The sequence below is a fragment of the Elgaria multicarinata genome, chromosome 12 (genome assembly GCF_023053635.1).
Source record: "Elgaria multicarinata webbii isolate HBS135686 ecotype San Diego chromosome 12, rElgMul1.1.pri, whole genome shotgun sequence".
Classification (NCBI taxonomy): Eukaryota; Metazoa; Chordata; class Lepidosauria; order Squamata; family Anguidae; genus Elgaria; species Elgaria multicarinata.
Genome location: NC_086182.1, coordinates 19,115,836 through 19,185,747, shown reverse-complemented (window position 1 = coordinate 19,185,747; position 69,912 = coordinate 19,115,836). Strand labels below are relative to the sequence as shown.

Sequence of the window (69,912 nt, the reverse complement as noted above, 5' to 3'; positions counted from 1 at the left end):
GTGCCGTGGACTGCAAGAAGATCAAACCAGTCCATACTCCAGGAAATAAAGCCAGATTGCTCACTTGAGGGAATGGTCTTAAAGGCAAAACTGAAGTACTTCGGCCACATAATGAGGATACCCTGGAGAAAAGGCTGATGCTAGGGAAAGTGGAAGGCAAAAGGAAGAGGGGCCGACCAAGGGCAAGATGGACGGATGATATTCTGGAGGGGACAGACTTGACCTTGGGGGAGCTAGAGGTGGCGACAGCCGACAGAAAGCTCTGGCGTGGGCTGGTCCATGAAGTCACGAAGAGTTGGAAACGACTGAACGAATAAACAACAAAAATTATGCAATAATAATAATAATAATAATAATAATAATAATGATATATTAAAATTTATTTCTTATCCGCCTCTCCGTTTGGATCAAGGTGGGGATCAACAATAAGTATAAAATACATAAAACTGAATTAAAAATATAGTATACATTATTAAAACATCCTAAAAACATCCTAAAATTCCACTGGATAGGCCTGCCAGAATAGATCAGTCTTCATAGCTTTCTTAAATGCTAAAAGACTGTTAAGTTGACAAGTCTCCTCTGGCAGGCCATTCCACAGTCTGGGAGCAGCAGAAGAGAAGGTCCTTTGGGTAATACTTGTCAGCCTAATTTTGGCAGACTGAAGTAGATTCTTCCCAGAGGACCTGAGTGTGCGGGGCAGGTTGTACAGGAGAAGGCGATCCTGCAGGTTGCCTGGACCCAAACCATGTAGGGCTTTAAAGGTGATAACCAACACTTTATCCTTTGCCCAGTAGGAATTACTTGTAACACATCCTATGAGTCTGATGTTGCACGTAGTGCTAGAGATGGAGTGTTGAACTTCAGGCCAGGTGGCCACATCTGGGGTCCCAATCCGGCCCTCCCCAGATGACCCTTTCCCCGACTATTTGTTAGTTTCCCAGCTTTTGCACATCCCCGTCCCCCATTCAAAAATGTTGAAATAAATCTCCTAATGCATTTACTTCCTTACTGGCAGTAAGAGCTTTAAGTTAAAATATGGGGGTTGGCCCCACGCCTTTCAGCTTGGCTCCACCCATCATCGGAATGTGGCCCCCGGGAACTTCTCTGGAATTGAAATTGGCCCTCGGGGTGAAAGGTACAACACCCCTGTACATGATAGAACAGCCCGAGCTACAACCAGAAGGCAAAGAGCTTGCAGTAAAGGTGCCATTTCTATCCCACTTGATTCCTCTTTATCCATTGGATCTGGTAACCAAATGCCCGCTCTTGAGAATATCAGTAGATTTTGTACTTTCTTTTAAGTAGGAGTTTTGGTATTGTCCTTATTATTTAAGCTACTGATACACTGCTTGATATCATAAGATGGTTTATATAAGAATTTCAATCCAAAAGCCGAACAAGGTAAAATAATAAATACATTAAACATTAGGCACAGCTGCTGCTCAGCTAGAAGCTCCAGTACTTTCTGAGCGGCGGTCTGATGACCTTGCATGATTTATGCTCTGTCTTGTGTGAGGCACATCCTGCATCTATTAACCAAGGCTGTGGCAGACCTGGCTGTGACTCTTACACATCTGTATGCTACTTCTGTCTTAGGGCAGTGTTACCTTTACATGAAGACCATTGAACGTTCCGCTTTCCCCAACCGGCTGTGGGAACGGGTAAGCTCTCCTTCCAAACTTGCTAGGGCTACGAGTGTGTGTGTGTGTGTGTGTTTGTGATCTGTTCATGTTTAACTTGATATTTGGAGCTGCTTTCTCCTGCGCAAGATGATTGTGGAGGCAATCAGACTTTTTAGGAGTGGATCTGTTTCTTGACTACGTTCTCTGCCTTTGCTTATCTAGCAGCACACTGTCTGAACTAGGTTGCACAGTTTGGCCTCCGTTCTAAGAGAGGAAAAGAGGTTGTGGCGGATGGCTCAATAGGGAAAAGAAGGTCAACTTGGTAGTTAAAACGCAAGTGTCGTTTTAGGATTGATGGGAAAAGATGTTCTATCATAACAGCATAACATAAAAATGCTGTTGCTGAGTGGCAGAACGGATGCTCTTCATGCAAACTGTCCCAAGTTTAATAACTGGCATCTCCAGCCATGGCTTGAAAAAACCCTTCTGAAATCTTGGGGAGCTGCTGAACTATAGGGACAAATAATAAGACCAGGTAAAAGGCAGATTCCTCTGTTCTTAAGAAAGGGATTGAAAATAAAACTGAAAGTCAATAAAGCCTTTATAACAGGAGCAGGCAACCGTTGTCCTCCAGATGTTTTGCACTACAACTCTCATCAGCCCCGGCCAGCATGGCTGGCAGTGGGGGATTATGGGAGTTATAGTTCAAAACATCCTCCTACTTTATAGAAATCAGTGGTGCGGCTGCAATAGGAATACTATCTGTAGTTCTGGTTGCTTGTCTCAAAACGGGAATTGTAAACCCCCCCCCCTCCCGGCCGCCCAAACTGCACGCTGAGCTACGCATTGCTTTGATGCAGGGTGGATAAAAATCAATGATTTTCTAAAAAAATAAATTAAAAAAATCGGGTTTTTTTAAATTTAAATTGGATTTTTTTAATAAAATGCTTTTTGAGGAAAAATCTATCTAAAGATAGTTTTCTGTTTAAGATACATTACAGACCAAAGGTTATTCATCATGAAATAAGGATTAGTTTTTAATTATGTAGCATGAAGCTGTTTAATTTTTTTGGTAAATGAATTCCATTAATCCATTCACAATGTCATGCTCTTCCAGAGATTTCTGTAAGATTATTTTTCTCCTTCTAATAAAGTAGAGCAGAAAAGTTGTCCAAATATGAATGATTAACCTATTAAACTGGAGACAGTTCACCTTGCAATAATTTCATAATTATCTATCTAATGATGTGTTTCTAATAGTATTACCAAATCACTATTTTTTTTGAGATAACTGTAAAACTAATCTGAAAAGTTGCTATTCTAAAAATGAAACCTTCATCTGGTTGTAAATATTAAGATTATACCAGCAAGAACGAGTCTTTGGTAACTCTGAGTTGGGTAAAACACAGCGAGGGAGAGTGCACTTTTTTTGGGGGGGGGAGTCACATGATTAAATCGAGTCTGAGTGGTGATTTAAATTGTGATTTAAATCAAATCCACCCTGCTTTGACGTCCCTTCTCCGAGCCGCTGCAGACGTCTCGCCTTCCCGTTTCTGGCAGGTCCGGCTGAGCAAGAACTACGAGAAAGCGCTGGAGGAGATTGACGAGAACCTGATCTACTGGCCCCGCTTCATCCGGCACAAGTGCAAGCAGCGCTTCACCAAGATCACCCAGTACCTGATCCGGATCCGCAAGCTGACGCTCAAGAGGCAGTAAGTCGCGGCGCTCCTTTGGTTGGCCTTTCCTGGAGGTCTTTTGGTTTGGTCTCCCTGCAGACTTGCGCCAACGCAGCCCGAGTCGTGCAGGTGCTCCTCGTGACAGTCCCCACAAGCGCACCTTGAAGCGCACCCTGTCCAAACATGCAGGCAGCTGTGTTGATCCAAACCAGGTCTTGCCATTTTAATCTCCATCAGAAGCAGGTGGTGGTTTTTCCTTGGAAAACCTTAATGGGTTTAAATTCCCATTCAAGGCCAGGCCACCCCACCCCAAAAACACTTTGCATGGCAACAACAGGGAACGATGTATTGTTGTTTGGAAAATTTCAGCTGAGCTCAAGAGGGAACAGGGAGTTCTGGTTGGGGTGTGGCAGATGACACCCGTGCCCTTGCTCATCAAACCGTGCCAATTCTGTGTCCCTATGAGCTGTGGCTCCATGACACTGCTAAGCCCAACTGGGGTTCTTTCAGTCTGATGTTAAATGCTGCATAGTCCCTGAGTTAGCTCCGGTGCTGCCACAGCTGTCTCAGGGTGGAAAGAACGCTCACTCTAACTTTGTTTCTAGTGGCTGGGTGACTCCTGGCTTGCAACGCCACTCCGCTAACCGCTTCTTCCCCTTCGTAGGAGGAAACTTGTCCCGTTGAACCAAAAGGTCGAAAGGCGTGAGAAGAGGCGAGAGGTAACGTACCTGCCTGGAGCAATGGCTCTTCAACCCAACAGTTTGTCTCGCACCCGGGACCCAATATTAGCACATGGCTACCTTTGGTAGTGGCTCAGCAGGACTTGTTGGCGATGCTTCCCTGGGCTTCCCCTTCACCATTTTCCCTCCCAGCACGATGATCAATATCTAGCAGCTCAGTCTGTGCATCAACGTTTTTATTTCCCATAACGTCCCAGAGTGATGACAGGTCAGGGGCATTGTGGGAAATAAAAATGGCAGCTCCAAGATCCAGTTGTCCTGACATTTGCATCCCGCCCTATATCACAAGGATGATGATGATGATGATAATCATCAGATTCTCAGTCCTCCCTTTGAGCTTGCATCTGCCCCAGATGTGTTTTACTGAGCACGGCAGCCATGATCGCTCATCTATCAGGCCAAAGCCCCTGGCAAGTCGCTACCTTCTGACGAGGATGGGAGGAATTGACCCTTTCCCAGGGGCATCCTCTTCCCAGCTCTGAATTAACTCCCTTTTTCTGTTTGCTTCCGCCAGGAAAAAGCTCTGATTGCAGCTCAGCTGGACAACGCAATTGAAAAAGAATTGTTGGAGAGACTCAAGCAGGAAACGGTATGGCCTCCTAAATAGTTCATGGTGTTCACCCAGAGGTAGAGTTCCCTTGCGGTTTCCAGTAAAGCAGTGCATGAAAGGAAATGGCGCTTAAATAGCTGCCTGTTTTTATTGCCTTACCGCTCATGACGACTACCTTACCTGTGGCTAAGTTACAGCTGCTGTGGAAAGGGGGCAAATTCCATGTTGGACAGGATGGTCCGAGGTTCCGGACAGATATAAAGAAATACTTCTTCACAAATCACATATTTAAACCATGGAATTCACGACCGCAGGATGTAGTGAGGTCTACTGATGTGGATGGGTTTAAAAGGGGATTGGGCAAATTCATGGAGGATGTGGCTATCAGTCCTGTTGGCTTTCTGTTGCCTGCTGTTTTAGAGAAAATTAGTTGCTGGAGAACCTGAGTGGGAGGTTGCTGTTGAGCTCATGGCCTACTTGTGGGCTTCTATAGGCAACTGATTGGCCACTGTGTGAGCAGAAAGTTGGACTACAGCATAGGTGGTCTTATGTTCTCTGGCACCCAGGCTAAGAAACTGTGTTGGTAGAAACCCATACCAACCTGCCCGGGCACTGAGATCATCCTAGGGCATGCTCCTGGTGGTTCCACATTAGACCCATCCTCCGATTGGAGTCTACCAGGGGTAGAGCCTTCAGTGTGGTGGCCCCCCTCCTATGGAATTCCCTGCCTCTGGAGGTCAGGCAGGCGCCAACTTCGTATTCCTTTTGGCGCCTCCTGAAAACGTCATTATTCCAGAAAGCCTTTCTTTAATGACCAGCCACGGTTCAATGTACATTTTGCTTCTTTTAAAATCTATTTTAAAGTGTTTTATTCGGTTTTTATTTTATTTTATCTTGTACACCGCTCCGAAATTTTCAATGGGGAGCGGTATATATGAATATTGTAAATAAATAAATAAGGAGGGGAGAGGGGGCATCAGAAAAATTGCCAATTCCAGACGGCCTTTTGGAATATATATTCCTGGAAATCACTGGCTTTGCAGAATTTGTTTTTGTGTTTTGGGATCATCCAGTCATGTTCTGCTTCTTCTTGGCGTGTCCTCTTTTTAGTACGGCGACATATATAACTTCCCCATCCACGCCTTCGACAAAGCTCTAGAACAGCAGGACGCCGAGAGCGAGAGCGATTCGGATACAGAGAAGAAGGAAGAAGAGGAGGAGGATGAAGTAATGCTTTTGAAACTCTCTTGCTGATGTTGCTCTCCAGACGGAGAGTGTCATTGTCAAGTCCCTGACAATATTTACTATTAACATTTAACACTGTCTTACCTGTTAAAGTGAGTTTTTGCATATCAACAAGGAGAAAATTGTGTTTGCAAAAGTTGCAAGGTATTTCTGCTGAATATGTCATGCATTCTTGTCTAGTACATTCTTGTCTAATACATACCGTATTTCTTCGATGGTAAGACATCATTGATTGTAAGACACACCTTAATTTCAGTACCACCAACAGGAAAAAAAGACACACCCGCGATTCTAAGACGCACCCCATTTTTAGAGATGTTTATATGGGAGAAAAAGTGTGCCTTAGAATCGAAGAAATAGGGTACCTCTGTTGGGAATTCCTTCTCCCTTCCCTAAGATCTCCTCCTGCAGAAATACATTATGGGCTCTTAGTATTAATCGTCCACATTGTGAGTTAAAAGTTCATGTGATTAGGAGACTAGTCCAAAGAAGTCACATCTGCAGATGGGACATTACCAGCATAAACCATATCTCATTGGTTTCCTCCAACCTTCAGATATAGACTGGTTGGGTTGAAGGAAACCAGTTTCTCACCTGACTGTATTCTGGAGGACACATAATTTGTGCATGTACTGCTTCCAGAAACTGGGTTTCTCAAAATGTCAGATTTTGTTGATCAGGGACTGGGAATTGACCAGTCATTTCCCCTTCATTTTCTGAGTTTTTGCTATGCTCTCCCTGCAGGATTTGAACAAGAGGGAATTTGTGGAGGTAGATGAGAGCGACCTCAGTGATTTCGAGGTAAGCACAGCCTGCTGAAGAGGCTCTTATGTCCTTATAGCTTACTGTTGAATCTCTTTCAGCCTGAGGGAAGGAATACATTTCGGAGAAGCTCCGAGCAGCTGCATTCCAGTGGTGATGGGGGTGAAGTCAAAGGGGGTTGCCCCCCCCCCCAAATACCAGCCTATTTTAGCTTAAAGCTCTTACTGCCAGTAGCAGCCTGAGGAGAGGCCTTTCAATCTGATAATGAAGAAAATCTGCACGAAAGACAGAAAACCAGCAAATAATTGGTGGTCGGGTATTTGAAGATGATGTTGGCTGTAACTTTGTAGACGTACAGAGTAGCAGCTGAAGCCAAAACATGTATAGGGAAGGGGGTTTAGACCAGCCTTCCCCAAGCCTGGCACCCCCCAGATGTGTTGGACTTCAAATCCCAGCATCCATTAGCCAGCTTGACTAGGGGATGCTGAGAGCTGTAGTCCAACATATCTGGAGGATGCCAGTTTGAAGAAGGCTGCTTTAGAGTGTCTCAGGGCACTCAGCAGTTCCCAACCTTTTTAGACCCGTAGGCACATTTTGGAACTTGAGAAACTGCTGTGGGCACCACCACAAAATGGCTCCCATGGAGGATGTGGCTAGTTACATTATGCCTGCCGTGGGGGGCTGGCTAGTCATAGGTGAGCTAAAGAGATGGTGGTAGGGAGAGAAATCGTGGGGCTAGAAAGAGAGGAAAGAAATCTACTTAACATTTCCCAAGGTTTTGGTTTAAACATTTTTAAGGAGTCAAAGAACGGAGAGCTTCATGGTTGACTTTGGAGGTTCCCCCTGGGCTTTCCTGTACCCAAGGTCCCGTACAGGACTGCACAAAAGCAGAGGCATAGTTGGGTTTCACCTTGTTCCTTTCTCCTTCCAGGATATGGATAAACTGGCGTCGAGCAGCGGGGAAGAGGAAGAAGAGGCTACATCCAGCGAGGAGGAGGAGCGAGAACGACAGCCCAGGTCTAAGGGCAAAGCTCCCCTGAAGGGCCCAGCAAGGAGGAAACGAGCTTACGTTGAAATAGAATACGAACAGGAAACGGAGCCCCTGTCTAAAGCGAAAGCGACGTGACTCTTCCCGTGTTCGAGAACGCTGTCCTGAACAAGCTGGGTGGTGGCGTGGGATGGGGGCGCCAGCGGCTTTGGGCAAAGGCTGCCTTCACAAGGCCCAAGACTGAAGACCGCAGTAGGAAACATCCAGCTGATTGAAAGCCTCAACCGCGACTAAGGAATGACTGAGTCTTCCAATAAGCCCTACATTTATCATTTTTAGGAGTATATTTTTTTAATACTGACAACTACGAAAAAATATATTTAAAAAAATTCTGTCTTTCTGGGCTAGGGAGCCAAGAGGGTGGGTATTTTTCAATATTGGTACATGTCGATTAATCCCGTGAGCTGCTTTGAGGCTTTGGGTGGGTGGGGGCTATAAAAACGGCATATAAATAAGTACACCAGAACAAACTTGAAGTTAACCATCTGTAATTTTTTTTGGCCTCTTTTCCTCCAGTAATAAATAAAACTTTTGCTATAGCAGGGCAGGAATGCCGGTGGAGTTGGGATAGGATTCTTAAAAGCTGGAGAATTGCTCCTTCCAACCTTTGAATAGTCTTATCTTTATTAAATTTCTTTCTTGAGCTCCGGGGGAGATAAACTTTTTGTAGGCTCCTCTTGCACTTTCTGCAGGTATTCCTTGAGGTGCTCATCTTGACAGCTGCGGAGGACTCCTTGCAGTAGGACCTGTGGTGAGGCAGGGAAATCAAATATGGTCCTCCTATTAGAAATGGGCATCAATTGCCTCCTATTCTGCTCTACATCCGTAGGGCATACCGTAAGAAACTACTGTATATGGAGTCAGTCAGTATTGTCTACTTTACACAGGTTGGCATGGCTAGTAGTCACTGGCAGTCCTACCTGGAAGTGCCAGGGATTGAACCTGACACCTTCTGCATGCTTAGTACTGCGCCAAATGCCATTAAATGTCCCTGCATGTTGGGGTCCAGATTGGCTCCCCCCGTCCTTTTTGCGTCGGTGGCTACACTTGACATTTTGAGCGTTGCGGAGCGGCTTGCTCATTCATAAAATGGCCGTCAACGTGGGCATGGCTGGTCACCAAAACACCTCATTCCCCACCTTAAGTAGAAGGCGGAAGTGGGGGCTGAGCCCCAAAACACACTATGATGCTCAAGAGCAGCACTTTGCTTTGCAACATGGCAACCTTACAATGATTTTTTTTAAAAAAAGGATCTTATGAAATAAACATTGCAAGTGTCAGGCACCAAGAGGTGTCTATGGGCTCACTGGTGCCCACAGGCACCATATTGGAGACTCCGGGTCCAGAAGGATTATTCTCATGAGTTGCTTTACAGCCCCACATAGGAGAAACTGCACTAAATGAACATGTGTGTAGACTTCCCTGTATGTGATTGTGTGTGTAGGTTTCATACAATGCATGTTGATTAGCTGTCATTAGAACACAGGAAGAGCCACGCTGGATCAGACCAAAGGTCCATCTAGTCCAGCACTCTGTCCCCACAGTGTCAATCTGTGTTGCCTGCCTGACAGACGTTAAGACAAACAATGCCCTCAGAGGATTCAGCAGTCTGCTCTCTTGTGAAGAATGAGGCTGCTTGCTTTTGCCTGCAGCACAGGCACACTTCACCTTGGGACTGCAGGGCTCGAAACCTCACGCTTGCTCACCTTCACCTGTCCGTGGGAGGAGTGGTCCAGCAACAGAAGGCACTCGGTGGCTCTCTGGAGCAATGCGTTTTTCACTGGTTCAGGGGTTGAGCTGCTGTCTGTAACCACGTCCCACATCATTCGCAGCAAAGCCTTGAGGAGTACAGTGAGACGGCAGGTCATTCTACAGCACGGAGACGGAAAACGGATGTCAGTCTGATTGGGAAGTTATAACAAATAGGCAGCCAAGTTGCGGGCTGAAAAGTGGCGGCTCCCGACAAGAGCCAAGCTGCCGCATTCTGCACTCGCTCCAGCTTCCGGAGCAGCCTCAAGGGCAGCCCCACAGAGGGTGCATTGCAGTCATCCAGTCTTGAGGTTGCTAATGCTTTGGGCTTATAAGGGTACCTGGGCCAGGCGTGCTGTATCGTGCGCTTCAGCGTTTCTAATGTTGCCAGTCGAGCAGCTTCCTCGGGTCCATCGGAGACCTCCAGGTATCCCACAATCACTTGCTGCAGCCTCTTCAGGTGACGGGCTACCTGGATGCCGAGCCTTTCAAAAGACAAATTGGTTGAGGGTTAAAACCTTTGCACAAAGAGTGGGCGATCTGCTTGCAAAGTGCAGGAGGTGGATGGGAGCAGCATGTCTCACCTCTCCACAAAGGCAGGCAGGCTCCTGGCGTACACCCTCCGTAAGGACAGCCGGTGTTCCGTTTCCATGTGCGTCAGGACCAGCCGGAGCACCTCGTCGGAGGGCGCCGCAAGCCGCTGTGGGGCTCTCTCCAGGATTGGCAGCAAGTCCAGCAAACACGGCAACACAACCTGTTTTGAGCAATGAGATTATTTATTTATTGCATTTGTATCCCGCCTTTTCTCTCCAAAGAACCCAAGGCGGTGTACATAATCCTCCTCCTCTGCTCCATTTTATCCTCACAACAACAACCCTGTGAGGTAGGTTGGGCTGAGAGTCTGTGACTGGCCCAAAGTCACTCAGTGGGTTTCCATGGCCGAGTGGGGACTAGAACCCAGATCTCCTGACTTCCAGTCCAACGCTTTAGCCACTACACCACACTGGCTCTCGACAATGAGGTGAATCTATGGTCAGATTGTTGGACTTAAGACTTACGTTCAGTTCTCCACTCTGTTGTGAAGCTCACTGGGGAATCCGTGGCCCTCCAGATGACATGAACTACAACTCCCATCACCCCTGTCCATGTTTATTATTTTTTGTGTAGCATTTATATACTGCTGAATTTAACAGAATCCCTCAGCAGTTCAACATTAAATACAATACCTGCATGAGCTGAGCCTCCTTGCTGTAAAGATGGTGGGAGAGCGCATGATACACAACCTGAGCCCTGTTGAAGTGGCAGAGGTCAGCTGCCGGCTGCAACAAGAGGAAATTATGTTAGCTTGGCTTGCTTGGCTGTGGATGCATTCGCTTGCATTGTGCAAAAAGGGATCTCCCCAAAGATACAACATTCATCTATGCTGTAGTGCAGAACACTGAACACTGACAAAGAGCTTTGATGGGTCCTTGACAGGCCAGGATCTAGCATAATGACAACATTCAGAGGCAGTGTAATTTTGATGACCAGATGCTTGGAATAGGCAACTTGATTAGATCCTTCATGCTCTGCTTGGCACTGTCTCAGATCTCTATAGGAAACATGCATGCAAGTATGTGTAAGGGATTGGATCCAGCTTCAGTCATAGTCAAGAGTAGACCCAATGATTTCAATAGGTCTACTCTACTAGGCATGACGAAATCTGGCTCCAACCCAATAAATACGAATCTACATCTCCTTGGGCATGCTCAAATTTTCATTGCATTCATTTCACCCCTTAAAACGTCAACAGTGTAAGGAAAATTCATGCGATTGAATTGCTACGTCGCAAATGATTTACGAGACCTCCAGCAAAAAATGATCTCTGCTTGCATATAATCGTGCAATTCTACGGATGTTTACCCTGAGCTATGTTAATAACAATCTGATAACTGCCAATTCTCATGACCATCAGCCCCATGAAAACCACGGGGGTGGGTGGTAATCAGCCCATGCTGATGTTTTCTGCTGTGGCTGCCACACACTGAAATACCACTGAGAATAAGTCCTCGCTCTGAAGTCAAATGAGGTCATGAAGCCGTATTCCCAAAGCCAATCTTCAATTTTCTGCTAGAGATAAGAACTCATAAGTCATGATCCCTGAAACAGACACTTGTGGTGGAGCAGGATCAGAACCAGTTCCAGGATTTTGAGGGCCATTGGAACAGTCACCCTCCATGGGGCCCGTCTCTCAGAGAATCTACTTTTTCATTGCCATTGCCACTTGCTAACTTGAGAGAGAGTGAGCGCCAGTGAGCAAGTAGGCATCTACTGCTTCTTCCTTTCACCACCACTGTGGTCTGGGCCAGAGCGAGAAGCAGGCGAACGAGCGTGTTGCAATGGTGAAGAGGAGAAGCAAGTCCAGGTGGCTGTGAGTGGACCCCTGCTGGGGAACGGGGCCTTGGCAGGGGTCCAATCATGCCTACCCTTGATGCCAGCATGGGAGAAGCATGGCATTTGCACTGCCTTTTTCTTACCACATTGCGAATGATATGGTGTAGGCACTGCACTCCCAGGATTTTATTTTCTACTCGGTAGTCATCTGACAGCAGCAATGAAGGTGGCAAGACTTTCTCCAAGTGCTGGCTGAGCCAGGGCCTCGTGACCTGCAGGAGCATCGAGGAGAACACGTGCTTTGTCGCTGGGTTGCGCTGCCATGTTTCTCTGAAGCGGAAGGAAGAGAATAATTACATCCCTCAGGGCGTGTGGCCTGATCTTGGATTGACATATAGCCAGAGAGGAAAAACTAACTGTGTAGGGAGCTGCCTTATACTAGCCCAGATGTTTGGTTTCCCTAGCTCACCCTTCCAGATGTTTTGGACTAGAACTCCTAGCATTCCTGACCATGGGCCAGGCTGGCTGTGGCCGGTGAACTGGAAGTCCGAACTATCTTTTGGCCACAAGGCTGACGAAAAGCCTTTATTCAGAGGCCCATGAATATAATCTCCATTAGAGACTGGCACTTTGGTGCCCATTGCTGGGCTTTCACTCACTTGGTTAACTCTGGTTTCAGGCATTGCATCACTGCGGCAAACCAGCCGTCTTCGCCTTCACGGGCACCTCTGAGGAACTCAGGTACCGACCGGCAATCGGAGGCTCGAAGCAGACCATCCAGCAGCTCCTGAGCCAGAGACCGACTCCTCGCTTTGCTCCAGGGCGTGTCTGCCACGTGAGTCACAGCAAAGACGAACGCAGGCCCCGCCAACTGCCGCAGGGCTGAGCCAACCGCCGCAGAGCCCAGGCCTTTTGCCGCTTCCACTTTGGCCACGACATTGCACAACACCAGGCCGGCATCTTCTGCTCTGTCGGCGACTGCTGCGTAGGGGGAGCCGGCGTCTCCTTCCTCTGGCTCCTGCTGGAGTGGCGCTGCGTAGTGGCACAGAGCAACCGCCAGATCACGGAGCAGCTTGGGGGCAGCGTTCTGGCAGCCGCCCCCGAAGAGCCACTGGCAGCCCACAGCCTCCAAGATGGCCAAGAGGTCTCTGGTCATCCCTGCTTCGGCGTTGCTGCCTGTCCCCTGAGGCCCTCCACATGCAAAAAGCCGCAGGAACTGGGGGAGAACCTGATCTACAGGGGGGCAGTCAAAACACCCCTGGCCCTCTGGGACTGTCAGCTGCAAGGAACCCAGCAGGGGATGGAGCTCCATACTCCTGGAGGGGCTCAGTCTTGCTCTGCAGGTGCACCCCTCTCTCCCCACCCCCCTTGAATATTCACCCCACGACTGATTTCTCGCCTCCCCACATCTATTCCAACCCCTCCTCAGACACCACCCCTCCCAATCTGGGAGTCAAGGATCTTAAGGACTGGGCATTCCTTACTGGCCCCTCTAGGATTCCACGAGTATTAAACTCTCAGATTCAGCGGGAACCATTCGTGTTAAACCAGTCACGACTGAAATTTGCCAGGCGGGGGGCTTCCACCATAGAGGTGCCACGGATAGAACGGCATCACGCCGCCTCGAACAGGCCATGCGGGCTTTCCGTTTCAAACCGGAAGCTCCACCCGTGGCTGTAGCAACCCTAGAGATAGGAACATGTAGAGGCACTTCCGGTTTGAAAAATGAACCGTTTTCTTTCTCCTCACTTTTAACTCCAATTGTTAAATAGTCAGGCTTTCCACCACAGCGAGACCAAGAAATAGCGGCCCCCTAGTTCTGCCCACCGACAAGCAGGGCGACAATGCTGGCTTTCGAGCTGACCCGGAAGTCCAGTCTGTGCGTCACTCTAATTTTTCTAGGTTTATAAACGCGTCTACCTTCCCCCAGCAACCGAGGCGCTTCTCCCTCATTCTTTTCTCTCGCTCTCGCCCACCTGCCCTCACTGCTCCCTTTCCCCCATTCCGGGCTGCTTCTACTCAAGGACCGTCGCCTGGCGATAACAAACGCTCGGCTTTTCCCCCCGTCTAGAACGCTCGTCCGTAAACCGCCTCCGGCCCCCTGCCGGAAAGCACCGACGCTTTCCCACAGGTCGCAAAGCGCTCCCGGCCGATAGAAAGGGGCGTTCACCTTCGGTGAATAGATTAGCATATCTAATAAAGGAGCCTGAGCCTGGTTTATTGGGGAGAAATCCAAAGCACCGAGGGAGGAAGAGGGAGCCACGTCTGTTTTTACGTCACTACAAGGGAGGTAAGGGTAGCAGCAGTTAAAAACCGAGGGGTGAAGAGCGAGGTCACCATGACCTGTAAGCCCTCGGCACAGCTTGGCTAATCAGGCTTGCAAACGACTCCACGATCCTTCAGGTTCTTTCATGTGATGAGTGGGTGTTCACGCGCATGCGTGAGATGTGCCGTCCCAATTGTTACGACGGGGCACAGGACCCTTCTGATCAGAACCTTTAATTATACTTTTTTTGGCTTAATAATAGTCTGTATTTAGCGTGTTTGAATAATTCAGCATTTCTAATCATTGCGTGGGATTTTTTCTCTCTCTTAAAACTGTAGCGTTTTCTCTTTAAAAGTGTAGTGTTGCTCTGCGTACCTAATTTCTTAATTTTTTAAACAAATATGTATTATAGAGAGGAGGTTCTGAATCTACTATGCTTCCAGATGGTACTTCCAAATGCATATGCTGCTTCCCATCTTAAATTGAGAAGAAAAAACCGCAATGTATAAAATATTGCATGAAGTGTAAAGACATAAAATAGTAGATTGAAAAATAAGTACTTTCTATAGCTACTATCACCTTCTTTAGGTAGCATTGGATTAAAGAGAAGGGTCGGATGTTTGCATTTTATATCTTTTAATCATTCATTTTACATAGGGTGACCATATGGAAAGGAGGACAGGGCTCCTGTATCTTTAACCATTGCATAGAAAAAGGAATTTCAGCAAGTCTCATTTGTACATATGGAGAACCTGGTGAAATTCCCTCTTCATCACCACAGTTAAAGCTGCAGCAGCTATACTAGAGTGACTAGATTTAAAAGAGGGCAGGGCACCTGCAGCTTTAACTGGTGTGATGAAGAGGAAATTTCACCAGGTTCTCCATATATACAAATGACACCTGCTGAAATTCCCTTTTCAATACAACTGTTAAAGATACAGGAGCCCTGTCCTCCTTTTCATATGGTCACCCTATTTTACATCATCTGGTGAAATAATATGCAATCTCTTTACTGTTTCCCCATCTTCTGGGTGTGTATTCAGAATAACGATGTGGAAAAGGCAGTATCTATTAAAATTGTAAATGCAGGAATAGGTCGCAGAGGTTTTTGGGAAAAGATGAATTGAGCAGCTGCAGCTTCTGCCTTTCCATTAGAGAAATCCAGCTGTCTGCTCCCTGTTGGCTGAATAACCTGGGTCAGTCACTGTCGCTCACTCCAATCTACTTCACGGGGCTGTTAAAAGGCGAGAGGGCGTTTAGAAAAAAAAAGACAGAAAACCCAGTGTTCCAGGACCAATTGTCTTGGGTAGTTCAATGGCAATGCTCCAGTTACTTCTTTTACTCTCTTTCTACCACCAGTTTCCTTTCAACTCATAGGGTATTTTCTTGGGAGGCAGCCAAGGAAGCTCCCAAAGTCCACTGGCCAAGTGGTTAGCCTATCTTCCTGTCCCTTCCCTCAGTCTGTAACTTCCCTTCCCTCTCTCTGTAACTTAACCCATAATGGCCCCGTTCAGACAACACGCTAAACCATGCTGCTTAACCACAAAATGGTTAATGGAATGGTTAAGCAGCATGGTTTAGCGTGTTGTCTGAACGGGGCCAAAGTGTAGCCCCAAAACGGTCTAGGTAGTGTTTGGGGGAACAAACCCACTCAGGAAATTGTAAATTGTAATCAAGCCCAGCCTAAAAGTCCAACTGCATAAAATTTATTAATACAGAAGTAAATTAGGGTGGTGAAGGAAAGCAGACAGCATGCACAATAACATAAGAGAACTGAAGCCTGTACCAAAATCTTGGTCTACCCATAACTATACTGAGTAAACTACCAGAACCGATAGATTTATGTCAGGCTTCCTTAGGCATTCAAAGGAGCCTCTCGTGTTGGTCAAAGATGGATGAGTTGGCCATTTTGCCTGGTTTTATGTTGTTTAATCTGGAGCTGCTCAAGAAAAGGCACGATCCGTTTCAGAATTCCCTGTGGGAAGGAAAGAATTGGTAAAGCTATGGACGCTGGAGGGATGAGTCTCGGAGGGTTGCACAGCATTCCAGTCACCACACCGAATATGTAAAATATTAGGTTCACGGTTGGGACAGGGATCATGGATGCTACCTTGAGCTTCTTGGAAGAAAGGTGGGATATAAATGTAAATGGATATATAGGCAATGCAACGTGCATGAAGCAGCACTCCAAAATCAAAACCACCAAACAGTGATAGTGCATCCAGGTCATTTTTTAAAATAAAAATATATACAGGGCATTCAAGAACAGGCCAAGCAGCACCTGTACTCAACACCCAATCAAGCCACATTAATAAACATCATGGCTTGTTTCATCTCCTCCTTCACAATGATACCAGGTTTCAGCTGATCAATAAACATTTTCTCCTTAATCTTTCTCCTTTGGAGACTCTGTTCAACCGCTAGCACAGGGATTTTCACTCAAATTGCTCTGCCAGAGTGTTTCTCCCTCCTTGGAAGGAACCGTGTTCTAGCACATGTTTCGTTATGCTGAATGTCAGCCAACTGCTCCTTACATCTCTTTAAGAGCGGTCTTCTAGTTTTACCAATGTAAAAAGAATTACATTCCAAACAGGCCTGTTCCTGATTGGTTCTGGCTCAGTTTATAAGTGGTCTTGTAGCACGCTCTGACTTGGGACAGAGGTTGGCATTTTATGCTGAAACATTTTTAAAATCTGTGTCACATTTTTAAAATCTGTTTATAATTAATTTATTTATTTAACCCCCCCCAACCCCCCCTATACATTTAAAAACTGGTTGTGCTATTGTGTGTTTGTTTTTGGAGCATAAGTGTCATGTATTATAATTATTATTCTTTTATTATGTATGATCTGTTTGTGATTATATGTAGTATTTTTATATTGTTGTTTCTCCATAGTGTATCTATTCTGTATGTGAATGGCCTATGGCCTAAGCATTAATAAATTACTACTACTATCATTATTATCAATACCAAGCTAGGAAAAGACTCCAAAGCTAAAATAGTAAGAAACACTGGCCAACAAAATGCCTTAGGGTGCAGTTCTATGCATATTTAGACAGAAGAAAGTTCAAAAACTTTCTGGAGAGAGGTGGGAAAGCTGGAAGTTATAGGATTTTTATCTCTCTAAACATGCATAAATTTGTGCCCTTTGGGGGGCACGCATTTACCCCAGAAAATGTTTTCCACCGCATGTCCAAATACGCCCAGTGATGATGAATGTGTCCCCCTCTACATGCATTTTTAAAACATATTACTCCTGTTCATATAGGCTTTTATAAATGCATACACAGTCACTATATAACTGGAGAACTAACAACTTAATTTGCCCTTATTAAGGAGGAAGAAGAGGGCCCGCTGAATGTAACTTATCCAAGGTCCCTAAAACATGGAGCTGGTGTTGTCAAACTCCCTTTACCTCCTGTTATTGGATAATAGATACAAGCCAGTATTTCCAAATGAGTATAAAACCTGTTTGGGAATGATAGCGAGTACCATGCATAGGACTGAATGATCAGCTATCACAGGGTTATTCAAACACCAAGGGACAAGCCGGACACACATATCACGATTTCCTGTTTTCTTTGGACATGAAAGCGTCTGCAGAAGGCTGGCTATGAAAGTGGTGGGAGGGTCATTTGACCCTTCCTCCTCTTGCAAAATTCCTATTCAACTCCCTTCCCTTCAATAGAAAATATTCAGGCAAGATTCCCAGGGGAGCTCCTTGCATCAGCCCCAGGGGATATTCTAGATCAGTGATTCCATTGATCCACAGGATCATACAGGTCCCAGAATGGAAGGAGTTGCTTTCTACCAGGTCAGGCTATTTGTCCACCTAGCCCAGGATGGTCTACTCTTCCCGCCCCCACTTTTCTTCTCCACACTTTCCTCTGAATTCATCCCCAGGACAGTTCCTTTCCCCTCCTTGCTGAGCTCCATCTGTCTTCAAGATCACCTGCCTAGAATCATATGAGATGGAAGGGACTTGGAAATCATCTAGTCCAAGTCCCTACACAGTGCAGGCTCCGCAGTGTGGAGTGCAACTACACCATCCCTGACAGATCACAGGGATGTCCATTGCAGGGAAACCTGGTTCTTTTTTTAAATTTTATTTGATAGTCTTCTGTAGTGTGTGTGACTCGCCTTGCGTTTGCGAGCCGAGCTTTCCCCCAAACTCGTGAACCATTTTTTTTTTGCACATTTTTGGAATATTTGCAATTTGCACACATTTTTAAGCCACTTGCACAAGTTTCTAAGCAATTTGCGCAAATTCAGCCAAGTTGCACAAATTTGGCCATAATTTGCACAGATTGCAGCATCTGCAGAAAAGAACTGTGCAAAATGCCGAGAAAGATTTGCAAACTAGCCTGACTTGCTGCAGATGGTTCTAGCATTGCAGCAGGAGCCAAAATGAAGTCCGGGGGGGCGGGGGACTGAAGACAGCTTGTCTAACTCCACCCCCCCAAACAGATTTATCCATCATCCCTAGACAGATGGCCATCCAGCCTCTGCTGAAACATCTCCAGTAAAAGAGAACCCACCACCTACTGAGGCAGCTTATTCCACTACTGCACAATGCCATATTTCTCATTTCCTTCATCTCCCTCCTCAAAACTCACCTTTTCCGTGATGTCTTCGGCCCCTAGTTCCCCTGCCCTACTGCAGCCTTCCGCAGCTTGGTGCACTGCAGAGATGTTGGGCCTGTGATTTGCTTCATTCCCACCCAGCATGACCATTTGCCCTACTACAACTAACACTGTAACCAAGTCTATGCCCATGTAATTGATATAGTCACGTATTGGGACTGTTCACACAAAACACTAAGCCATCATGGGTTAATTTCCCTGTGAGGCTTAGCGAAGCACACCAGCCACCATTTTGAATATGGGGAGGAAGTTAATATATCGATAAACTTTGTATTGGAACGCCCTTTCATATTTACTCATGTACATGTTCTTTTAAATTATTTACTTGCTTCCTGGAAGTTAACACATGGTCAATGTATCATGTAAATGGATTCTCTGTACCCTTTTGACAGTGAAAAGACTGATACCGTAATACTGGAAGGATAAATGCTCACCTCCTATAATGCAATGGATTGAGGACTTAACATTATAAATGTTCGAACAGGTGGTATATAGGTGCTACTTGTGAATGGATACATATATGGATATTTCGTCTGCTTTTGTTGAATTTTAATCTGCTTTTCTAGAATGTTGTCGCCAGTTGAAATTGATCCATATAACACATGCAGTTCTTATTTTTTATGATCTGTTTTGTTGAAATTTACAATAAAAATATTATTAAAAATCACATTTTGAGTATGGAAGCGGCAGTGGTGGGTTTGCAACTTGCTGTGTCGTGCAAGCCTGGTGTTGTGTGTGGTTTGAGGGGGTAGACAACCCTTAAATAGCCTATAGCTTGTTTAAGGGTTATTTGAGGGTTGTCTACTCCCTCTAACAACCGACAACACCAGGTTTGCATGGCACAGCAAGCAGGGGCACCCAGTGGAGCCCTGAAAGCTATGACAGTACTTACGGCTAAATTAAGCAATGGTGGGCTGTTGCGTCGTGCAAACCTGGTCACCGTTTTTCTTTTTACCTGCCTCCTCTTCTTTGTCCCCCTTCCTTGCCTTTTAGCCTTACCCTGCACCCTTCTACCCATAACTGCTGTTATGTGAATTCTCCTTTTAGAAAGGCAAAATACAAACAGTAAAAATTAACGAAATGAAACATAAATCAGGTTTCAGAGAAAGTAAATGTATTTTTCTGTACAAGAACAGAATAGGAAGAAAAAGTTCAAGGCCACTTAAGAAAAGACACCCCACCCGTCTTCCAAATCCAAGAGAAGGCTCACAGCAATCTTTGACACCTCTTCCTTCACCATTGGCTGCCCATAAGGAGAGCCAAGGGGTGGTCCCTTCCTTCTCGCCCCCCCCCCCCCCCATTCTAATGCAGCTACGTGAAAAGGTGCTCCGCCAGGCCTTGGTGCTCCGCCAGCCAGGTTGTGTTAGATGGGGGAGGGTCTTCTGCAGCCCACTGAAGGCTTTCCGCTTAAGTCTTATGTAAACACTGACAGTCGGTTTTGCAGAGACGAATAGAGGCAGGAGTTGGCGACCAGCCTAGCACAGGCGGGACCCGAGCTAAAGCTCTTGTCTTTAATTGGAAAAGGCGCCCCTAAGGAGGGGATGTCATGAAGGCTCAAATGGGGAGGGGTGTGTGTGAGACTTTCTATATAAAAAAGAGAGGGTTTATTAGACCTGCTAAAAACAGAAGTAGGCGGAGCGAAGGCGGAGCGAAGAACATCCTCTGTTGGTTCCGACCAGGGATTCCGAGATGAGGGGAAGCCTTTGATCTCACCGTTGGCATCACAAGGGCGGTCCAGTTGCAGAAACCTGGTGCAAGGGACTTGGACTTTCCACGCAGGATGTCTTGAGAAGGTTCAACCTTCTGCTCCCAAGGCCTTCATGTGTCAGCAGACTGAGACATGTGCAGTGTCCCCATGCCAGTTCGATCCATTTCCCCTTGGAAAGTGCTCCCAGGCTGGAGATGGAACCCAGAGCCAGCTTGTTTTCCATCTTGGCACCAGGTTTATGGTCCCCCTTTACCTCTTTCTAGGGAGGATAAAGACAGGACCCAGTGGGGAAGCGTCTCTGCCTGGAACACAACGGGTTGATGTGCAGAACCTCTGGGCCATAGTCCATCTCAGCGGAGGCTCTGCCTTTTGGGGTGGGTGGGGAAGGGGTATGCGGTTCTTGGTGGGAGGGCGGACATCACACCAGTTCGTCCAGGAGGATTCCAATGTTCTGGTGGGGCTCAGTGGGGCCTGCGATGGGCTTATTGCACATGGGGCAGACGCACCGAACTTCCAACCACTTCACGAGGCACCTACAACCAGATGGTGGCGGGGGAAAAGAGAGAGAGAGAGAGAGAGAGGTGTAAGTCAATAGTGCTGTACTAAGAGCTTGAGATGACTCTTCTAGCAATGTTCTGTAGTTCCAGGCATGCATGATCAACTTTTTTTTAAAAAAGAGATCCACCCGTCAGCCTGGTCCTAAAATGTTTTGGGGCGAGCAGGGAGGTTGGCAGAACCAGAGGAAGAATGGTGCCTTAAAGGATGGAGACAATCAGCTACTGTACCCCGTGAGCCATACAGTGAGATAACCTGGATACACCAGTTACATCCAAATGACAACCGGTCAGAGATTTGAACGGCTTAATTTAGTAGTGGTGGTGGTGAAGTAGGATGGTCAAATGACCCCTATTTCAGGGACTGACAGAAGGTGTTTTAGACTTCCAACTCCCAGAAGCCCCTGCCAGCGTGGCCAATGGTCAGGAATGCTGGGAATTGAAGTCCGAAACATCTGGAGATCTACTTTCTGCCCACCCCTGCTCTATTTGAAGAGTTGCCAGAAGACAGTCCTCTATTTCAAGGGGTGATCTTTGTTTTGTTCTTTGAAGCGGGCAGCGTGGCAACGGCTGAGCCTTTGCTGCCACGATTTTTTCTTTCTTTCCAGGGGCGCTCTGGGAAGGGAGAATGGTGGCGGAGGCAGAGGCCAGAGTTCTGCTGTCACTGCTGTGCTGCCAAACTCCTCAGCAAAGGCAATGGCTTAAAAAAGCAAAGTAAAGTATTATTTTTTTAAAAAAAGGGGGTTAAAGCTTAAAAGAAAAGATGATGATGATGAAAGGAAAAAAGGTAAGAAGCCTCCCCCAGTCCCCCTGCACTGGAATTGTACACTTCCCCATGATCCATTGTGCCCCCCCCTTCCCTGATAGCTTTGCCTCTCCCCTTTTGCTTTTGAGGTTCAGCTGAATGCTCCCGCTGTTAACCAAACCTCCAAAATGGAAATGGGTCCAGCCCTAGTTTGTGTATGGGTCTCTTGGCTTGGTCCTTCGGCTCTGACTCCATGGCACAAATTCTAATGACGAGAAGGGAATGCTTAACAGAAGTGCTTAACTTTCCCCTCTTCCCTTCCCACTCCCCTTTCCTTGTGTGCCATGACCATTTAGACTGAAAGCCTAAGGGCAGAGGCGGTTTCGCCTTTTCTGTTTATATGCAAGACGTGCCGAAAGCCTTTCTATTTTTATTTTTTTTGCGGAGGAGTGGGATAAAATACTTCAAAGGAATAAAGGAACGGTGGGGTAGCCCTGACACATGATCCAGTTTGATTGAGGCCCAGGCCCAATTCTCTCCTCCGCTTCCCAATCGCTGCCCCGTGGCCCGAGCGATCGTAAAAGCCAAGTGTCAGGCCTCTTTGTTTTCGTCAGCAGAGGTGCCCCCATCTTCTCTTCCCGATTGCAGGCGCGAAGGGTGTTGGCGGAGCGCAGGGCCGTTTGCCAAGCCGAGCAGCACAAAGCAGCTATTTGGGCCGTCCTTGGCAGCTACTCACTTTCTGTGGAAGGCATGTTGGCAAGGCAACACTCCCAGCTCATCTTTCACTTTAAAGTCTTCGAGGCAGACGGCACAAGTCTGCTGCGGGGAAAGAGATGGAGGAGGAGGAGGAGGAGAAGGAGAGAATAGGCATACGTTACAAAGCAGCATCATGCATGGCCACCTGATGCAGACCCCATGGCAAACGGCGGTGCTCACATTATGTGCAGGTCCACAGGCTCAGCGGGAAACGGAGAGAGGGGCTTTGGATGGGACCCAGATCTGAGGGCTCTGTCCGGTTTTGGTTCTGCCACGTCATTGGCCCCTCCCCTAGATCGCAATGGAATGGGGTGTAGACCTGGGGTTGGATCCAGGATTAGCCTTCTGCGACAGGAAAGGGTCTTCTTGCGGAAGGTCCTGGCCACCTGATTTTTGGGGATCCCCTCTTCCCCCTAGTTCACCCCATTCAGTAAGCTCTCTTGAGTCTCCATGTAGCATTTTCTGGGGTGGGTGGGGAGGGATTGCCGTGGGAAGAAGGGGTAGGGAAAGTCCACCCCTCCCAGCGCAGTTGATCCAGCTGAGAACTGGATCCATCCAGTGTTGGGACCCTTGCTTTGCTAATGGTTTCCTTGACGTTGAAAGCTTCGTGAGCAATAGGGCGGATCTCATTGACGTGGTCCCTGACCTGGGCGGCCAAAGATGGCACCCTACTTGGGGCTTATTCACTGACTCCATGCTTTAGCTAGCGAATTTGTCTTCTACAGTATTCACGAAACCTAGCTAGTGTACTGAGAATGTGGGTTGTGTGGATCTGTGATGAACTCACTTTGGGCTGAAGCAGTCATCAGAAGCTCCCTTATGCTGGGTCAAGTTATTTGTTCATCTAGCTCAATATTGCCTACTCTGACTGGCAGGGTCTCAGTGGAGGCTGATGGCTCCAATTTCAGCAGAGCTGTGAATCTATTCTGGGTTTTAATCAGAACCAGGCTATGAAAAAAAGAAGAGGCTGGCTCTGGTGCTATAAAATATGAAAGTAGGTTTTCTTTATTTTCCTTATCCAAAATGAAAAAAAAAAATCCAAAAACTTTCAACTAAAGTTGTACAAACGCTCAATGTTTCAGATCTGGTGAGATCCTTCATCAGGAGCTGTACAACAAAGTGAATTCCTCCTTGAAACAGTTATCAATTTAAAACCTTATAGGTATTTTTTAAGGACTGTAGTCGTATTCGTTCTGCCTTCGTTGGCAGTCAAACAGTTCTGTCAAGTTTAGTTGAAAGTTTTTGGATTTTTTTTCATTTTGGATAAGGAAAATAAAGAAATCCTCCTTTCATATTTTATAGCACCAGAGCCAGTCTCTTCTTTGCCTCGTAGCCTTTTCACGGTGCTTTTTCCCTCTTCTTCCACTTTTAATTAGAACTAGCCAGAACTCTAAAGGAACTGTCCACTAGGGTTCAGTACTTTGTACTTTGTTCTAGCTGGACATTAGGAAAAACTTCCTGACTGTTAGAGCAGTACTACAATGGAATCAGTTACCTAGGGAGGTTGTGGGCTCTCCCACACTAGAGGCCTTCAAGAGGCAGCTGGATTACCATCTGTCAGGGATGCTTTAGGGTTGCAATACATCTTTAAAATTCATGATTTAACATTGATCTGGATAGGCCTGCCGGAAAAGGCTAGTCTTTAAAGCTGCCTTAAAATCACAGAGAGAGTTAATTTTACGAATCTCCTCCGGCAGGCCATTCCACAATCTGGGGGCGACAGAAGAAAAGGTCCTCTGGGAAACTGATGTCAGCCTAGTTTTAGCTGACTGAAGTAAGTTCACCCCAGAGGACCTGAGTGTGCGGGGCGGACTATATGGGAGAAGGCGATCCCGCAGGTAACATGGACCCAAACTGGTTCTAACTTAAACCCAGAATGGATTCACAGCCTCACCCAGCCTTCACTGGGTTTTCTACATTACTGGCTACCTGGCTGTTTTAACTACAGATGCCATGGGATGAACTTGGGGACTTCTGGATGCAAAGTACATGATGTAGCATGGAGCTACACTGTTAGTCTGGCTTTCTGGTGTTTTTCCTTCCTGTCTGCCATTGATTTTTCTGTGGTTTAGCTCAGCCTTTCACCAAAGATGGTGCCCTCTGGACATGTTGGACTACAATTCCCAACAGCATCAGCCCTCATGGGCAATGGTCAGGATGATGGGAGTTGTAGTCCCAAACATCTGGACGGCACATTGGGGGAAAGCTGGTTTTGCCAATATCCGCGGGATGGCTCTATCTTTGCGTCAAATCACAGACACCTTTTTAGGGAGTGATGATGGCCCTTTTCCTCCTTCCCATGTTTCGCAGAAACAAAACATCATCAGGCCTTGCTTTCAGACTTCTGGATAAAAGCCAGCCCTTTCTGTTAATCAAAGCGGGTTTATTTTAAAGTTGTTGGTTTTTTCTACTCACCCCGTGTAAGTTTAGCTTTCTGGCATCACCTTTCAAAACCACCTGGGGGGAAGAAAGGAAAGAGAAGGAGGCAGATTAGGATCAGGGCATGGATACTGAATAACCAGGGCATGTATTTTAATCCTGATGAATGTTGTGCAAGCAGACAGTGGCAGCTGCTGAACACGGAAAATCCTGGTTTGTACAGAAAGTGCATCGTGCACAGACGGACTTCCTGGATGGAGAGGTCTGGCCCAGACAATTTGGGTTTGAGGAATTCCCCCTCCCTCCTGCATTAGCAAAATATCTATTCCCCAGCGCTAAGCGCTGCCATTCAGTTGCACCCTAATCCACACAGGCAGCGTGGCTCAGTGTGATAGAGCACCTGCTTTGCATACAGAAGGACCTGGGTTCAATCCCCGGCTTCTCCAGGTAGGGCTGGGAAAACTCCTGCCTGGAACCCTGGAGAGCTGCTGCCAGTCAGTGTCGACAATACTGAGCTAGATGGACCAAGGGTCTGACTCTGTATATATAAAGCCGATTTTCCCATGTTCCAACCAAGTGGAATTTAAGAATAGTGTACCTCAGCCTTGCATGGCCCACTAAAATAAATAAATAAATAAAAAATGAAACACAGACACCTCATTGTCACCAGTTTATGTTTAAATTTAGACACTGAGCCTGCAATATTTGGGGTTTCTTTAACAATTAGGGCATAACTCATCTCTCTACTAGGGACTAGGAGAAGGAACAGTAGCTTCTATTTTCTCAGTTGCTTATGTCCAGCGTTGTTGTTGTTGTATTTATATCCTGTCTTTTTTCCTCCAAGGAACCCAAGGCGGCATACATAACCCTCCTCTCCATTTTATCCTCACAACAACAACCCTGTGAGGTAGGCTGGGCTGAGAGTCTGTGACTGGCCCAAAGTCACCCAGTGGGTTTCCATGGCCACGTGGGGACTAGAACCTGGATCTCCCAACTCCCAGTCCAACACTTTAGCCACTACACCACACTGGCACTGTTTCTCAGCCCATTCTGGTCCCTGCCAGTCTTATACAGCTGAAAGAAACTGATCAGAGCCATGTAATCTGATTGGGTTGCACTGTTCCAAGAGTAAGCCCCATTCAACTCAATGAGGCTTACTTCAGAGTAGACACTTACGGGGTTGCCATCTTAGCTAGTGATACCAGGGATGTGCAGCAGTGAAAGAATTCCTGCTTTGCCAGAACATTTCATGCATCTTCCAGCTGTTGAATCGAACTGGAGAAGCTTCTCGCCACATTTCCATGCTTGACTGTTACATGCATGAGCCACAGCGAGCCTTGGCCTTGCCTGCTCAGAAGCATTTACTTTTTGCTTTTGCTTTTATTTTATTTATTTATTGAAAACATTTCTTGGTTGCCTTTTAGGGCAGAAGCCCTCACAAGGCAGCTTACAACGATAAAGTACATATAAACAGTTAAAAACATTAAAAGCAATAAAAACATACACAATAAAATAGCGGTTAAAGCAATAAAAGCTAACAATAAAATTATCAAGAAACAAAGGCAATAGAAGCAAGACTACTCATCATGAGAAGGCCAGGCTTCCTCACTTCATCTGAACCAAGGATCATGGTTTCATGCCAACTATATTCCGTTTCAAAAGAACCCAACATTGAACCATGGGTTGTGAAACTGGTTGGCTTAAAAACTAACCATAGTTCTTGTAAACCATAATCCTTGGTTTGGATGAAGCAGGAAGATACCGTTAAGTAATAGTGGTGGCATATGCTACCTGAGTCCTTCTCTCAGGCACTCAGGAGGAGAACTGGGGAACATAGAAGCCAAGGCTAAAGCCTGGTTTATCGTGATGTGTGAATGTAGCCATAGTCTAGACCAGTGGTTCCCAAACTTTTTCAGGTAACCGCCCCCTTGGTTCCACAAACTCATGCCCAGTGCCCCCTGCCCTACACTATAAAAATCATTATTCAGAATAGTGATTTTCAATGCCCCACTAAGGAAGATAATAACAATAAAATTCAAAACAGTAACAATTAATTGAATATTTATTCAAAATCCAATTACATTTCTTAGTTTATTCAATTAAACATTTCAATTCACCATTAAAAGGACTCTTCTTAAACGGTATTAATACATGTGTGGATTCTTCCCCTATATGGCTTGGGACCAAACTACCTTCTCCCATAAAAATGTCCCTGGGTTTTAAGACCTTCTGGAGAGGTGCTTCTCAGAAAAGACCACCTCGAGCGCCCCCCTGCAGCCCCTTTGCCTCTTAGCGCCCCCTGCTACTCCCTTGCCCCTTAACACCCCCTATGCAATCCCACCACCCCCTTTGGGAACCACTGGTCTAGACCAAACTTCCCCAATCTTCAGAACCCTGCTGATGGGAATTGTAATCCTAAAACATCTGGAGGGCAACCAGTTGGGGAAGGCTGGTCTAAATGCAGAGGGAGGCAGTTCAGCTCCTGCTTGCAAACTTAGACCTTTTCTACACCTAAGGATGAAGAGAAAGGAAGGGGGAGGGGCGATCCCAGACTTACCTGCTTCTGGGATTGTCCCAGGGCATCCAGACAGCAGTGCAATGTCCTGGAAGGGGAGACGGGCATCATGCCCATTGCTGGCTGCCATTTTTTTTAAAAAAAAGAAGAAGAGCTGGAGCGCATTTGCGCTCTAGTGAAAACTAAGGTTAAAAAAAAGAAGAAGCCCTGATTCTCTCTCCCCCCTGATGTACCTGCATTCCTCCTGGTCCGGCTCTTTCCCTCTGCTGACCTCCACTATATAAGGGGAGGAGGGAAGAAGCCGGGACGGGCACCCACACTGCCTGTGGTCCGTGGTATGCTCCTGGGACTGTGGGTAAACCCGGGTTTTCCCAGGGTTCCTTTATCCCTGGGAAAACCCGTGCCCATCCCCCCATGCCCCTGGGAGTCCCTATTTGAATGCACAGGGACTCAGCTGTGACCAGCCCGGACTATCAAGCTGTTGTAGAAACGGCCTAAAACATCTCCTTATATCATCATTCAGAAAGTGAAAGGAAAAACAGCCCTTCGCTCCATTACCTCTTTGTATCCAAATCGTTCACTCTGTGCCTGATGCCGAAGTTTGCTGCGGAGGGAAAGGGAACATTGTTAAAGCTAGAAAAGAAACTTCGACATCCACCTTCACATGCAAACTCCTGATTTATCGGGGACATTCCTATTTTCTGGCACCAGTTTAAACGCCAGGCTTAAGGCCCTGTGTGTCTTTGATTTTGTGATTTTACCGATTAACTTGACCGCCTGTCTGAAAGTTGCCCCTATTTCCTCCCTGGCCTGCTTCTTGGGGACATTTTGGATGTGCCTTTTGGAACGTTCTGTTTTGTGCTCCCTAAAGTGCGCTCACAATTTCAGGCAGCACCAGAAAGCTATGGACCACAGTTTTCCCGGGAATACGCTGCCCCTGGAATTAAGGCATGCACCAGCAATGGTGAGCTTTAGCAGTAGGCAAAAAACATTTCATTTCACCCAAGCATTTCCAACTTAGCACACATAGCTAAGTGCTTCTTTCACACAGTGCATAATTAAACTATGGAACTCACTACCACAAGATGTAGTGATGGCCACCAATTTGGATGGCTTTAAAAGGGGGTTGGATAAATTCCTGGAGGAGAAAGCTACTAGTCCTGATGGTTATGTGCTACCTCCAGTATCAGAGGCAGTAAGCCTATATACCCCAGTTTCTGGGGAATATGGGCAGGAGTGCGCTGTTGCACCCATGTCCTGCTTGTGGGTTCCTTGCCAACAGCTGTTTGGCCACAATGTGAACAGAGTGCTGGACCAGATGGACCCTTGGTCTGATCCAACAGGGCTCTTCTAATGTTTTTATGTTCTTAACCTACGAGGACAGTAGAGGCAATCTTCCTCTCTGTGCTCCTCCTGCTCTGTATTTTCACTAGATGGGCTTTTTTTTGCCTGTCTAGCTGTGGTATCAGGAAGAGTGAGGAAAGGAGTCTGGGAATATAGCATAAGCAGTCCCCTCTCCTCCCCGCCCACTGGCACACCTCCCTTCCCTTCCCTCCTTCCCTCCTTCCCTTTGCAACTTTGGAAAGGCAGCCAGCACTGTTTTCAATGCCAGCTGCGAGAGGAAGAGGAGCTAGGACTCCTGGCTCCGAGGTTGGAGAGCTGTGTCTGACCTCAGAGCCAGAAATCTGAAGTATCCTATGGCTCCCCAGGCTCTGTCTAGAGACCGTAGGATTGCTCTCTTAATCACTGTTGATCTGAGTATACTGCTAGTTACTCTTTTAAATATGTGTTTGCTAAAATGGATATTGGGCTATTTTTATTTTGTACTTCATGTTGCCTGCAACTGTGTTTTTGTATTGTACATCACTCCGGCAAGTTCCTTACTTAAGAAGTATGTACATGTATCAAAGGCAGTAAATAAATAATAAAATAAATGTTTTTGTAGCCCATTCATCTAACCAAACAATCGGTTAAACCGCAAAGCTCTGGCAAGAAACAATACATACATCATGATTGCCTGTAAGCTGTGGACTTTTGAATAATGGCTTCTTGCCCCCAAATGAATGGAGTGGTCCCCCGGACAGGCATTCAGCAAAAGCACAAAAACAAAAATGCAGATTGGTCCCAGACAGATGACACGGCTGCTTTTAAAGTCCGTGAGATCTGGTGCATTAAGCAGGTCGCGTTTTTCTGAACTTTCCCCTAGGATTGCCAAGAGGAGGCAATGAGAATAGAGTTTCCGTTTCGCCATGTGCTGCAAGAAATCTGGGGTTCAATGGGAAATGAGCGGCAGCTGCCACTGGGCATGCAGTGCTCTGCTCAAAGGATGTTCGCAGTGAATCTTGCTCCCCTTCTGGAACTTTTGGTCAAGGCTGAGTCGTACAAAGCCTGGGGGACAAACGCCCATTCACTGCTGTGGAAGACAAACCAGCTGGCCCAGAGCTGGAGGAGGCAGAAAATTGACTGTGAATAATAGTCCTGTTTTATAATGACACAGATTTCTTTGTGCCCAGGCAGCAAGAAGGGCCGGGCCAGAGGCAGGACAAGGGATGGCCACCACATCAGCTGCCACAGTGGCTCTGAAAGGAGCGGCGAGGATATGGCTAAACAAGGGATGCAGCCTCTTACGAAGACAGAGCTACAGGGGAAGGCAGGCTGAGAGAGGGAGAGAGAGAGCTGATAAAGGGTCTCTCCAGCCTCAGTTGGTTCACTTGGGAAGGAGTAGGTTTGTCTTGGAAGACAAACCCTTCTGTGACTCAACTAATCTGCTGTATCAAGCCATAGCTCAATGTGACAGAGCACATGCTTTGCATGCAGAAGTTCCCCAGTTCAATCCCCGGCTTCTCCAAGTGGGGCAAGGAAAGAATCCTGCCTGAAACCCTGGGGAGCTGCTGCCAGTCAGTGTCGACAACACCAGATGAACCAATGGTCTGACTCAGGCAGCTTCCTATGTTACTATCAAGCTAGATCTGACCCGGAAGATTTAAAAGAGATCAAGGTTTGGAAGAAAAGCCCCCCAAAGAGTTGGTTTAGATCTCCAGGACCGGAGAGTTAATAACTGTGCAGAGAAGGCAGCGGTATTGAAAGGACTCAAAGATGTGCCCACTCCTGTCTGCCCATCTCAGTATCACTTTCCTATGTTCTTTACCCGGTGTGTCCTTGACTGTCTTGGGAGGAGACGCAGCTTGGCGGTAGGGATGTATGAGAAATTTGTTTCAGTTCAGGTTTGATCAGGATTTACCCTGTTTGCACCTCCCAGACCAAACAGCCAAAGGAAATACAAGTGCAATTAGTTAACTCTTTAAAAGCCCTTTGTAACTGGAAGGAGTAGGTAGGATAAATGATATCGACCAGGTAAAGAAGAGATATATCAGCCAAGGGGTATTTGCTTGGGATGGTCTTCGTGATGTTAGGGCAGTTCAAATGTTAAATATTATAAAACAACTCCCTCAGTGCAAAAGGGCCATGATACAGCTTAAGTATTCGGATACTTTGACTCTCCTGGTATGAAGGCACATATTTACTGAGTTGCATTTCTATGCGATGTCGTTACCTGTTGTGTAAGGATGCTATAGTACGGATGGGCAGAAGGTAGATCTCCAGATGTTTTGAACTTCAACTCCCAGAAGCCTTTGCCAGCATGGCCAATGGTTAGGAATACTGGGGGTTGATGTCCAAAACACATGGAGATCTACTTTCTTTCCACTCCTATGGTATAGCAAGGTGTCTTGGGAGTGGCAGGTGTGCCCCAAATGCCCTCATCAGATTGGGGATCTGGTGCATTGCTTTCTGAAATGTCCCCGGCTTAGTGACATAACAGTTCAATTTACAGCTAGTATTCTAGGATTGCATGAGTTTGCTTCGTATATATATTTTTAAAAAACAACACTCTGTTGTTTTGCTAGAAATGGCAACTGCCTATAGACTAGGGATGTTGGGGGGGGGGAAATCGGATGAGTTTAGATTTCTATGAATCCATCCCATGGATTCTGTCCAACCCATGGATTCTGCAGGGGACCAGCTTTTCCCAAGCTGCATGGATTCTGTGGGCTTGCGGATGTTTTTTTTTAAAAAAAGTGTCCAGAATTTTTCACAAATTTAGTTGTAGAAAAATACATAAAATTAAAAAAAACCACTTGCCAGAAATGTGAATTTCCACCATGAAAATGTGTATAGTGGGGAGTATTTGTGTATTTTTGTGAATGCAAATTTGGGAAATTGGAATGAATCAGATTCCATTAATAAGCAGACAAGGAAATGAAAGGCACCTGACAATCTATGAAATGCAAACAGAACGGAATTTGCAAAATCCATACATCCCTACTATAGGGTATCTATTTTTGCCCTAATAGCAAAGAAAGTGACAGCAAATTGTGTTGGAGCGTCAGAGGAATCTGGGGCCTATGGTTCACACTTGTACTGTATACATCTCTCTCTCTCTTTAAGTTATTTTGCAGTTATTTTGATGTTTAGTTTACAAGCCAAAGACAAAAGGAATATCACGTGCTAAGAATGATGATGAAATCCATTTGGCTTTTTCTAGACATCCCGGCTGCAGATGAGTACAAAGTTTAAAAATAAGTGTTCCATAAATAGACGCTAGAACCAGGACGTGGCTCTTCTTTCCCCAGAAACAATGGATCTGCTCTGTCCACCTGAACAAGACCTCCCCGCCCCCCAACTTCCTCGCATTTCCTGCCATGTTAGCGCAAGATCTGGTCATCTTAGCTCAGCAGCACATCATTCTCCAGGGACTGTGTCACTACTATGGGTTTTCAGAAGGTTTAAGCCACGAACATCTGCAGCTGTGGAGAGATGATTGTTCCTATGAGGAAGGACTAAAACGTTTGGGACTTCTTGGTTTACAGGAGAGAAAGATGGCTGAGGTCATCACAGAATGTGTGCATCATAATTGAGTCTTAGAAAATGATGGCAGGTGGCGAGAAATTGGATAGAAAGTACTTCCTTCCTGTCTTGGAGTGTTGCTCCTTAATCGCTGCCAAAAAAGAAGGCATGCAGCACTAAAAAATAAGGAGCCCGATTTGTATAACATTTGCATCTGCTCATATATATGTATTGAGGGAAATTTAGAAATTGTCGCAATATCTTAAATAGAAATAGAGTGCATCTCACCATACTGGGGATGACAGGCCAGGTGACCCATGTGCCTGTTAAGTTTGCTGTCCAGTTGCTCACTGTGGCTGAACAACTTCAAGGCCCCAGGTCTCCTTTCTTATGGTTCTTTAAACTGGACTTGAACCGCACAGCCCTTTAAATAGAACAGTGTCCTCAATGTAGTGGCCTCCAGATGTTTTGGACTACAATTCCCAGGATTCTTGACCATTGGCCATGCTGGCTGGGGCTGATGGAAGTTCAAGTCCAAAGCAGGGCACCAGGTTGGGGAAGGTTGCAGTAGAGGATGTCTTCAGATAGAACACTATCCTTTATAAAGCAGGACTCATGGCCACCCTTACTGTCTCATAATACTAGAACTTGGGGTTGCCCAATGAAATTGGTGATCAATCAATTTGAGACAAACAACACAACAATGCAGAGGTCACGTGCGGGATTCAAACAAGGGATGCAGTGATGGCCTCTGTCTTTACATAAGAACTTAAGAAGGGCCATGCTGGATCAGACAAGGGTCCATCTAGTCCAGCACTCTGTTCACACAGGGTCCAACCAGCCATCGGTCAGGGATGAACAAGCAGGACACACTGCAATAGCACCCTCCCACCCATGTTCCCCAGCAACTGGGACACCCAGGCTTACTGCCTCGAATACTGGAGATAGCAAACAATCATCAGGGCTAGTAGCCATGATAGCCTTTGCCTCCAGGAATTTATCCAACCCCCTTTTAAAGCCACCCAAATGGGTGTCCATCACTACATCTTGAGGAAGTGAGTTCCATAATTTAACTATGCGCTGTGTGAAGAAGGACTTCCTTTTATTTGTCCTGGACCTCCCACCAATCAGCTTCATGGGATGTCCCCGGGTTCTAGTATTTTGAGAGAGGGAGAAAAATGTCTCCCGATCCACATTCTCCATACCATGCATAATTTTGTACACCTCTAACATAAGTTTGAACACCTCTTTGTTGGCATTCAAAGAAGATTAGACCCATTTCACAGAGGAAAAGTCTACCCACGGCCCTTTACCATGGCGGGTAATGAAAACTTCACATTCAGAAGCCAAATACAGAGCAGGGCAATAGCAGGGGAGGAGGACTATTGCCTTTGTATCCCCATTTCTGGGTGAAGCGGGATGCAGGACCAGATGGGCCATTGGTTTGATCTAGCTGGGCTCTTTTTACGCTCTTAGAAAGAAAAGGGGGGAGCCAGACCATCCTGATTTTCTCCAGATGTTGTCAGATGCCTGTCCCTTTTGTGGTTTCTGAAGTGCTTGAGTTGAAATGCCTACCACGTCCCACAACTGCTTCATTGTTTACAACCTCAGCAATGGGCGTTGGGGATAAACATCGATCTGGAAAGATGACGGGGGAAGCAAACTGAGTGGGGGCGGGCATGCTTTGTTTGCACAAAAGTGACATATCAGCCTGTGGATTGAATTGCCCTGGAGGTGATGACCCAGGCCTGGCTTAATAGGGAAGCAGCTCTAAATCATGTTTGAAATCCTGTATTTGCTTAGGGGACTAGAGAAAAGCGTCATTGTCCACAAAGCTAAAGCTAGGAGCTAAAGGCCCTCAAAGGACAGAGCTACACATTCATGCTCTCGCTGTAATCCATGAGCACACCCGACGCGGTGCAGGGCAAAGTCTCCTCTCCAGCAAAGGCAGCGCCCAGCATTGCATTCCTACACCCACCAGTTGTTAGACATTCGTGACAGACATGGAGGCAACGGTCAATGCCAACTGGGGAAAAAACAGGCCAAATCTAGAACAAGCTCGGCACAGTGTCTCATCAGACCTTGAATGGCCTGAGCCTGCTTCGAGCCAGAGCCTTCAGGCCCAGAATCCAGTGTGAAATGTCAGGGGTTCAGAGGTTCTCTCTTCAGTCCTCATCAGCTCCAGGTAAAAGGATGAGCCAGCAAATGAAGGGTCTCTGCACAAGAACCTGGAAAGCCACTACTAGTCAGAATAGATCAGCCTTGCCCAAGTAGGCACTCTCCAGAAGGATTGGACCACAACCCCATCATCTCCAGCCAACTCAGTGGCTGGGGATGATGGTAGTAGTAGTCCAAACCCTCCAAAGAGTGTCCGCTTGGGGGAATGGCCACAGTACACAATACTGGGCTAGCAGGACAAATAGTCTGACCTGCGTTCTTCTTGTTATTTTTTCATTAAGGTTCTACAAGAAGCTTCCAGGGATCTCCAGAGGACCTCAGGAGGTACGTTTCTAACTGTTCCTGTAATGAAGGAGCATTGGACCTCTTTCCCTTCAAGGGCCGAATTCCATTTCAGGGAAGCTCTTAGGGACCATGTTCCAGTGGTGGGCAGAACCAAAAGGGAAAGGGGTGGGGCCCAAAATACCAGCCCATTTCCACTTTAAGCTCTTAACTAAGGCCAAGGCTAGACGAGGGGGTGAAAGGGCGACGATCCCGCGATTTCATGATCATGAGATCATTACCCTCGTTTACACATGGTGCGTGACATCGTGGCCGCTATTTTGTTTTAGTTTTTAAAGGAGAATGAGCGCACGAGCATTCGTCTGCAAACTGGTGAGTTTAAAAAATAAAAATACAAATAAATTTCCGGCTTCCCCCACCCCACCCCCAATGGTGCTCCGTGCCCGGCTCCTCGCAGTTACTCACAAGGAGCTGGGACAAACTGTGATGGCGGGCCACACTTTCCGCGGTCTTGGGATCATCCTGAGACTGCAGAAAAAACGCGAAAAAGGGTAGGGTGATATCCCGGGCCAAGGGAAGGATCATCCCTCCCTGTTCCCGGGATCCCCTGTGTGTCACGTGGACACACATGACACACAGGGACAATCCCGGGATGATCCCCAGGATATCACCTTGTCTAGCTATGGCCTAAGTCTTAAGAGAGACATTTCAACCTTTATTAATGGGGGTGGTGGGGGGGAAACACACAGAAAACGGGAAACTAACAGGCACTCGGTGGGTGGGTGAAAGGGGGTGGAGCCAGGAGAAGGAGGCATGGCTATCTGGGGAACCCTCGAGGGCCAGATTGAGATCCCAGGAGGGCCAGATCCGGCCTGCAGACCTAAGGTTCCCCACCCTTGCTAAGATTCTTCTGTTCAGTTGAATTTTATTTAAAGCATCACTCCTCTTTCCTCTCTGTGATCTCAGCTTCCCTTGCAAAACAGGGAAGGAGACAGAAGTGCAGGCGGAAACCCAGGTGCACCTCTCGCTCTTTCACCATCTGCATTCAGAATCCCCCTCGGGACCATGACTCACCTAATGAAGTAGCAGCAGAAGATGAGGCTGAGCACGAAGACGAAGATGCCGGTGCCAAAAATCACCATGTAGATATTTAGCGGCAAGTCCTGGAAGGTGATGGGCGGCATTGTGCAAGATTTGTTGGTGTAAATTAGCCCCAATCCGCAGAAGCATCCTGGGAGAGCAGGGCAGGGAGGGTAGGAGAGAGAGAGAGAGGTGTCAAGATACCAGAGTGAAGAAAAGTAGAAAAGAGAAAGAGAAAAACCCTGATCCCTGGAACAAAATGTAGCAACCTTTCCCATTAATCCCTGTCTGTATCGTTAGGCACAGCTCTCCCCATCCTGCTGTCTGAGGGTCGGATTCCAGTTCAGGGAAGCTCTCGGGGCCACGCTCCAGTGGTGGCTGGGGTCCAAGGCAAAAGGGGGGAGCCAAGATTACAAGAGAAAACTTAGCTTAAAGCTCTTATTGCCGGTAACTAAGCCTTAGGAGAGGCATTTCTAGGGTGACCATATGGAAAGGAGGACAGGGCTCCTGTATCTTTAACAGTTGTATTGAAAAGATAATTTCAGCAGGTGTCATTTGTATGCATGCAGCACCTGATGATGATTCCTCTTCATCACAATAGTTAAAGCTGCAGGAGCCCTGCCCTCTATTGTATCTGGGCACTCTAGTATAGCTCCTGCAGCTTTCACTGTTGTGATGAAGAGGGGATTTCACCAGGTGCTGTGTGCGTACAAAGGACACCTGCTGAAATCCACTTTTCTATGCAACTGTTAAAGATACAGGAGCCCAGTCCTCCTTTTCTAGGGTCACCCTAATTTCAACTGTTTAGAACTGCGGGGTGGGTGGGGGGTGCACACACAAAAGCCCAGATGCACAAAAGCCATAAAATGTACCAAAATAACCAAAATGTCAGCAGTCAGGAGAAAAGGGCGTGGGCATTTGGGGACCCTTGGAGGGATGGATCGGGACTGCAGGCAGGCTGGATTTTACCCCCGGGCCATAGGTTCTGCAATGAGTGGAGGTAGAGAGATGGGGGGGCAGTTTCAATCCCAATTTTTCCATACTGCTGTATTCTATGCACTATTTTGAGTTGTTGTAAACCGCCCAGAGAGCCTCAGCTACTGGGCAGTATGGAAATGAAAATGAATGAATAATGTTTCCTCATCTCCACGTGTTCACTGAATGTCTGAAAAGGTCCAAAGGGTATTGATGCAAGGACAGCCTTAGGGGAACATGGTTGCACATCAAACGCTGACTTCCACAGAACAACCTTCTTTTTCCTGGCCCCAGAGAGGAAATAAAGAAAGCATGATCCCATCGGCTATTTAAAGAATGATTACACAAAGAGAGGTTAGGTTGACTTCATGTGAGAACCAGGACAGCTGGGCCTGCTTACAGGAAGCTCTCTTAGAAAACCTCACCACCTTCAAATTCCCCCCAAATCCCAGAATGGTGACTAAATAGTAATACAGAAACCAAAAACAACGCATTAGGCCTGAGGTGAGAGGGGTGAAGTAAGGAGTTCAATTCAGAGGCAGAGATAAATCTCCCTTTATCAGCTTTCGACTGAGTGCTTGTCGTTCAGCACCAAGCAACGGTCTCTATTAGAAAAAGAAGGATATTTCCAGAAGAAGTTGTGATCTTAGTTATACGAAGCGTGTACGCATGTAGTCCTTGTCCCTTGCTACACAAAAAGGACCACAGCTTAGGGGTAGATACAAGGTCCAATCCCTGTAGGCCAAGTGTCCTACTTTACAGAGGGAGGTTCTCTGTTTAAAAGGCTATCAGAGGACTCTCCTCTGTTTGATGGTGTCCTCTTCTGGAAAGGCTGTCCAGTCCAAGTCCAGGTTAAAGATAAAAAAGCCCTAAAAAGGGATTGCAGAGACATTGGATAGCAGTAGTTAGCACCTGGACAGTAGACTGAGCAGGTACAACAGCTACCTGGTAATAGTTTTCCCTACTATGGTGAGATATATTGTGTTTCCATTTAAATTATAATCCTTATTTCTATATTTGCATCTTTTCCTAGAAACTATCACAGTCCCCCCTTTTATTCTCTCTCTCTCAGTTCAGACAACACATTTGTCAACTATGGTTTTAGAACTCCACGGTGGAGTTTTTACACCCCTGTTGAGAAATGTGTTGTCTGGTGGGAAAACTCCATGCAATGGTGTTTTTTGTTTTTGTTTTTTGGGGAAAGTACTCCACACAGAATATCCACTCTGTGCAGAGGAGAGTTCCAGCACAACTATTGTGTTGCATGTTGTGTGGCAGGCTCCATGGAGTTTTCCGTTGCGTTGCGTTGACTCTTCCCATTGGCTACAGAGTTCCCTGGCAAGAGCAGTAAAAGGAGCAAGTGCCGCTCTAGGAGAGAGGACAGGATTGGTGTTTTTTTTTCCAGCAATAGCTGATGGGATACCATCAGGAGGACTTAGGGAGGAGAGAGGGCAGAGGAACTGTCAATCAAACATCCTGATGGATTTTACTCAACTCCACGGTAGCCCATAGTCACACAATGGTGGAGTTAGAACATGTTGTGTGGGGAGTACCCCCTAAAAACTCAACCGTTGAGTGGAGTTTTCACACAACGTTGACTAACGTGTTGTCTGAACTGAGCCTCCTGCTCTCTTTTGGATGCTGTGTTTCCTCTTGTTTGGGCCATGCAGAACTGGCCATCCTAAATCCTCAGCATCTTCAGTTGAAAGATTCTCAGGGAGTGAGAGATGGGAAAATGTCTTCCCAAGATCCTGAAGAGTAGATAGTGGTGGGCTAATGGACCAATAAGTCTGACTTGGAATCATGACTGCGTTACATTGTGTTTTATTTCCAAATACTGTTCACAAAATAAGGGGCACTTACATAATAATAAATTAAGAGCGCTAAAGAAACAAAGGAACTCACTAATTAGAATTCATAGTCTATAACTGATATGCTCCTGGAACATCTAAGGAAAAACAGCCTAAGTAGGAGCTCGATACCTAATAAAAGAGTAAAAATACAATTTACACAGCATAAAAAAGGAGTGTGTGCAAGTGTGTCTTATTTTGTGATATATATGTGTACTTGGTTGGAATTTGATCAAAGTTTGAAGAGCTCCAACATAGGCAAGAAATAGAAACGATAATATCTTTCTTAAAGTCAGGAGTTTGGACTGGTATAATGCAGCTTCCTATATACTGTGTGCTCAACTCCATAATGCCTATGGGAAGAGAAAACTTGTGGTGGTGGTGGTGGTGGGATTGCTGAGCACCAAACAGGTAGGGCGCCAAATCCCTCCCCATCTCCAGCAACTGATTTAGGGGTGCTCAGCAAGCAATCATCTAGCTACAAGCAGATCTAGCGCTGAGTAGCTGCTTTGGCGTGTCGTTTTGCAGAAGAAGCTCACAGGGAACAGAGTCCCTTGAGAGGACTGCCCAGACAGACATTGGGAGGAACACAGTTGTGGCGGTGTCAGGGTTGTGGCACAACTTGCACCAGCTGTTCCAGTACGTTCTGGAGAGTAGCCCAAAGAAAAAACGAACAGCTGGTACAGACACACTTGCAGACACTGGCAGCTGTTGTTTCCAATTCCTATAAAGTTTGGAAGACCGAAGGCCGGGCCACGAGGCCCAGATAAAACACCCATCTCTCACGGAGACAGATATTATGAAGAGTGCTGCCAGCTGCCATGGCCCCAGCAATTGAAATGGTCACTGTAGTGCCAAACCAGCGTGCAGGAATATACACAAACACACAATTATTGCATTTATATCCTGCCTTTTTTCCTCCAAGGAACCCAAGGTGGAACACATAATCCTCCTCTCCATTTTTATCTTCACAACAACTCTATGAGGTAGGCTGGGCTGAGAGCCTGTGACTGGCCCAAAGTCACACAGTGGGTTTCCATGGCTGAGTGAGGACTAGAACCCAGACCTCCCGACTCCCAGTACAACACTTTAGCCACTACACGCCCCCCCCAATACACCTTTACTGAATGCCTCCTCCTCCTCCTCCTCTGCATGCACACATCTGCCTGTTTCATTGCCTTCTCCCTCTGGACCCAATCCATACCACTGCCCATAAGGTGAGAGGAGGCTACTGCTTCTTTTCTTTGCTCTTGTCACTTGCGACATACTAGGAGAGGGCAGGCAAACAAGGAGAGACGACAAAGAAGCAGAGCAGGGCCAGAAGTCTGGTATGTACTCCTTTGCCAGTCTGTGAGCCCATTGGTCCATTAAGCTCAGTACGGTCTATGTCTACACTGAATTCAAAAAGGGAGCTCCCCACCACCAAATGCCCTCATGTTTTCACTTAACGCTCTTATTGCCAGTAACAAAGGGCTTACGAAGGGGATTTCACCCTTTTCCAATGGGGAAAAACCTGCGCAGAACCTGGGGGTCAGGGAGAAGGGTGTATGGCCATCTGAGGGGATCCCAGAGTGCAGCTGTGCCTCTTTGCTTTGGCCATGCCAAGACGACAAGGTAGTGGCCATCTCAAGTTAGTAACTCCATGGACCATGTCAAGCTAACGATCCATTGAGCCCAGTAGTGCCTACTCTGACTGGCAGCAACTGCCCAGCATCTCTGGCAAAAGTCCCTCCTGGTACATGGTCCTTTTAACTTACAATGCCAGTGGCTTGAGCCCGAGGCCTCCTGCATGCAAAGAGGGGCTCTACCAGTGAGCTATGGTCTCTCGCCAAGGCAGCTTCCCGTGCGTTAATTAAAGAGTGGAAGGTGCTTCCATACCAGCCTTGTTCTCCATTTTGGACAGTATAGGACACTTGTTCAGTACGGACAACCTTCCTCTCAAACTGTCGCGTTCTCATCTTTTCCCCATTGCCATCCATCCTCCCCTCGCATTTGCTCACCTACCACAGTCTTTGTAAAGCTTCCAACACAACTGCAGCGCCATCTTTTCTGTTGCAAACCGGCTAGCACCATTGTCTCCCCTGCTGCACAGGAATGGGCGCGGACATGGCAGACGAGAGCGTGCCATTCTACTCGCCTGTGTTACCAAGCCTTCCTTTTGCCATGCCATTTCTTTCATGGTCCCTGTTCCCCTGGACACGGAACTGACAAGGAGTTGGGGAAACCTAGTCAGTTACAAAGGCTGCAGTAGTTGTCCCTATAGACCCCAGCAGAACAGGAAAAAACTAGGGGTGTGCACGGACCCCCCGATCCGCTCTGCGGGCCGATCTGAAAATTTTGGATCAGGCCCGCTCCGCGCCACTCCGCCCATAGTCCGCTCCTCTTCACCGTGGAGCTCCGGCTCCGAATCGGAGCTCTGCAGTGGAGGGGATTGGCGCCAGGTTAGCCTCCCTCCTCTCCCTTACCTGCAGAGCCAGGTAAGGGACCAAGGGGGAGGGGGGCCTTACCTGCGTCCGTCCGCGGTCCCTCGGCTTCTTCAATTGAGCCCATGGCTCAACCAGGAAGTCTGGGCCGCAAGTGGACTCCCTGGTTGAGCCGCGGGCTCAATTGAAGAAGCCGAGGGACCACGGACGGACGCAGGTAAGGGAGAGGAGGGAGGGGGGTTACCGGACCCTGCCGCTGTCGCCACATGGGCGACAGCGGCAGGGCCCGGTAAACCCCACTTACCTTTCTTGCGGAGCTCCGGATCGAGGCGAAGGATCCGCCTTCACCTCGATCCTCTTCGCAACGCTCCGCTGGCCTCCCAATCCTCTTCGCCTCCGCTTTAAGGGGAGGCGAAGCACCCTGCTCCGCTTCTAATTCGCCGGTCCGATTAGAAGCGGAGCACATCCCTAGAAAAAACATACCAAAAACTTACATGCAATTGACAGTTTGCAATGCTTCTTTCAAGCACCCCCAATGGAAACATCAGCAAGGTAATGCTGGTTAATACCAAACATTTCAAGTCCAGTGTGGACACTATTCAGGTACAGCTCATTGAAAATGAATACCACTGACAGCAAACACACCTTTGATTATCATCCTATATACCAGGAGTACATAGCCAATGGACCAAATTTGCCCCTCCAGGGCTTCCCAAATGACCACACCCTTTCCCCTGGCCCTTGGGTGGTTCCTCTCCCCACCCACCCCGCAAAACATCTAAAAAGTTTAAATGCCTCTCCTAAGACCTAGTTACTGGCAATAAGAGCTTTAAACTAAAATATGCTGTAATGTTTGGTATTTTGTCTCCACCCTTGTCTTTAGCTCCCCCCCCTTTGATTTTGGCCCCACCCATTGGAATCCAGCTCTTGAGAGCTTCTCCAAAGTTGAATTCAGACTTTGGTCTGAAAGAAGTTCAACAATAGATAGCATATACTAATAATGAACTCATTCTCCAAGACAATGAATATCAGTAGGTCTGGGGTCATCTCAAGGTTTGCAGAAGTACAGAAAGCCCTGCAGGGGGAATGGGATACCCCAAAATAGCACATGTTCAGTGGGCATGGAATGCTGATTGACCATTGGGGAGGGGGACTGAAAAACTGGGGAGGGGGAACAGAATGGAATATCTTGGGAAAAGACATAGGGGGCTGGAACTCTGAACAGGAGCATTCGATGGTGCAACATTTTGTTGCAGGTCACACTTGTTTTGGTATGATATCGATAGTAATTTTATGGCCGCTTCAGATATACAAGTCCATCTCTTGATGACTGCAGCCAAAGACCACAGAGAAAGCTTCCATATTCCTGCTACACATCACTTCACACACAGGAGTTTTCAATGGACTTTTTTCCAAAATTTAGCTGGCCGTTATTGTGTCTGGCACTACTTATGCATGTCTGAACCACTCTTTAAGGTTATGCTCCCCTCGATCTCCCTCTCTGGAAGTATATACATAATCAAATGATGGAAATACATCACTGGTTGGGAAAAGATGCCTTAGGTGGACAGTAACTAGAGCAGATGAAATAAGGCAAATTTTAAGGAACCAGGAGGCATGACGGATCTAGGAGACAAGTTTATAAATAATGTGACTGACTCTCCCAGTGTATATCAGGTTCTGGAAGAAAACCTGAGACTCTTTTTTGGCTAAAACCTTGCTATCAAAAGTTGGAATTTCCTACCCCATTCTGGTTTTATGCAGAGCGCAGCAGAAATAGACGGTCCCTGGTAAAACCAGATATTTAAAGTTAATCAAATCTGATAATCGTATTAAGAGGTTTTTAGCAAAATGCGCTGGTGCTCTGACTGTGTACATGGCTGACAGTGGGTGTTTCACAGCCAATATGGAGATCTGTGATTCCCAGATGCTTACGTAGGCTGAGCCTTTAAAATTCAAGCTACGATTGTGGATCGGTCCCGGGAGACAACGAGCTCACTTAGAGAGCAGGAGCTACTGTTTTCAGTTTCACTCCCCAAGCACCATCACCCTTTTGAAACAAACAAACAAAGCTTAGGAGATCTGGGAAGAACCAGCTCTGAGGTTGCTTGCGTCTGAAAACTGGGATTTTTGTTTTGGCTCAATCATTTGCAGCAAAGAACCATTCTCCTGCAACAAGGAAAGAATGCAGAGGAAGGGACTGCCCATTTGGAGGCAACAACAAGGGGGGAAAAGTTAGCAGCATTACGTAGTGCAGTGACCTAGATATCGTTTGCATTAAAAAAAGGGAGGAGAACCCAATGAAGAACAGCAGGGAAAATGAAGAGGAAGAGAAAAGTGAAACTGTTACAGGCACATCATGGAACTACGCCCCTTATTAAGCTTCTTCGTCATTATTTATGTGCAAGACATCCATATGTCCAGCTTCTATTCCCTGACCCTACTTAGTTGACTTTATGCTGCAGAAGAACATTGTTCCATCTAACGCAGTGCCATTCCCTGACCTGGTACCCTCCAGATGTGTTGAAATGCAACTTGGAGTGGCCCTCCAGATGTGTTGGGACTGCAGAGAGCTTCAGCTATTGGCCGGTATAGAAATTTAATAAATAACCCCCCAGCATGGACAATGGAACCAGTTACCTAGGGAGGTTGTGGGCTCTCCCACATTGGAGGCATTCAAGAGGCAGCTGGAGAACCGTCTGTCAGGTAGGCTTTAAGGTGGATTCCTGCACTGAGCAGGGGGTTAGACTCGATGACTTTATATAGGCCCCTTCCAACTCTACTATTTTGTGATTCCTAGCCACCATGGCCAATACAAGTTACGTACTTCTCTCAGCATGGAGAAAGGCAAAATGGAAGGGAGGAGGGGAAAGAATATCACCTGGCCCATTGGTGGATCTGGTGGGCAATTTGGCTCTCTATCCCATTCTGGTACAACATTCTGGTTCTGCCTTAAGTAGCTAAAATGTCCCCACCCTTCACAAGAAGGCTGGTAGTAATCCCAAGGTTTGCAGTTGTAGGAAAAAAATCTGCAGAGGGAAAAATCCCTAAGGGTGGCGTGGGGGATCCTAAAAGGAGTCTGATGAGGACTGAGCATGCTCAGGGCGTGCAGAATGTTGTGGGGATAGAACACAGAAAACCAGGAGAAGGGGAAATGGAATGAAGTGGCTGGAAGCAGTAGGGATGTGCTCCGCTTCTAATCGGACCGGCGAATTAGAAGCGGAGCGGGGGGCTTCGCCTGCCCTTAAGGCGGAGGCGAAGAGGATTGGGGGGCTGGCGGAGCGTGGTGAAGAGGATCAAGGTGAAGGCGGATCCTTCGCCTCGATCCGGAGCTCCGCCGGAAAGGTAAGTGGGGTTTACCGGGCCCTGCCGCTGTCGCTGTCGCCCATGCGGCGACAGCGGCAGGGCCCGGTAACCCCCCCCGCCCTCCTCTCCCTTACCTGCCTCCGGCCACGGTCCATCGGCGTCTTCAATTGAGCCCGCAGTTCAACCAGGAACTGCAGGCTCAATTGAAGACGCCGACGGACCGCGGACGGAGGCAGGTAAGGCCCCCCTCCCCCTTGGTCCCTTACCGGGCTCTGCTGCCATCGCCGCCCGGGTGGCGATGGCGGCAGGGCCCGGTAAACCTCCCGCCCTCCTCTCCCGGCCTTACCTGGCGCCACTCCCCTCCACTGCGGAGCTCCGATTCGGAGCCGGAGCTCCGTGGCGAAGAGGAGCGGAGTATGGGCGGAGCGGCGCGGAGCGGAGCAGGCCGATCCGAAATTTTCGGATCGGCCCACAGGGCAGAGCGGGGGGGGGGGGGCCGTGCACACCCCTTGGAAGCAGCAGCCAGTGGCTCAGTGGCTGAGCACTTGCTTCGCATGCCGAAGGTCCCAGGTTCAATTCCTGACATCTCCAGGTAGGGCAGGAAAACCTCCCTCCTGAAACGCTAGAGCCGTTGCCTAGTACGAGCCTAGACCAATGGTCCAACTCAGCACAAGACAGCTTCCTATGCCTGAACAGAAGTATTCTATACCGCAACATTTTGTTAAAAGCGGTCCAGAAAAAGTATTTAAGGCACAGGAGCTTTGTCTTCTATAGTACCAACTTTAGAACCAGCTTACTGCCTTTAACAGAGGATTGATTTGCAGGAATTAGCAGGCGATGCTCGTTCATCGCTGCAGACTAAGCTGCTGCTAATGGCATAAAAAAAGACCAGGCTGTTCTGCCCTCACCCCTGCACAATCCCTAACTGCATCTGGTCATCCCAGCCCACTTGCTCTAACCTTCCCCTGACTCTCCCTTACAATAGCGGTTTTCAGTTCCCAGCTGCTGTTAGCTTATTCAGCACAAAAATGAAAAAGCCCTAACATGAGATGCTGCAGCCGGCTAGGCGCTCTGTCACTGCGGGTCAAGGTCAGGCTAACAGGACCATTGTCCCTCTGGTGTCATCAGCCTCTTCAGTCAACCCTGCTTAGGGCAAAAGCACACAACCATTTTTGCATCGTAGAGTCCCGTGTCTCCTCTTTGGGTATAGCAAATGCTTTGCGAAGTGGGTCGGGATTGAAGCTAATTTGTCTCCTGGATAATAATCAAAATGTGGATTGAGCCAGGAGATAGTGTATCGAGATCTTGATGACTATACACATTTTTTATTGTTAGAGTTCCCCAAGACAGAGAGAACTTGGCACTGTGTTACTATCTTGCTTAGTGCAGTAAAGAAAGAAAGGAAGTTCTCTCTGTTTTTTGAAACTCAAATTTGTGGAAGCAAAACCATCCCACACACATTTAAGAAGTTATCTTGTTCAAAATCCTATCTATCTTTGGTTGTTGTTGTTTTGTCCAGCTTGTGGTAATGGCTGTTCTAGATATTATAAGTGAGACCTGCAAGAAAATGTTGCAGTGGGGAGAGTTCCTGTTCAGGATTCCAGCCAGCCAGGCCCTTTTTGAGGGCATACCATTCCATTCTCTTGCACCAGGTTTTCAACCCCCCACCCCCACTCCCACCCCAAACTGATACTCTTGTTTTGTGGCCACTTCTTGGGATGTTTTGGGTTTTCCCATCAAGCTTTTTTCCTCTTCTGCAAAACGTGGGATCGTCTTGTGCATGGATGGTGCTATTTTAGCTGCATAAGGATTGGCACTTGGGAGGGCGTATTTGTTATTACCATATGGGATACATGGATTCCCTACTCATCTTTGTTAAGGGGTTCATGAACATCGCTTAGTGCAACCTGAAATGAGTGAAACTTCCCCACATGCTTAGTTCAAGCACCTGTAAAAGGTTCAATAGCGCTTGCCTCCTTCTCCACCTTCCCAAACCCAGACAGAAAAAGAAGGTGGTGGGTGCTCTAAATCCTCACTGGAGCATCCTTTCTTATTACAAGCCCCAACATACCCTGGTGAGAAAGTGATGCTATTCATGCCAATTTCCTGCTGGAGAGAAGGCCCTCTGAGCATCAATCAGATTACTGAACGCATATAAGTTGTATGTGTGTGTGTCTGCTTCCCTAATGCTGGTCCCTCAAACCCACTATTTGGGGGTGGGGTAAGGGGAAGAAGTTCTCCTTTTTAATAGATAATGGCCTGGTTCAGACAACATGCTAAACCATGCTGCTTAACCACAAAATAGTTAAGAGAATGCATTCCCTTAAACATTTTGTGATTAAGCAGCATGGTTTAGCGTGTTGCCTGAACCAGGCCAATATATACATAGCGAAATATAATACATATTATACACAACTATAACATTCAAGCAAAAAACAATCACTCAGCATCACCTCCCTTTTAGGATAAACACACCCCATTGCCTCAAATGCTACAGGGTTGGCACAACCCCATCTCAAAGTCAGTGAAATCATTGCCATCTAAATAAGCGGGGTGGGTGGGGGATTTCTCCACAAGCCCACTGAGTCCAGAAACCTCACTGCACTATTGAACGCATCGGTCATATGAACATGGCTAGGATCTGGAAGTTCCAACATAATGAGACCTCTGTCACCCTGCTGTGTGCGACATTCTGGCCAAGTCCTTGTGTTATTTTACAGTATCTCCCCTCCTGCTCCCTAATCAGATGAACAGCTCTGTTTGACGGATGCTAATCACTCACCTGCGGAGAGTTGGCTAATTGAAATAGCTTGAGCGGATCAATCACACGTACAGAATGAACGAGAGAAACTGAAAGAAGAAGTTGGCTGATGTGAAGGCTTGCATGTGGGTGAGCAGGTGATGCAATCTGGTTTCCTGAAAGTGAACAACAGCAAGACGGAGGTGGCTGTTCTCTAGAAAGAGTCAGAGGAAGCTAAAGCAGGTTCCTTATTTGAACCAGACACACAGGTGTTAGCCGGACTAAGCCAAAGGGATTTTTTTTAAAACAAACAAACAAACCTCCAACACAAAGGCTGCAATCTTATGCCAGTTTACCTGGGAGTACGTCTCTTTGAATTCAGTGGGGCTTTGTAGGTTTATGTGTCCATGTATGGGTCTGAATCACAAAATAAACTTCGGGATACCCAAACCCAGATGGCTCAGCCAGGGTGCCTGATGAGCGGCCCTAGTATTGAATCCAGCCCAAAGTTGTGGTCCGCTTTTGAAAAGCATGCCTGACGGAAGTCACATGGAGAGACATGAATGAGTAGAGGATATGGCAGCTTTTCGCTGCTTCAAAGATGGGCTGGTCATAGGGGAAAAAAACGTGAAAATACAATCCTGCCAAAGGCCTACAATTCCCAGCATCCCCCAGCCAGGCTGGCTGGGGAATGTTGGGAGTTGTAGGACTTCATTTTTCTGTCTAGGCATACATAGGATGGCACCCTTAATGTATTTCTTTTAGGAAAACAAGGTGCATTATACCTGGTCTGGCCTCATATTCTTCACAACAGCCTTGCCAAACCTGGTGCCCTCCAAATGTTTTCGACTACAACTCCCAGAATTCCAGACTGTTAGCCATACTGGGTGAGGCTGATGGGAGACGTAGTCCCAAACCTCTGGAGGGCATCAGGTTGGGGCTAGGCTGATGTACAACGACTAGCAGCAGCTGTCCTGCATCGGAGACAGAGAAAGGTGGCACCCATCACCTGATCCTTTTGAACCGGAGATTCCAGGGGCTCATTCTAGAAAGTTTCTCCATCCAAGGCCTCTGCTTAGTCACTGGCACGTGCCTTAAAAGCCCATGTCTTTACCAGCGTTTTTAAGATTTACAGGCTCCAGTCTTGGGTCCTTAATTATTAATGATAATGACTTATACACTGAGTGCTTCGTTCTGGCCTTAAGTTTGAAGGGCCCAATCAGGAGCAATCTATAATAGAATCTCCAAACATTTTCTTGTCTTTTTCTTTTACTTTAAATTAGCTGCAGGGAGCTCTGATTTTCATCAGACCAGAGGGATTTCGATGGGGAAAATGGCACAGACATGGGTGGGGATGATGGAATGGATGAAATGTTCCCTCCCCGCCCCTAATTTAAGAATTGGCGCTTCTCTGCCTGGATTCCATTAAAGTAGCTTTGTGCTGACATTTGAGCCACTAGCCCATGAACTCCAAAGCAGCTTAGTGGTGAGTATTGGGCTTAAGGCCGCTGGGGAGATCTGGGTTCAAATTCCCACTCAAACATGAACATCTCTCAGTGACCTTAGCCCAGCGATGCTCCCTCAGCTTTACTACCACTCAGTTGTGAGGATAACATGGGGAGGGGGGAAATGCATGTTGCCCTGATGTTGTTGTTGTTATTACTATTAGATTTATATCCCACCTTTTTTCCTCCTTAAGGAAAAGATCAGAAAGAGAGGTCCTTCTCATTTCTACCTCCGTGAGAGCAATTAGGTGGCTGATCACTCATGAGAGAGCCTTTTCTGCAGTGGCCCCACACCTTTGGAACAAGCTTCCATTGGAGGCCTGCTATGCTTCATCATTCCAGGCTTTTAAGAAGGCCTTGAAAACATATTATTTTACTGGGGCTTTCTCATGATATGAGTACTGCTACTGCTGCTATTTCAATTGTTGCTGTTGCTGGTTTTATTGTGTTGATGACTTTACTGCTTTTAATATTTTAATGGTTTTTATGTATTTTATTACTGTAAGGCACCTTGGGAGGAGTTCTGCCCTGAAAGGTGGCTGAGAAAAGTTTTAAATAAATAAATTCCCAAGTGTCTGACACTTAGGCCATAGCTAGACCTAAGGTTTATCCCTGGATCATCCAGGGGTCAAAACTGTTCATCTAGGTGACACACGGGGGATCCAGTGCTCAAGCAGGGGCGAACCCTGGATGATCCCAGGATAAACCTTAGGTCTAGCTGTGGCCTTAGCCAATGGTGGAGTGGAAAATCCTGAAGTTGCACCAGCTATGTCCCTAAAGGGAGTAAAAAAATGTAGACAGGCCGTTGTCTTGATCTAATAGCGACAAAGCCGTTCTAATCAATAGCTGCTCTAGCTTCCATGTGTACTATTTGTGTAGATTTCAAACGGAGGCTGATTCAATGCAAAAATGACGTTTCATGTATATCGGACACCAGGACGCTTAAGAAGACGCTGTCCATGTAACGAGGACAACGGCTCATCGGAGCATGTGATGTAGGTGGGTCTTGTAGTGGCTTCTTTTTGGTTGCAAGTCATTGCTCATATAAATTTTGTTCTTGAAAAATCTATGATAATAGCGGATGTTCGTGCACTTTTAAATTACCTCCCTGTGATGTAGGGTTTAACAAATGGACAGCAAAGTGGATGCTGAGAGCCCTTATAGTTGCAAAGAGACTAATACCTCAAGCTTGGAAGGAGAAACATTAACCACCTGTCATTCAATAGATTGAGGATCTTATTGCTCTTGGTACATTTGAATGTATCTCCTACAACCATCAATTTCATATGGGTCTTATTTAGATATATGCACTGCTTTTATTAATATCTATATATTTGAAACAGAACTATCAAATCCTTTTCCCCTCTTCTTTTTGAATAAGGGTCATTAAAATGGTCATTGTGCATGTTTTATGATATGTTCTTCCATTTTTGTGTGTGCCCCCCCCCCCCACTTTTCTTACTGGTTTTGTTTGTTACTGTTATCTTTGCAAATAAAAACGCACATTAAAAACAAGAATCAAACAAGCCAGTTCTAGCAATTTTCATCTCCACCAGGAGAAGCTAATGGGTCTTAATTGCCCTTTCAAGACCAAGCCACCCAAAAATACTTTGCATTAAAACAAGGAAAAATAAATTGTTGCTGGGAAAATTCATTCCCCTCTGCCCACTACCCGGGTTCGCAAGAAACACCATGCTCACTGGGGAATGCCAGGAATTGTAGGACTTTTTCCTGTCTAAACATGCATAGGATTGTACCCTTAATAGAGGATAGGGTACATCTGGAGCAGCTGTCCTCAACCCAATTCCTTCCAGATGTGCTAGATTACAACTTCCATCTGCTGAATCGGAGATGATGAGAGTTGGAGTCCAATACATCTAGGAAGGAAACCAGGTCGGGGGAAGGGTGGTCTGGAAGATAGGTTCTATCAATGATTTCGACTCGTGATGGCTAGGTGCAACCTCCATGTTTCAGAGTCTAGGTGCTTCTCAAGTCTCCATTGCTGGGGAGTTGCCTCCATGCCCTTCTTCTGGGGGTGGAGTGGGGCACATGATTGGCCATAGTGAGAAATGGGCGACATCTTGCTTTTGGGGTACTCGCTGTATCTCACTGGTGCTGATAGTGTGGGACATGACCTCCAAATGCACTGATATTGGTTCAAGAGTCATTGTAGTCAAGTGCTGGTCTCAGATCTAGAAGCTCTGGATTCAAATCCTATCTCAATCATCAACCGTGGAGGCCTTGAAGAACTCACAAAGCCATATGCAGAAGTTCAACCCCACCACCCACAGTTAGAATCAAGTGAAGGTGAGAATGTGGACAAGCCCATGGGCTTGTCCTTGTTGCCCATCACATCCTTGTTGCCCATCTCCATAGCCATCTCTGTGTTGGAGGGCTAAGTTCTGCAGTGGGGAGCCTACACGAGTAGCACCATCTCCCCATTGCAAACCTTCAGCCCCCAGTGCACTGAAGGCTGTAGACAGGCGGCAAGGATGAGACAGAGGGGATAGGGCAAGCAAGCTTGTCTTTGCTCTCCCTACCATATAATTCTAATTGTGTGCATGTGTGTGAACTTCTGAATTGGATGAACATTTCCTGTCCAGCTCTTCCTCTCTGCAAAATGGGCACACTTCTGATGGCCTCATGTGCTGCATGTTATGATGTGCTCTATGGGAGCGATAGAACAAAGAAATCACATGCATTTTCCGGTACACTGATGCTAAAGTATTGATAGATGGTGTAGTGGCTACTAATCAGGAAGTCCCCAGTTTGAATCTCACTTATGCCATGAACTCATACTAGGGAGCTTTAGGCAAGCCACACTCTGATCTGGTTCGCATTATCACCGCAGCGCACCGTGGCTTATTTAAGCCACAATAGGCCGCAGGTTATCTGAACCCGGTGGGGGGGGGCAGATGTTTGTTAGTTAAACAACCCTCAAATAACCCATGATCTGTTGTAGGGTTATTTGAAGTTTGTTTAACAACACAGCAAACCACAGCAACCCCCCACTGGGGGTTGAATATTCAAAATGGCCACCCAACTGAGCTGCAACCCACTGTGGCTTAATGAAGTGGGGTGCGGTGATTGTGTAAACTGCCCCCATTTCTTAGTCTTCCCATCTGTAATGTTGAGAATAATGCTGGCTTGCCTTACAGGGATATTGTAATGGTTACGACTGGAGAATGCACACAATGCATGCTAAATAAAGCAGCACTACATAAATGTTCTTATAGAACAAAGAAATAATATAGATCAGCCTTCTCTAACTTCATGCCCTCCAGATGTTTTGGACCTCAACTCCCAGCCAGCATGGCCAATGTTCAGGAATGTTTGGCGATGTCTTACAAATGTTTTAGACTAAACCAGGTTGGGGCAGGCAGGCAGATTTTTCAGTACACTGGTGTTTGTCACCAGTTGTGTATGGATAAGGGTTATTTGGCAATACAGAAGGCAAATGTCCTATCTGAGTGACAAGAAGAGGGGCTCATGCAGTAGGTTTGGCTATCAAAGCTGGAAGCCTTCTAAAAATCAAGGGGAAAGAATCTCTGCTCCTTAGTTATGACAGTGGTTAGAGTGTTGGACTAGCAGTTGGGAAATCCAGGTTCTAGTCTCCACTCAGCCATTGAAGCTCACTGGGTGATTTTGGGCCAGTCACACACTCTCAGGCTGACCTACCTCACATGGTTGTTGTTGTGAGGATGAAATGGAGAAGAGGATTATGTAAGCCACCTTGGGTTCCTTGGAGGAAAAGGGCAGAATATAGATGCAATAAATAAATAAATTGTTGAGAGGATCTCCAGACTCCTAGGGAGTAGATTAAAAAATAATAATAATCTGCATTGAGTTATAAGTTCATTGTCAACAGGCCCAGATACTGAAGAGATGGGAGGAGCCACAGCTCAGTGGTAGAGGACATGCTTTGTAAGCAGAAGGTCCCAGGTTCGATTCCTGGCAGAGAAAAACAACAAAACTCCTGCCTCAAACCCTGGAGAGCTGCTGCCAGTCAGTGTTGACAATATTGGGCTGGATGGACCCATGGCCTGACTCGGTATAAGGCAGCTCCCTATGTTCCTCTGTCTTGACTTCCTTCTTACAGATCAGTTCCAATTCCATGCAAAAAGGCAGCGAGCGAAGGGGACCAGCTAGCCAAAGCAGCAGTAAAGAGAAGCACAAGAGGTTAATTGACTCACTGACTTTGGTTCCTCAATGCCTGTGTGTACTCAAAATAAACCCACCCCGCTCTCTCTCCTCTCTTCTTGCTCCCCTTCCCTTCCATTGTCTTTGAAGCACATGGCTCAGAGGCTGCGGGTTAGTTAAATTTCATGAAACTATAGAGGGAGATCCGGGAGGGGAGAGAGAGAGAGGGGTTGGGGGGGGTGGGGAAGGAAGGAAGAAGAAAGCCAGAGAACAAAAGCGGCTTGAAATAATTAATCCAGGCTCATCCCAAGCAGGGCTCTGCTCCTTTTAATTAACCATTAGCCATGTACAAAAGCAGTCACCATCTGCCAGACCTTCTGAACAAAACCCTCCCCAAAAAGAGAAATAGGATTTTAAGAAGCTTGTCTGCTGAACTGTGCAAAGATGGCTCTCCCCCTCCAGATGGGAGATTTCACATTTCTTGCCCCCCAACCCACCCTGGGGAGATCCATTCATTCTCATCTCCTTCTCTCTTAAGTGTGTATGGGGTCAAGGGGGTGGGGGGAGGACGAGTCCCAAAGGAAACCTAATGCTTATATTGGAGGCAGGGAGGGGGAGTTTTTACCAGAACAAAAACAGGGCCAGTGATGTGGCCATTCTTAGGACAAAAACTTCTGCCCTTGAAACGAAAAGGCCCGAGATCAGCTTAGCAATAGGTAGCCTTGACACCCTCAGGAGATGTCCGTCTTTAATTATACCTTTCCAACGTTGTTTTTATGGTTTCAGTTTGACATTTTGAGATTGCACTTTTGATCTGTTTTACTGCTTTGCATTCTGTTGAGGGTTTCATTGGTGCAGGTTGCTTTGGACACAGATCTTTGTGGAAAAGAGGGTGTTGTTGTTGTTGTTGCTATGATTATTGTAACATAAGAAGAGCCATGGTGGATCAGACCAGAGGTCCATCTAGTCCAGCATTCTATTCAAACAGTGGCCAACCAGCTGCCCGTGGGAAACCCACAAGTAGGATAATAGTGCAACAGCACCCTCCCGCCACTCATGTTCCTTGCCTGGCTTAATTAATTAATAATAATTATTAATAATATTAATAACAAGAGGAACTGAAAAAATGGAATTTGAGCCTTAGGCTGCGATTCTAAACCCATTTATCTGGGTGTAAGCTCCATGGAACTCAATGAGACTTGCTCCCGATTACACACGCCTGGGATTGTGCCGCTAAAGTGCAAAGCGATGCTTAGAAAGGAATTCGAGGACGGTTAGCGCATGAAGGACGCCCCTCTCCCCATACCCCCCAAAGTAACATCAGGGCCACACTTTTGAGAGGACCTACGAAAACGCCACAAAGCAGTGAAGCAGGCTTTCGAGTGCGAAAGACCAGAGGGGGTAGGAAAGACTGGTGTGTGGGGGGGGATCTCGATTCCCCCCAAAGTGGAAACAAAGAGCCCAGGGAGATCGGCTCGGCAGCGTCCTTCTCTCGCGCGGATGAATCTCCTCTCCTCCCCCAACCCTCCCAATATCTCTCTCTCCCCCCCCCCCCCCAACGAGGTTCTCCTCTGATCTCTTTCAAACGGCCGTCCTGGGGACGGACTTTTGTTTACAGACGCTGCTGCTTTTAAATAAACAGGACTTGCTGCTCAGCTCCACCCGGGGATCGGACAATGAACTTGGACGCGACGGCTGTGATTTATGATTGTTGTTATTATGGTAGGGGTGGGATGGGATGGGGTGGGGTGGGGTGGAGGGAAGGGGGAAAGGGGGGTGGTGGATTTCGTCCAAGCACATTCTCTCTCCGTCATTGCCCTGGCTCCGAACAAGCTTACCGTTACACCACTGGAACGGGTGCATCAGAGTCCCCAGCGCAGATGCTCGCAAAAATTAAAAATGAAAACGAGATGCCCGGCCCAATTTTTTAAAAGGCTCTCTCGCGTCGCTTTCCCCACGTTCTCCAACTACCCCGCGATCGGGTCTTAGCAGGTCCCAAATTGATGATGGTGATGATGACGATCTGTCCTCCTTGGGGCAGAGCGAGCTAAGATGGAAAAGACGAGGACCGCGAGGAGAACTCCTTCCAGCAGCCGATTCCGACGAGCAGCGTCCCAGCATTCCGAGGCGACCCGCCACCGCCTGGCCCGGGAGCGGATTGTGTCTGAACGAGACATTCTACGCGGCTTTGGAAACTGACCCCAGGCACTCGAAGCCCCGCCCCTCCAACCGACCAGCCAATCGTCGTCCCCAGCCAGCCGGACTTATTAGCATCTTTGCTTTTGATGGAAACAAGAGTGGCGTCCGGATAGGCTGGCTTGGGAACGTGGCGGCAGCCTATCTCCTTTCAGAACCAAAAAAGAAGGGAGAAAAGGCCCTTAAAGGACTTCTAGCTATCTGGCGACAAGTTTAAATAGGACGGGGTCAGAGGTAACTATGGAGGTGACAGGGTTGTGGGTTTTAATCATAGAAGAAGCTTAGTGCTCGGATTACCGGGAAACGTGTGCATGTGGTGTCATTAGGGTAGGACTTTGGGGCAGAGGTCAAGGGCCCCTTTCAGCGGAACAAGCAGGAGTCCCTCCCTGCCCAACGCAGCAGAGCTGGCTTACCACATTTAGGGTGCAATCCTATGCACCCTAGTCCTGATGGTTAAATGCAACCTCCAGCATCAGAAGCAGTAAGCCTGTATACATACACTAGTCGCTGGGGAACATGGGCAGGAAGGTACTGTTGCATCCGTGTCCCGCCTGTGGGTGGGTCCCTAGTTGAAAGCTGGTGTGCCACTGTGTGAACAGAGTTATTATAATTTATTTATATTATTTATATAGCACCATCAATGGACGCTTGGTCTGATCCAGCATGGCTCTTCTTATGTTCTTAGAAAATAAGTCCTACAATTCCCAGCATCGAGCATGCTGGGAATTGTAGGACAGGTTTTCCCCCCCTGTCTAAACAAGCATAGAATCACACCCTTAAAAAAATAATCCATATTTATTGTTTTTATATGCAAACAATATGATCGTTAAAAGCAATGTTTATAAGCAATAAGAACTTGAAAAGGACGTCAATAATTAAGGGCTGCAGAGGAAATAGCAACTCAGATACAGCACAGCTTCATATATAGATTTCCCATTTGAAATTTTCTTTCTTTTGCTTTCAAGTCCATATCCCAGTCCAGAAACATGCTTGGAATTCCTAGAGAGCAACCCTGTGGCCCCTAGAAAGCGTCTCAGCCAAGGTGATAGGTTACTGGGGAGTTCCCCTGCTGAGACCTGCATCCTTGGAGGGGAAAATCCCCGCTCAAATTCCCACCTTCCCCCCAGCTGCTGCAGAGAGTTCTGCAGTGGCCCCTCTTCCGAAGTCAGTGTTGCAACTTTGGAAGAGGGCAGGCAGGCAGGCAGTACCGGAGGCATGCCGGAGAAAGGGGCGAGAGGAGGACGTGGAACTGCCAGTTCTATCTAGGTCAAAATACATAAGAACGTAAGAAGATCCATGCTGGATCAGACCAAGGGTCCATCTAGTCCAGCACTCTATTCACACAGTGGCCAATGAGCTGCCGACGAGGGCAGGGCTGGTGCTACCATAGAGGCCACTCAGGCGGACGCCTAGGGTGCCAAGCTAAGAGGGGCGCTGGGCACAGCGCAGCACTCACGCGCGTTGGCTGTGAGCTGGCCTGGCCCGAGGATTCAGCCGGGCCTGGGCGGGCAAGATGGCGCCTTGCGCCCGCCCAGCCGAAGCGAAGCCAGGGACGCTGGGGTGGGGGTGGGGCAGCTCTACGTTCGGACTTCCGGAATGCACCCGGAAGAGAGCGAGCGAGAGAGAAAGAATGTATGGGTGAATGGGGTGCATGGGGTCTTTGAGTGAATGCATGTGTTCATGCGTGTGTTTGTTTGGAGTGAGTGATGCTGAGTGTGTGTGTGCATGCACATGTGAGTTGGGGGGATGATTTGGAGGTGATATTCCTATTAAATAATGCATTTTAGACCCATAGATGTTCCTTTCCAATTTGTTTGCTATAATTGGTATGACGTATTTCTTGCACTTTAAAATAAATTTAACAGTTTCAAGTTTTGTGCTTCTTATTTTTTCCAGGAAACATATGTTCTTAAAAATCAAAGTTGGCATTTTGGGGTGTGTGTGAAAGTAGCTCACCTTGCCCAGGGCGCAAAATAGTCTGGCACCGGCCCTGGACGAGGGACCCACAAACAGGACACAATTGCAACTGCACCCTCCCACCCATGTTCCCGAGCAACTGGTGCACACAGGCTTACTGCCTTGGATACTGGAAGTAGCACATAGCCATCAGGGCTAGTAGCCATTGATAGCTTTCTCCTCCAGGAATTTATCCAACCCCCTTTAAAAGCCATCCAAATCGGTGGCCGTCACTAAAACTTGTGGTAGTGAATTTCGTAATTCAACTATACACTGTGTGAAGAAGTACTTCCTTTTATTTGTCCCAAATCTTCCCACCAATCCCGAATCACCCACAAATCCTGAATCTCCCACAGTGAAGGAGGATGGAGAGGCTGTAAATGCCTCCATCGGTCCTCCTGCCTTGCCTGGCTCTGGCATAGGATAGGCAGAGGGCTCTGAGGTCAGACCCCCCCATCTAATAAATGCCAATTGTATAGTTTCTCCTCCAATCAATGTACTATGGGATGTCAATTTCTCAGCTAATGCTATTTGCCAGACTCTTCCAATCCAACCATCAACAATACATCCTGAGGACATTTTCCCATTCTTTGCTAGTTCCGCTAATTGCATAAGAATTCTTACTTCTTTATGTAATCTTTATGTTTGACCAACTGGAAATAAAGGTAACAAAGCTATTTTTTTAAAAAAAAGTATCTGACAAATTGTAAGGTGGTGTATAATGCTGCTGCTGAAAACAATATAATATAAACATAACATAAAACTGAGAGGCACAAAAAACTGCAGACTTAAGGCAATAAATACAGACATAGGTGGATAAAAATGTCTAAACCTGGTGCTGGAAAGATTGTATTGTCAGTGCCTGTTCAATTTCTCTAGGTATATTAAAGTTAAGGCACCAGCACAGAAAAGATTGCCTCCTTTATTCAAACACAAAATCTTCACGAATTAACCGTACTTCAAGGTTCTCAAATCTTGATACAGGATCAGCAGAATGATATAGGAGGAGATACTCTTTCAGACACTTGGTTCTCAAGTTATTTAGGACTTTAAAGGTAAGCTCCAGCCGCTTGAATTGAGCTTGGAAACCAATTGGAAGAATTGGGGTGATATGGCGCTGTCCAATTAACACCAGTCAAAATTCTAGCAGCTGACTCCTGCACCAGTTAAAGCTTCTCAGGGCTCATCTACACCAAGCAGGATATTCCACTATGAAAGTGATATGAAAGCAGTATATAAAAGACGGGAGCCACACTACTGCTTTATAGCAGTATTGAAGTGCACTGACAACTGTTGAGGCCCATTGACACCTACCATATATCGCTTTCATACCGCTTTCATAGTGCTATATCCTGCTTGGTGTAGATGTGTCATCTGTCCAACAGTTGTCAGAGCACTTCATTACCACTGTAAAGCAGTAGTGTAGATCCTGCAGTGCACTTCAATATTGCTATTAAGCAGTAATGCAGCTCCTGCCTTTGATATACCACTTTCAAAGTGGAATATTCTGCTTGGTGTCGATGAGCCCTGAGTTGCTTCAAGGGCAGCCCCACATATAACACATTACAGTAGTCCACTTTATCATCACAAGAGAGGAGAGGGCACAAGAGCATTTACTTAGAATCTATGCCAAAGGCTTTGATTTAGGGGCATCATGACATGCAGAGCAGCCCTATGGAATGGAGTACTCCTGGGAAAGGGCATGGCTGGCTGACTTTAAACACTGAATAGGAGCACTCTGTACTGCAACTTTTTATTGCAAGTCCCATTCGTAAACAACAAATGCTCACTGAGAAAGGAGTCATTTTGGCCTTGCCCTTTCATCTACCTCCCGGAATAAACTGCTAATCTGCAGTCAAACAAATCCACCCTCGTGCTCCACACCTTGTCGACCTCAGCTTTAGCAAACAATGGCATTTCATTTGATTAGCCACAAAATACACAACAGGAAAGGCTCACAATGAAGCTACAGTATATAATGAGACAGGCACATCAGATTCTTTGCCCGGTGCCCTGTTCAATCTCCTCCATCCTTCTCTGTGGTTCCCAGCCTCCTCCAGTCAGTATCATACTGTCCAACTTCACCAGGGCCGGCCCTTCCATGAAGCAGGGTGAGGCCCGCACGTCAGGTGGCAAAGCAGAAGGTGCAGAGAATTGCACTGTTCCGTCCCACCCTGGGAGGGCCTGCTGCCACCACTGCCCTACCTTCTCCAGCAGGTGCTCCAGAGAGTCCTGCCAGCTGCTCTGCCACAGCGAGAGAGCGGCTGACAGGGCTTTCTAGAGCAGCCACCTGGCTTCCGTTTGCCTCATTGCGGAGAAAGCCGAGCAGCCAGAAGAAGCTGCTGTGAGGAGGTCTCGTGAGAGCTCATCTGGGTCTGGAGTGAATATACAGGTAGAATGTATTGTTCATGTCAGTCTTTTAGAATGGGAAAAAAATGAGAAGCAGAAAAATAAAATAAAATGGCTGCATTTTTGAATAACGTTACATTTTCTGAACTCCCCCTCCCTTATGTAGTGCAGAAACTGAACTCATGTTGCTTTACAAACTGAGGCTCCATGGAGGGAGGCCCATTGAAAACAATGAGACTTGCATCTGAGTAGACATGTATCAAAACCAGTATCAACTAACCTTTCAATACTAGGGTGAACATATGAAAAGGAGGATGGGGCCCCGTATCTTTAACAGTTGCATAGAAAAAAGGGAATTTCAGCAGGTGTCATTTGTACGCAAGCAGCATCTGGTGAAATCCCCTCTTCATCACAACAGTTAAAGCTGCAGGAGCTATACTAGAGTGGCCATCTACAAAAGATGGCAGGGCTCCTGCAGCTTTAACTGTTGTGATAAAGAGGGGATTTCAGCAGGTGCTTTATGCATACAAATGAAACTTGCTGAAATTCACTTTTCAATGCAACTGTTAAAGATACAGGAGCCTTGTCCTCCTTTTCATATGGTCACCCTATTCAATACCTGTTTAAAATGTATAAGGCAGTTGTCCTGTAACACAACCATCTCTCTCTCGTTCCCTGTGTGTGTGTGTGTGTGTGTGTGTGTGTGTGTATTTACACAATTTCACATTGTTTAAGAGAAGCTGCTTATCTCACTTAGAGGCCTCTGTATTTATAAGTCATGTTGCCATCATAGACAAATGCTGGAAAAACACGTATTCTGCCTTTCCCTTGTAGCAATGTTTTCCTTCCTCCCTCTCTCCTTATTGCTTTCTTTTTGGCAAAACATGTGCTCTAACTCTAAAATAATTTTGAAGTGCCAAAGAAAATGTATATTTGAAAGAAAAATGAGGAGCCATTCCTGTTTGTGCTAGGTTGGATCTTCTCTGTCCACTTCCCTAGTTGGAATTTGAAACTGCCATAAAGCTGAAATATTAGGCTAAACTTCAAGAAGGTATAAGATACATTTTAAAATGTATTTATTTGATATATATTTTTAGCTGCCTTACAAGCCTTCTTAAGGCAGCAAGCAATATAAAAACAGTACCCTTCGATATCACACAAATGATAAGAACACCTTAAATTCAAACGGTTTTTAAGATAATCTAGTTAAAGTAAAAATACAATTTCAAGCCTCTATCAGCAACCAATTAGCATAAAAACTTTTCCATTAAAAATCAGGGAGACCAGGCATGTTTGTAAAGCCCTCTTAAAACAGCCACAGATGGAGCCAGCTGTATATCTTTCGAAAGGGAATTCTACAGGAACCGGGCACCCACAGTGTATCTCTCAACAGGGAATTCTACAGGGACCGGGCATCCACTGACAAGACCCAATCTTTGTGGAAGAAAAGTTGCCTGTAAGAAATGTATGCACTTAACAGGCACTGGATTACTATCAGCGAACAACCCCCTATTGGATGTGAGAGAGAACTTACAGAGCAATCTTATATACCTGGGGTGGGTAACGTGTGGGCCGCATAGAACCACCCTGGCCTTTAAGTAGCCCCTAGTAGAGACACTGCTACATCTGCCATGTCAGCAACCTCCCACCCCCCTAGCAAATTTGCTTTAAAATAAGGTGCACCTTAAGGCCTTTGTTTCAAAGCCAACTTTCTGCTTTTTCTGCTGCTGCTACCGAATTTCAGCAGTGAATGTGGCAGCGGAGGGGGGCAGGGGGTCTGTTCTCCTTGGAGGGGTCCAGTAGGGAGGGGCAATGCATCTATTGACCCTTGGTCATTGTGCAATCCTGCTATACAGACCTATCTGGGAGGAAGTGCCATTGGAATCAATTTGGCTTACCTCTGAGTAGACGCGCCCAGGCTAGCACTGTTCTGCTCACAGGATGCAATGCAGAGCTGCTTTCCAACTTCCATCCCTTCTCCAGCTGTGTGGCAGAAGCAGACATATTTGGCAATGGCTTATTTGCAGCAGGAGTTGTGTAAATTCCCGAGGGTCCACTGAAAAATTCTTTCTCTCCTTAGCCTGCCAGCTCCAGCCAACATGGGTATATTGAAGTGGATTGGGGGTGTTTTGATACTTGTGCGTGACCTGGTCCTTGGACCCACGGTTTTGTTTCATGTTCACAAAAAAGATCCCCCTTAATGACAAAGGAACCGCTACACTTCTTAGGAGAAATCCCTGGTGGTCCGGAGGGCACCCGGCCAACCGCAGAGCTTGTCTGGGATTATAACCCATCCCAGACGCAAGGCAGGTGCTTGCTAGTATCACATCCTTCAGTGCAGGCGGGACACAGCATCCTTCACGGTCGTCACATGATCGACTATTGTTCATGCACACTGATGAGGTCCAGACAGGCAGCTGCACAGTCATTCAAGGAGATGTCTACTTATGTTTCAAGAAGTGTGTCTGTGTTGGTGGGGCATGCTGGGAGATGGGGGAGTTGCATGTATTTAACTGCAGACAATAAGAACCATATGAGGATTTAATAATGGCGTGTATCTAGGGAATATCAGACGTTGATTCATAAGAGAAGCCTTGTCAGAACAGGCCAAAGTTCAGTTTGCTACAGTGGTTGACTAGATGACTTCAAGAAACCCACAACAAGGCCATGAAGAATGTACAATTAAAATCTCCTGGAGAACCTATGCTTATGACCTCTTCTCTGTCCAAGAGATAAGCAAGTCTGTGTTTGTATATGTAAACAGAGGAAGGTATTTTCCATAGCAGCTCCATTGTATTGAAACACTTTGCCTAGGGCTGGTCCAAGATATTTTGTGCCTGAGGTGAAGGACAGGATGGTCCCACCTCGCCTATTCCGCATACAGAAGCTGATTGGACTGCTGGTAGAACATTACTTCAGTACTGGCGATGGGATAGCATCCTCAACCACATTTGAAGGTAGCAGGCCAATTTTACCTAGGGAGTAACCTAGGTACTCCCTAGGTTACCTCCAGTTACCTAGGGAGGTTGTGGGCTCTCCCACACTAGAGGCCTTCAAGAGGCAGCTGGACAACCATCTGTCAGGGATGCTTTAAGGTGGATTCCTGCATTGAGCAGGGGGTTGGACTCGATGGCCTTGTAGGCCCCTTCCAACTCTGCTATTCTATGATTCTATGATTTAGGGGGTGAAGGATAGGCTGTGTCACACACTCAGCTCTGACCATCAATAAAACAGAACAACCTTGGGCTCCAGGGGAACAGCAGGTGGGTTGTTGCTGCTGCCGCCTCCAACATGTGCCAATTGCGGCAGTTGCCTCACTATACTTAATGGCAGGGCCGGCCCTAACTTCGCGTAGAAGATTACGAAATGCATACACGCTTGTAAGATGTCTTGTGAAAGAGTTGCTGTAAGTTTTTTAAATCACATACTGACTGGCTATCTGGCTAGGTCCCTTTCTATCTGCCCATTGCATTTTCTTCTCTTTAGAAGCTCTTAGGTGGCAGCCACAAAAAGGTAGGATTAGGTACCAAGCCATGTTCAAGGTATTATTGCTGGTTCATAAGGACCTAAAGAGCTCAGGACGAGGTTATCCAAGACAGAAGGTAGGTCTCCGGATGTTTTGGACTTCAACTCCCAGAAGACCCTGCCAGCATAGCTAATGATCAGGAATGCTGGTAGTTGAAGTCCAAAAACATAAGAACATAAGAAGTGCCAAGCTGGATCAGACCGAGGGTCCATCTAGTCCAGCACTCTGTTCATACAGTAGCCAACCAGCTGTCAACCAGGACCCAAGAAATCAGGACATGGTGCAACAACACTCTACCACCTATGTTCCCCAGTAACTGGTGCACACAGGTTTACTGGAGGTAGCACATAACCATCAGGGCTAGTAGCCAATGATAGCCTTCTCCTCCACGAATTTATCCAACCCCATTTTAAAGCCATCTGAACATCTAGAGATCTCCCTTCTGCCTACCCCTTTGGTTTCAGCAAACTTTGCATGATTTCCTCGGCCTTGGTGCCACAGTGCCCTCTTGTGTCTGTCTATCCATTTTCACAGAAATGACTTTTCCTATTATTAAACCTGGCCTGTAGAATCTGTGACTCCTCTAGCAGGAAATGCCCATTTTCAGAGAGGTTGGGGCTATTTCTAGGACAAGAGGAAAGAAAGCCCTCTCTCCTGTTGTATGACCTTTGTCAGCTTCTGAAGGGGTGTGTGTGAATACCAGGGGCTTTTGGATTGGGGAGTGAGAATTGTTTGGCTTTTGTGGGGCGGGGCTTATTTACAGTTTTACAAGTTGGGGGGAGTTTTCATTTTTCTCCCTCTCACCATTTCTTGAACTTTAAAAAAGCCAAGCTATGGATGAACAGGGTGACCATATGAAAAGGAGGACAGGGCTCCTGTATCTTTAACAGTTATATTGAAAAGGGAATTTCAGCAGGTGTCATTTGTATATATGGAGAACCTGATGAAATTTCCTCTTCATCACACCAGTGATGTGATGAAGGTGCCCTGCCTTCTTTTAAATCTGGTCACTCTAGTATAGCTCCTGCAGCTTTAATTGCTGTGATGAAGAGGGAATTTCACCAGGTGCGACATGCATACAAATGACACCTGATGAAATTCCCTTTTCTATGCAACTGTTAAAGATACAGGAGCCCTGTCCTCCTTTTCATACGGTCACCCTACCAATGAACAATTAGCACCAGGATAGCTGGCACACAGGACCCTATGATGGTGAGATTTATTGTGTTTTTATTTAAATTATAGCCATTATTTTTAAATTCGAATTTAAATTATAAATGAGCACATGGACATTTTATGCAAACCTTTGCCCCCTCTTTTGGTGCTGAGTTTCCTCTTTTTTGGGGGCCCATGCATAGGGTGACCATATGAAAAGGAGGACAGGGCTCCTGTATCTTTAACAGTTGCATAGAAAAAGGAATTTCAGCAGGTCTCATTCGTATATATGGGTAACCTGGTGAAATTCCCTCTTCATCACAACAGTTAAAGCTGCAGGTGCCCTGCCCTCTTTTAAATCTGGTCACTCTAGTATAGCTCCTGCAGCTTTAACTGTTGTGATGAAGAGGGAATTTCACCATGTTCTCCATACTCTGTTTCCCCGAAAATAAGACAGTGTCTTATATTAATTTTTGCTCCCAAAGATGCGCTAGGTCTTATTTTCAGGGGATGTCTTATTTTTCCATGAAGAAGAATATGGTACACATTTATTGTTGAACAAAAAAAAATGGTCTTATTTTCGGGGGGATGCCTTATATTACAGTGAGAGGCAAAACTGGAAGTAGGTCTTATTTTCGGGGGATGTCTTACTTTCGGGGAAGTAAGATACAGGAGCCTTGTTCTCCTTTCCATATGGTCACCCTAGGAAAGATAGAAGGGAGCTGCTTCTGGAGGAAGCTCATCTGGATGTCACCCAACACATCTAGAAGGCACTGAGTTGGGGAAGGGTGATCTATGGGAGGAAAGATAGAAGAGAGCTGTTTCTTTGCGCTCTTTTCTTGGACGAGTTCGCTATAGTCACCTCTGGAGAATCTGCTTCCCCCTTGTGCCTCTTCTGAAGTATGGCAGCCTGAACTCTCTTGATTTCACACGTGAGGTTACCGCATTAAACATTATGATGGGATTTATCTCCCACTGTTTGTTTTTTTATTTTAAGGCTAAAAGCATCTCCCAGGTCCTGATCTGGATAGTTCCCATTGTATTGTTTGTTTGTTTTAAACGTTCCCCCTGCACTATTGCCCCGAACTTTAGCTTTGGTTACGCTTTGCCCCATCAGGCCAAAGAATTGTAGTGGCCACATACGAGGCGGAGGTTCACGCAAACAATACCTCTGCATGAGGACTACATGGCTGTGACCCTGTGTACTCTCCCAAGAGGGACAATGAAGGCTTCTAGTGAATATGAACACATTCCATCTTCTCGGTCTTGGGGAAAAGACGTAATGTGGGGGTGGGGGAGGGTTGAGTAGGCTGCCCCCTTATGCATTGACAAAAAGGGGACAGCTTTTATCTGCAAAAAATCTGCATGTGCCAATTGATCAGGATGGAGTCAAATTCAGTGGTGCAGTGACAATTTTTTTTTGAAATGCGGGCACTCATCGTGATGCCACCAAGGAGAGTACAAAGTAGCAGACAGCTGTGTTGATGATCCCTATCAACAAAGCAGTTCTAGGAGTTTACATCTGCTGGGAGCAAGTCTTTTGTATAGCAGATGGATCTTGGTTGACCCAGCTGCCCCATAAGGCTTTACGTGACAAAAATGAACAATATATTGTTGCTAAGAAAAATTAACCCCCCTCCCACACACAGATATGCTGGGGATTCAGCTTAAGCTCAGAGGAAACAGGAAATTCTAGGGGTAGGGGTGGGTGTGGGTGGGGTGGGGGCGGGGGCAGCAGAGGATGTCAAAGTGACGTTTCTCTCCCTCCCTCATAACATTAGAACCTGGAGTCATCCCCTGAAGCTGATTCGGTGGGAGATTCAGGACAGGAAAAAAAGGAAGCACTTCACACGGCACATCGTTAAATGATGGAACTCACTTTCACAAGGTGTAGTGATGGCCACCAATTTGGATGGCTTTAAAAGGGTGTTGGATAAATTCCTGGAGGAAAAGGCTAGCAATGGCTACTAGCCCTGATGGCTATGTACTACCTGCAGGATGAGAGGCAGTAAGGCTACATACACCAGTTGCTGGTGGGGAACCTGGGTGGGAGGGTGCTGTTGCACCCATGTCCAGGGCCAGATCTACACCAAGCAGGATATGACACTTTGAAAACGGGTTGAAAACTGTATATGCAGTGTGTCCTGGGCCCCAATCATTGTCACTACTGTTATAAACCATTTTAAAGCAGTAGTGTAGATCCTAACATGCTTGTCAGTTTCCTGTGAGCAGCTGGTAGGTCACTGTGTGAACAGAATGCTGGACTACATGGACCCTTAGTCTGATCCAGCAGGGCTCTTCTTACGTTGGCACTCTTGTCCCTGTGAAGCCTGACTCCACTACGCCACTGTGCAAATTTAGAAAGAATGGCTATAATTCAAATCAAAATACAAAACAACTCATCATAGTGGGGAAGACTGTGACCGGGTGAACTTTGTGCTTGCTCAGCTTGGTTCCACACTGTTGGTGGACAATGTCCAGGGCCCGCTCTCCCTTCTTATGATCCTTATCTTTAAACTGGACTTGGACTGGGATGTGGGGACAGCCCTAGGAGTAGAGAATACCTTCAAATAGAGGACTGTCCAACTGTGGAGGGGTGTGTTTGTCTTCATCCACTGTCTAAAACTGGCTTTCACCTGGCTTGCATGATAGGCATACATGATAGATACACCATTGTTGTATTACTTTTAACATTTGTATTGTAAGGCAATGGTGAGAATTTGCCTTAAAAGTCCGGGGATAAGTAGTAGTGGTGGGCTCCGCTCTGTTACGGATCCCTGGATCCGAAGCGGAGCGGGCCGATCCGGACCTCTGAAGCCTGGTTCTGGAGTGGATCAGGGGAGGTCCGGATTGGCCCGAAGCGGTTCAGAACGGTCCGTCCGGTAAGTGGGGAGGGAAGCTTATTTTGCTCCCCCATCCGCCGCCGCCACGGTCCCTGCGGTGACGGCAGCAGAGCCAGATAAGTGGGGAAGGGGGAAGGGGGGCTTACCTGGCGCCGCCGCCACTGCAGTCCATGCGGTGACAGCGGCGGAGCCCGGTAAGAGGGAGGGGGGCTTACCTGGGTCCGCCGCAGTCCGTGGGGTGGCTGGAAACAGGCCTGTTTACGGCCTTAGGCCTGGGCCGCAGTTGAAGCTGCCACATGGACCATGGCGGCGGTGGATGACGGAGCCAGGTAAGTGGGGGAGGGGAGCTTATTCAGCCCCCATTTTGTCCCCCCTTCCCCACTTATGTCCCTCGGCCACCCATTGCGGAGGCAGGTTAGTGGGGAAGGGGGGGCAAAATGGGGGCTGAATATTGATCCAGACCTCCGGATTTCGCTCCAGATCCAGTTCCTGAGTGGATCGGGAGAGGTCCAGATCGACCCAAACCGGTTCGGGCTCGATCTGGAAGGTCCGGATCGGGATCTGAAGTGGTTCGGGTAGGGGGTGCACAGCCCTAATAGGTAGAATAAAATGCATTTAAAAATAGATTGGCTAGTTGTAGCTGGATTTTGAGATGGTGGTATGTTTCTGTTACTAGAGCAGTAGCTGACGGAGCTCTCCAGAGGTGGATCTTTCCATTCCATCTCAACATCATAAAATCATTTTTAGACTAATCCTGGAGCTGAAGGAATGCTCCTATTTAAAGAGTCTGCCTCCATCATTCTTAATTATGTCCGTAATGTATCCTCCCTTTCAGTGAAAGCTTCCAATTTCAAAAGGCCCAGACAAACTCCTCATCCAATTCCTCTCCAACCTTCAGCTAATAGAATGAGAATGGAATACACAAAGCTGATCGGATCCAAGCTACACCAGCCATGTTCAGGGATGTTCAGATCAGCAAAAGGTTGTTCCTTGGGGTTCTCCGATTTCCATCTTGAAGCTTGCCTTGATATGTGTCCGTATCAGATTGTGAGCTTTGTTTTTTTCTTGGTGCACGAAACTTTGTGCATATTTTTGTGCAGTTTCACCCTCCCCTATGTATGCATCAATTGTGTGCATTTTTTAAATGTACACATTTCTCCCATTGATTAAAATGCATTCATATACAGTTTTCAGTAGGGCTGTGAACCCCCTCCTTGAACCAATTTGGAACCCAGTCCAGTTTGGGTCAATCTGGACCTCCCCTGATCTTCTCCGGAACTGGATCCGGAGCGAGATCTGGAGGTCCGGATCGATATTTTGCCCCCATTTTGCCCCCTTTCCCGACTTACTTGCTAGAGCGGTGGTTGGTGGTGGCAGGTAAGTGGGGAAGGGGGGACAAAATGGGGCCCAAATAAGCCCCCTCCCCCCTTACCTGGCTCTGCTGTCTGCTGCCACATGGACTGCGGTGGACGACAGAGCAAGGTAAGTGGGGGGGAGGGGGGCCACTGCCTGGACCACGACGGAGCCAGGTAAGGCCCACTCCCCCTTACCTGGCTCGCCCCCTCCCCCTCTCCTCCCCCTTACCTGGGTTGCCCCCTCCCCCTCCCCTTTACCTGGCTCCACCACCGTCACCGCATGGAATGTGGTGGTAGTGCTAGGTAAGCCCTGCTCCCCCCCCCCACTTACCTGGCTCCATCGCAGTCCGGAGGCCTCAGTTGAAGCTGCCACCTGGACTGCGACACAGCCAGGTAAGCCCCCCTCCCCCTGCCCCCTTACCTGGCTCTGCCGCCGTTGCTGCATGGACTGTGGCAGTGGCGGTGCCAGGTAAGCCCCCCTCCCCTCACTTACCTGGTTTCAGAGCTTCGGAATGGTCCAAATTGCTTCAGAGTGTTCCGAACTGCTCCGCACTGATCTGGACCTCCCCCAATCCACTCCGGAACCAGGCTTCGGAGGTCCGGATCAGCCCGCTCTGCTTAGGATCCGGGGATCTGTAAAGCAGTGGAGCACAGCCCTAGCTTTCAAATGCATGCGTTTTCCCATGCGTATTTAAAAATGTACACATTTGGGTTTTGTTGTTGTTGCGCAAATCACATCGAAAGGTCAGAAATGTATGGACTTCCACTGCAGATTGTGTTTAGGCCAGCTTTCAGTTCTGGGAGGTGCAAATGGGCTAAATTCTGATAAAAAATGAGCTGAAACTAAGTTCTCATACGTACCTAGCTGTATCTGAGCACTGTGCTCCCCCTTCCTCCCCAGATGTGGCAGCACCTGGACTATTCCAGCAGCTACCAACTCTGTTCATCCCCTGCCCCATAACTGCCCTACTCTCACTAAACAAAAGTAAAAGAAAAGAAGCCCTGAAGCATGTAGTTTCTGCAGGATTTTATTCTCACTGATCAAATATAATGGGGCTACCCAAGCTCTTCAACAAAGGCTATACAAGCAAATAGGACACAACAGGCCACATCACACATGACTCCAAGGGCGTCAAGGTAGCTCAAAGCTCCCTTGGTCAGAGGTTGGGACATGTCACTTAGGAGAACCCAGTTTTATGGCTTTTGAAAGCCAGCAAGGAGAGAGGGGGAGGTAAACAAAACTTCCTTCCTCTCAGAAAACAGGACCTTGCTTTTCTCCAGCCGACACCTGAAGCGAACTCTGAGAACATGACTGGCCTTGTAGGTCATCGGAGCTTTATAGCTGGGCTTCTTCAGGGCAGGAACTGTGGATGTTCAGGAGAGACTGGAAGATGGCCCAGAAATGCCTCAGGCCTGCCAATAGGAATTGGCTCCAGTGTTGTTTCCCTAGGACTCATCCGCTCATGGTTTCTGCTTCAGCCTGAGGGAGTTGTCCAGGGCGGCCAACTGGCGCAGGAAACCCCGGTTGGGGATGATGCCCCGGTGATCCTTGACGGTCTTTATGGCCTCCACCAAAGTCAAGTGGTGGTAAATCATGAGGTAGGCGAGGACCAGGGTGGCTGATCGGCTCACCCCCACGGCACAGTGAGCAAGGATCCTCCCTGTGGGAAGAAGAAAGGAGATTTCAGAAGATGTCTACATCAGATGTCAGTCGAGGCCTTTTGGCTCCAGTAATTCAGGAGATGGTGTGTGTACATGAAAACGGTACATGCACCATCTCCTGAATTACTGGTACAGTAATTCAGGAGATGGGTGTGCCATTCTGGAAGAGGTCTTTGCGCACAAAGAGTAGCCCCTGAAATGCACTACACAA

The 69,912-nt window shown here is 47.0% G+C and overlaps 4 protein-coding genes and 1 non-coding gene across 8 annotated transcripts in view; 2 read left to right on the top strand and 3 right to left on the bottom strand.

Moving 5' to 3' along the window:
• The window catches only part of MAK16 (MAK16 homolog), a 12,582-nt gene extending 4,401 nt beyond the window's left edge, over positions 1 to 8,181 (top strand). The window contains exons 4-10 of one of the 2 annotated variants that reach the window (XM_063139587.1): positions 1,600 to 1,664; positions 3,186 to 3,337; positions 3,966 to 4,020; positions 4,556 to 4,630; positions 5,702 to 5,833; positions 6,590 to 6,637; positions 7,530 to 8,181. In XM_063139587.1, the coding sequence (XP_062995657.1) occupies positions 1,600 to 1,664; positions 3,186 to 3,337; positions 3,966 to 4,020; positions 4,556 to 4,630; positions 5,702 to 5,833; positions 6,590 to 6,637; positions 7,530 to 7,724 (722 nt within the window). In that variant the 3' untranslated portion in view covers positions 7,725 to 8,181. Of the gene's footprint in view, positions 1 to 1,599; positions 1,665 to 3,185; positions 3,338 to 3,965; positions 4,021 to 4,555; positions 4,631 to 5,701; positions 5,834 to 6,580; positions 6,638 to 7,529 lie in introns of both variants that reach the window. The other variant, XM_063139588.1, reaches the window with a different exon arrangement.
• A 67-nt stretch (positions 8,182 to 8,248) lies between these two features.
• On the bottom strand, positions 8,249 to 13,160 carry TTI2 (TELO2 interacting protein 2). The gene is made up of 7 exons (XM_063139584.1): positions 12,428 to 13,160; positions 11,912 to 12,098; positions 10,622 to 10,714; positions 9,980 to 10,149; positions 9,737 to 9,880; positions 9,353 to 9,515; positions 8,249 to 8,392 (listed from the first exon to the last, which is right to left on the bottom strand). Exons 1-7 carry the CDS (start codon positions 13,078 to 13,080, stop codon positions 8,273 to 8,275), a joined length of 1,530 nt encoding a protein of 509 aa, XP_062995654.1. The 5' UTR covers positions 13,081 to 13,160; the 3' UTR covers positions 8,249 to 8,272.
• Positions 13,161 to 14,162: 1,002 nt separating this feature from the next.
• Positions 14,163 to 14,259, top strand: LOC134407706 (small nucleolar RNA U13). The gene has a single exon (XR_010026058.1). It is a non-coding gene; the product is annotated as a small nucleolar RNA U13 (small nucleolar RNA).
• A 5,531-nt stretch (positions 14,260 to 19,790) lies between these two features.
• RNF122 (ring finger protein 122) lies at positions 19,791 to 54,830 on the bottom strand. Of its 2 annotated transcripts, none has more exons than XM_063139002.1 (6): positions 54,498 to 54,830; positions 35,715 to 35,871; positions 27,894 to 27,939; positions 24,857 to 24,898; positions 22,422 to 22,504; positions 19,791 to 20,919 (listed from the first exon to the last, which is right to left on the bottom strand). In XM_063139002.1, exons 1-6 carry the CDS (start codon positions 54,520 to 54,522, stop codon positions 20,805 to 20,807), a joined length of 468 nt encoding a protein of 155 aa, XP_062995072.1. In that variant the 5' UTR covers positions 54,523 to 54,830; the 3' UTR covers positions 19,791 to 20,804. The 2 variants fall into 2 exon arrangements, with proteins under 2 accessions (XP_062995072.1, XP_062995073.1); XM_063139003.1 differs by having other exon boundaries at positions 22,422 to 22,501.
• A 14,221-nt stretch (positions 54,831 to 69,051) lies between these two features.
• DUSP26 (dual specificity phosphatase 26) overlaps positions 69,052 to 69,912 on the bottom strand; it is a 13,738-nt gene continuing 12,877 nt past the window's right edge. For both annotated transcript variants that reach the window (XM_063139223.1, XM_063139224.1), the window contains exon 4: positions 69,052 to 69,700. In XM_063139223.1, coding sequence (XP_062995293.1) covers positions 69,501 to 69,700 — 200 coding nt within the window. In that variant the 3' untranslated portion in view covers positions 69,052 to 69,500. The remainder of the gene's footprint in view (positions 69,701 to 69,912) is intronic.

What these genes read in the sequence shown, in the direction of transcription:
- TTI2 (XM_063139584.1), bottom strand. Translation starts at nt 13,080, where the DNA reads ATGGAGCTCCATCCCCTGCTGGGTTCCTTGCAGCTGACAGTCCCAGAG. An exon ending in CTGAAACCAGAGTTAACCAA is followed by an intron (nt 12,099 to 12,427) that starts GTGAGTGAAAGC and finishes CTTCCGCTTCAG; the next exon opens with AGAAACATGGCAGCGCAACC. An exon ending in ATACAGCACGCCTGGCCCAG is followed by an intron (nt 9,516 to 9,736) that starts GTACCCTTATAA and finishes TCCGTGCTGTAG; the next exon opens with AATGACCTGCCGTCTCACTG.
- RNF122 (XM_063139002.1), bottom strand. Translation starts at nt 54,522, where the DNA reads ATGCACCCGTTCCAGTGGTGTAACG. An exon ending in CCCGTTCCAGTGGTGTAACG is followed by an intron (nt 35,872 to 54,497) that starts GTAAGCTTGTTC and finishes CTGCTCTCCCAG; the next exon opens with GATGCTTCTGCGGATTGGGG. An exon ending in GAAAGCTAAACTTACACGGG is followed by an intron (nt 22,505 to 24,856) that starts GTGAGTAGAAAA and finishes CTTTCCCCGCAG; the next exon opens with CAGACTTGTGCCGTCTGCCT.